Below are 72089 nucleotides of genomic sequence, written 5' to 3'. Positions count from 1 at the left end.
GATGTCACGTCTGTTTTCACTATTAGTTTTAATCATCTGAACTATTCCTTACTAAGTTTTATTCTCATTTGTTCATGTTTTATTGCCGATCCTCGATCAATTATTTCCTACTCAAGTTCTTTTATATCACATTGCTGTCCTAGACTGATATTTTCATAGTACTGCAACTTTCCTGCTTTAAATGTTGTTTTTGCACATTTATCAAGACCAAATGTCATTCTTATATCATCTGAGAATGTTTTAACCACTTGCAATTGTGCTGTCAACTCCTCATCTGATGAACTATACAGTTTTAAGTCATCCACAAAAAGTAAATGAGAAATCTTTATGAAAGGTTGTTTTCTGGCAGCCAAAATGTAGCCAAGACCTAATCTGTTAAGTAAACAGCTTAACGGATTAAGGGAAAGACAAAACAACAGCAGTATCAAAGAATAACCTGTACTATCCTCCTTTGAATTTTTATCCTTGGGATAATAATTTGCCCTTTGTCATGACTCATGATTTAATTGGAAAGTGGTTTGCCACTGTTTCATAGTCACTGTAATGTAAATCATCAGTGTAGGTTGTATATTGAAAATCCATACATGTGTAATACTGTCAACTGCTTTTTTTTTGTAATCGAGCCATGCTTTTCTTAGATTCACCCTCTTTTTATAATTTTCCATTATGGCATTATTTAGCAATACGTGATCCTTTGTTCAATATGATTTTTTTTGTTATCCTTTTGTTCAATTGCCTTGCCTGAATTGTCTTCTAAATGACTATAAACTCTGTTTGCATCAATTCCAGTATATAGTTTGTACATCATCAGAAGGCAAGTTATTGGTCTATAGTTTTTGGGATGGCCTTGTTTTTCCTGTTGTTAAACAGGTTGGTGTCTGTTCTGTTTTTATAATTTTCCATTATGGCATTATTTAGCAATACGTGATCCTTTGTTCAATATGATTTTTTTTTGTTACCCTTTTGTTCAATTGCCTTGCCTGAATTGTCTTCTAAATGACTATAAACTCTGTTTGCATCAATTCCAGTATATAGTTTGTACATCATCAGAAGGCAAGTTATTGGTCTATAGTTTTTGGGATGGCCTTGTTTTTCCTGTTGTTAAACAGGTTGGTGTCTGTTCGGGATGCATACATAAGTAGTTCTTGCTCAAGTCTAAATCTTTATGCAAAGAGTTTAATATTTTTAGCTAGAAGTTTGGTACTGCATCTGGGCCTGAGGTTTTCTTATTTTTTTTTAATTTCACTGGCAGTTGCTTCATCCTATTTCATATCCTGTATATTTGAACTACTTACTGTTTCTTTTAAGTTTTCACGGTGGTGCAGTGGTTAGCATTGTCACCTCACAGCAAGAGGTTCTCTGGTTCGATCCTCGGCTGGGGTGCCTTCTGTGCGGAGTCTGCATGTCCTCCCTGTGGTTGCGTGGGTTTCCTCCGGGTGCTCCAGTTTCCTCCCCCATCCCAAAGACATGCTGCAGGTGGATTAGACACTCTAAATTGGCCCTAGGTGTGAGTGCATGTGTGTGCCTTCTGTGGAAGGTTGGGCGCCGGGCTGGCAACTCGACACTGTAAAACTCCACTGCCAATCATGAGCGGACAGGTGATCCACTGTGGTGACCCCTAACTGGGAAAAAGCTGAAAGAAGAAGAAGATCTATTCAGCATCTTTGTTATGTTCCACAGGGTCTTCATAAATATTTATGAAAAATGTGTCTATTTCTTCTTCTTTTTTTTTGGTGGTGTTTCTGTTCCTTTTACTTTGGTTCCCAGTTCTCTCTAAAACTTTTTTGGGTCATCCATGAATTTCTTATGTTGTACTTTTCCTTTATATTTATCTGCATATCTTCTAAGTTTTTCTGCCTGTGCTGATATCTTTGTTTTATTATTTACAATAGTGTAGATCCTGGTCTGTTATGATACTGTGCATTGATTTATCACATCTATCTTTCTAAGTATTTTGGTTATCTGTTCCTTCTATATTCTTCTGACAGTGACACTTCTTCTCTTAATTGCTTTATAGATTTCTCTCTCCAATGCTTCCATCATGACATTTCATTTCTTCACTTCCTTTACCTTATTACTTTATATTTTTTGTGGTATGGCTTTATCTGCTACTATTTTAGCTTCACAATAGTATTTCCTATTTACTTCTGTATATCACACAAATTTCTGTTAATAGTTTTTATTACTATGTTCATCTGTTTTATCAGACTTCTAGCATTTTGGGTCTTATTTACTGTCTGTAATTCATTTCTTTTATTCATCTAAGTATGTCTATCCATCTCTATTATATCAAACAGCTCTTCCCTTAGATATTTTTCTTCTAAACTGAGGACACATTCTTTGTTCTCTGTTTCCTGTGGGCATTCTACAGAAAGTTCAAGAACATCTTCTTATGACATATCTCTTTAGCTGCATCCTGCATCATTCATTGCTCCTTTATATGGGAACTCATTGGTCCATTTCTCCACAACATTGTCTGCATCAGGTTTGCCTCTGTTTCCTGCTCCTTCATACTGTGCATCTCTAACTGAACTTTTGTACTGGTTTCCTACTGATGGCTCCAGAGCATCATCATCATGTGGCAAGTCATCAGATGCTTCCCATTCCACCCATTACTTCTTAATTAGGGGACTCATTGTTCCATCATGTTGTGACATTACCCAAGTTGGATTTTCTACACTAAATCCTTCCTTCCACAGATAATCCATAACCTTAATTTCTATTTCTAAATTATCCACTACACAATTCTCTTTTCTTCTTTCCCCCTTTGTTTTCTTATTTTATGTATTGTGAAATTTTTCATATTTGAATGGCTTTGCCTTTATTACTCTAAAAAATATCTTTGGTGCTGCTGTTTTTTGTATTAACTAGCTTTGTTTTCTCCTTTGCATAAATATTGTACCATATCAAATCTTTTTTTTTTCCCCATGTCCATATTTCTTCTCCAGATGTCTCCCATTCCACGTGTTTCTCATTACTTTGGGGATTCATTGATCCACCAGGCTGTGACATGACCTGTGATAGAGTTTCTACAAAAAAATCCTTCACTTTGTAGGTATTCCATAACTTCATTTTCTATTTATTTAATTTTTACCTTGCTAGCCTTCTGTTCTATATTCCCACTTTGTGTTCTTATTTTTTGTATTGTGAAATGTTCCATATCTGGGTGCCTTTGGCTGTATTTTCTCTTCAAATATCTCTGGAGTTTTTTTTTTTTTTTTTTTTTTTTTTTTTTTTGTATTGATTAGCTTGTTTTTCTCCTATGCATAGATATTGCACCATATCAGAGCTTTTTTTCTTTCCCATGTCCATATTTATTTTTTATACTTTTCAAAAATATCTGGGGTTTGTTATTTAGATTTTTGCACTTCCTGTTTCACTTCCTTTTCAGGTGGCCCAAAGTTTCTTTGGCTATGTAATGCTTTTCAAGGATTTTTGTACTAAACAAACATAACTTTTTATTTTGAGCTTTTGACAGTTTTTCTTGTGCAGGTATTTTTCTTTCCTCCAATATCTGTCTTAATCTTTTTGAATATCTTCTATCTGAAAATTCTGGCCTTCTTGCATAATAGTAACAATACATAATTTATTCCTTATCCTGAATAGTCAACGCTATCATCTTTATGGCTCTTTTTTGGTCTTTTTTTGTGATTTTTCTGGGCTACTACTTCCTTCTATAAAAGGGGGGCATCCCCTTCCTGTACCTGGCTTAGCCCCATTGTAGGAATATTTCCATGTCTTGAGGATTTTACACTGCCATTTTTCTAGTCCTGACACCAGTGAGCACACCCCAGATTGAGTAATTTTTGTATCTTGGGACTTGTGCACCCAGCTGTCTTTTTTTGTTTTTTAACCTACCTCTGTCCATGATATATGCAATATATATCATACCATCTATATATCAGTGTTATCTTGTTGAGACTGTGTGAAAACAGGGTCCATCTTGTGAAGGTACTCACCAAGACTTGAGGATGACTTCAGTTCCAGCAATACACCTCTCTTTTTCTTGCTGATTTCAATATCTAACCATTCAGACCCACACCAGGGGATTACTATAAAAAAGAAAGAAGGGAAAGAAAATGGATAAGTAGTCATAAATTATACATGGTGTCAGGGAGAAGGAGACATGATGTTGAAGATTCATACTGATGTTAAATATGTTGCTGATAATTATTTATTTATTTATTTATTGGAAGTTGATGAATATTGAGGATTTATGGAAGAAGTGGCAAGCAATTTTGTCCCAGGCAGGGACATTTTTTCAGGAGGCAGCAGGTCAGGTGCCAACACAAGATCCTTCAGATCATGAATCAAGTGGACAACAATAGGGTCATTGTAAGTGTATAGACCAGATGATACAGACAAATAAGGCAGAGAACAAAGGCAGAGCAAGACGATGAGGTGAGGTCAGAGGTCTACAGCAATGGAATTGCCAGCAAAGGCTCAGCCTATGGAAGGTAACTCTGTTGCTAATTCCATGAGTTCAGTGAGGAAGGCAAGGTTCGTACATACAGGAGGTGTGCGTGTGTGTGTGTGTGTGTGTGTGTGTGTGTGTGTGTGTGTGTGTGTGTGTGCGCGTGCGCGCGCGTGTGTGTGTGTGTGTGCATGCATGTGCGTGTGTGTGTGTGTGTGTGTGTGTGTGTGTGCGTGCGTGTGTGTGTGTGTGTGTGTGTGTGTGTGTGTGTGTGTGTGTGTGTGTGTGTGTATGTGTCTGTATCACAACATTCTAATGAGCAGAGTGATGAGTACTTAGCTGGTATTTTGCAAGATCTTATGTAAAGTGTAGGTCGAGACTACAGCACTTGTTGCATGGAGCTCAGGTTTTATGAAGTTTGGAAGGCTTAGTAGTGTTGTATCAGGTGATGAGTAATGTTGAGGACCTGGGTGCCAGTGACAATTTAGTAGAGTTAGCAAGTCAGTTAGAGATGGGTCTATGGATTCCAATGAAGGTTGGCAGAATGTAGACACTGATAGTATGCAGGAATTTTTTCATAGAGATAAGAGGATTTATATTACCTCACATATCTCCTTGGCTGTTAATGAGAAGATTTGCCAAGCTGAGTTTGCTTATATCTTTGATTTGTTATATGTGGATGGGGTTCAACAGATAGTTGAGTTGGATATTCTGGGGTCAAAACGCCTGGTAGCAGCTTTGACAGCTCTTGGTAACAGGACAGTATCTAGATTTAAGGCAAAATCTTGAGACAGTTGGGTGTTAAGTTTCATTTACTGCATGGAAAATCAAGGCGGTCCAATTGAAGATGCAACAGGTGTAAGGACATGCTGGGCACTTAACAAAGGGAGGTGTCCTTGGTCCATGTGTCATTTTGCTCATATTTTTTTATTTTTTTATTTAACATTTATTAACTGGGAAAGTCCAACTTGGAACAAGTCAATTTTCAGTGGAGGCCCAGGGAGAAATGCTCCAAACGCATGTCTTTGTAAAGTGGGAGGAAACTGGAGCACCCAAAGGAAACCCACATGAATGCAAGGAGGACATGCAGACTCCACACAAAATGTACCCTAGCTGAGAATCGAACCAGAGAACCTCTTGCTGTGAGGTGACAACAGAAACCGCTGCACCAGTGCGCTGTCCATTTGTTCAGTTTGAGGAGGTCAGCATAGTAGTGCAAGATGTTGGTATAAGGAAGATGAACAGGAAGGGGTGGAGCTCAGGAACCAAGCTTTCAAGGAGAGCTGGGGGAGGCAATGTGGGATTCACAGGTAGGGGCAGTGGGACAGATTTTAGGTCAGGACAGCCCTTTTGGAGAGGGCCAGGAAATCAGCCAATGCACTCCCCTATTAGAGCACAGATAATTGATAAGTTACTCACACATTTTTCTGATAGGGGAGTGGTAAGTGAGCTTGTTCATGGCTTTCATGTAGGTTTTTTGATTCAGTCAGGGGTGAGAGTTTTTCTTACAAAATTTGCAGAAATCTGAAGTTGCTGAAAGGAAAGAAGGGCATTTTATTGGGACTGTTGAGTAAGGAGGTGAGAGTACATAGGATGGTAGCCCATTAGCCACATGCCCATTTAAGAGGATTAGAGTATCTCCATTGGGTTTTTGTTCCTAAAAATAAACCAGTATCATGTTATTCACCATTTGTCTTTTCCATAAAGGAATTCAGTGAGTGATCACATTAACAAGGAGTTGGAAAAAATTCAATTCACACGACTGGATGATGAAGTAAAGCTGATTCAGACATCTCAGGGTCCTTAGTTAGCAAAACTGGATATTGAGACAGCCTTCAGGTTTCTGCCAGTAGACAAAGTTGATTGGCCATAATTGTTAATGTATTTGGAACGTAAGTTCTACTTTGACAAGGCCGTACAGATGGACTGTACTGTGGCTTGTGCTACCTTTGAGAAGTTCATCACAACATTACAACATTTAGATTTGGGATCAACAGGTGGATAACAAAAGGGAGTCCATTATCTGGATGATTTTTTTGTTGCTAGGTGATGGTATAGACAGCACAGAAGAGGACAAATATTTTTTTTCTGATATCAAAGATATCAGACATAAGATGTTATCATCTCCAGGCCACCCTTTTATTTATTTATTTATTTATTTCCTCCAGGCCACCCTTTTATTTGTTTATTTATTTTTTTATTACCTGGGTTAGTCCTGCTAGGTTGTTAGCCTCTTTTCAGAGGGGAGACTTGAGGTGGTACTTATACTTGTTGTGTCTTTCGGCTTTTCCCTGTTAGGGGTCGCCACAGTGGAACTCCGGTCTGCTAACGATTGGTAGTTGATTTTTATATGCCGAGTTACCAGCCCTGATGCACAACCTTCAACAAAGGTGCGCCCATTCACGCATGTCTCCACGCAGAAGACGCTCTAGCTGAGAATCGAACCGGACAGCGTCTTACTGTGAGGCGACAATGCTACTGCAGCACCACCACCGCAGTACTTATACTACTAGGAGAAATTTAGCTAGGGGATCAGGAAATTTCCCCTACTCTTTTTGATAGGTGCCATGGGATCTTTTACCCTGAGGTACCATAGACTTCTGTATCAAAGGTGAGTGTCCTACCTGCTTTGCCACTGACACTGTTGTTTTACACTTAAATCATATTGTTGTGAAAGCACTAGGTTATTTTTGGTTTCACTTTGTAAAACAACATTCATCACAGGCAGGAGAGCAACACTGAAGCAGTGGGCATTTACTAGGCCTTTTTTAAATTTTCATATGGCTATTATCACAATCTGACAGAACTGCTGTGTTGCTCCATATCCTTATGCTCTGCATCACATAAAATGGTCAGTACTTCAGGTATTCTTTTTTTTTTGGACTGCATATGGCCAGTAATGGCTGGTGATCCACAAGAGCGTAAATCTTTTTCATTACAGGTATTGCCTGAATCCCCCACCCCACACACACACACACACACACACACACACACACACACACACACACACACACACACACACACACATACCGGACTAAGGGTTTTCCAACTGATTTGAGCACAATCACAGTCAGCTTTAGTCGGTGACCTGGAAGCACATGTTATAGGTCTCTTTGTACCGTCATGGAGCTGATGGAATAGAATAGCACCGATTCTGCTAGGTGATGAATCATAGGCCACCTTACAATAGGAAACACTGCATTCATTTGATCAGTGTCTTCATTTCTTTGAAAGATTATGTGCAGCCCTCCACCCATTTCCATTCAAAACCTTTCATTAGTAATGCAAGTGATGGTTGCAGAAACTTACAACAATGTACTATGCAGAAGTATGGTCCCCATCGCAGCACATTCTGAGGCCTGCTGGCTTTACCACAGCCACCAAATTATCCTGCAATAAGATTTTGGTTGCAATAAATATGAAAAATTCTGTATAGTGCCTAGCCCACAGGCTGTTGCCAAATAAAAGATGTAAATACCGCTCCAAAAAGAGTCATTTGTTTTGCAACTAACATTGATGTCTATCAATTAAGAATTTTATAGAAGATTTCTCTTTCCAAATATACATTTATGTCTGTGATAAATTAATTTTGTGAATAATTCACCCTCATGAAGCATGCAGCAAATGATACCAATTCCAATAAGTGCATTACTAATGACTCGGAAATATCTGCATGTATATAAGCGTCCCTTTTCTCCTTCCTTTAGCATGAGTCTATGGGTGTATCCCCCATTCACTGCCCTTAGCATTAAACAACACTCTACCCTTGTCTGGTATATATTATTTTGCTTTCTACCTAAAATATTTGTGTCTGTGTCTGGCATACAAGGCTATCTCAGACCCAGCCTTGATGGAGTTGCTACATATCTATAAGTCAAACTCCACTCGTGCAACCCACACCCAAGGCCTCAGTCTGGTCTGTGACATTAATAGAACTTGTTGGCAGGATAGATTTGTGTCCCAAAGACTCCCCCATCTATGGAATAGACTCTCTTTGCGGTCAAGCAGAGTACCTCACTAGCCCTCTTTATGAGGAACCTGGACGACTGGATGGGAAACAGAAAATACACCCCTGGGGTCCTACCTGTGTCCCTGCTGGACAGGGAAAACAGGTGCTGACTTTGTGGCAACATGGGCACAATTCTTGGCTAGGCTTGTAAGGGCCTCTGGGTCAATAGCCTAGTATCATCCTATGAACTTATAAGTGTAACAGAATAAGGAACAGTTATGATACAATGAAATTCATATGTTGAGCTAGAGACATAAATCATTCTGTAGGGAATTACACCTCCCATTAACCTTTACCACTAGAAGATTAAGATAAAAAATACATCATGGAATAAAGTGGTTATTTAGTTATTTTAAAACACTAGTATACAGCTTAGAAAACTGGAAGAATTAATGCTCGAGAAGGACACATAGCTATTCAGGTACAACCTCCAGTAACTTGAAAATGCATTATTTTACCTACATTTGTCTCTGTTGCCAAATACATTCCAGACAATCTGCTATCACAAAAGTTAATACCTTTGTGAAATTAATGCATTTCTATTACTTAATCTTTGTGAGCCAAACTGCCAAAGCACATGTACTCTACCTGTTAGTGATTCATTATTAAGCACTGGTGAGTTAATGAAATAATACATTTTGATTTGAAAGCAACAGAAATTGGTCACAGGCAAAAACCACTGTATGCATTTTAGGTTAATAATTTGCATAGTGAACAGCTGCAGGAAAACAAATAAGAAAATGTTAAAAAAGAGTACTGATTTTCACAGTCACACATTCATCCTGACTTATGAGTTGAATTTCCTAAACATAACTTCTAATTACAATATAGGGTTTTTAGTGTTTCTGCTATTTCTTAACATCTTACAGTTTTTTAACTCTTTCCTGAACTGTGCATTGTGTTCCTAACACAACTGGCTAAACAAAATGATGGTGGTTAAACTTCATGAATGCAAGAAACTCCACTTGCTGTGTTCTCATTTGAATCTAGTTCATTTATATTTACTTATGCGTATTTTGTCATATTACAGATGAGAACAAATAGAACAAGAAAAGAATGAAGACATCCAGAACTGTAGCTATAAAGCATTTGGGATTTTTTTTTTACAAAATAACTCCGTTATTTGTCATGTTTGCTAAATTGTGTTTATAGCCACTAGTGATCACCATGTAAGAAAAGGCACATACTTTAGTTTACAGACAGATCTTTCCACATCTCATAATTATGCACAGTAACAAAAAACACAAACCGGTAAAAACACAAAAGATGAGCGGACCTATGAAACTAACTCCTTTGTTGGTAAGCGCTTTCATTGGCGTAAAATAAGCCAACTTCTTCAGACCATAAAAATCAATACAACCATATAAAAACCAAGAATGATTTTTATACCTTGTGCTCTTCCAATCAAGCAATCAATTAAGTAAAAACCACTCAACTATTCAAATTAAAGGCACAAATAACCATTTTCCTGCTGAACCCAAATGTTTGTCTTACATTAAATTACATAGGTCGGTAAATAATGATCACTATACACAATTTTAAATCAATATTACAAACTCCAACTAATCATCCTTATAAAAAATATGGTATTTACTTTAAAATTAATACCCTTTAACCCTTATATATAAAGATTTGTCTATTAAAAGCCAATGAATCTGTTCATTCAGTACAACCTGTTGTGTTTATCTAGCCAAAGCTTTTATTTTAAGTAGACATTTAATAGACAAATACTCATTTAATCCAGGCATAATGTATGCCATAGTGAGAATCTGCCATGCCAATTCTGTTTCCTCCAATCTAAGTTGCCATGGGCCTCCCCTAATGTTGCGATCAACCTTTTGCAATATAAAAAAGGTGAACTTATGGTCCGGGTAATCTATGATATGCCTTGCTAGGACATTTGTACTAATCCGTCTATCAATACTGTATTGATGCTCGTATATTCTTTGCTTAAATTTACGTTCTGTTTTGCCAATGTAATAGCCTTCACATTGGTTACAAACAGCCCCATAAACAACCGCTTGGGAATCGCAAGTATGTTTACCCCAAATTTGATAGGTCTTGTTTCTTATAATAACCTTGTTAGTTTCTTTAATATGTTTACATTGGGCGCACCTCCCACATTTAAACATACCAGTTTGACCTCTCAATACTCTTTTTGGTCTCTCCACTAGATTTTTCAAATTAAAACCTCTTCTATATATTATAGACGGTGTTGTGCCCAACCTTTTGAACAATTCATTGTCCTGTTGTATAACAGACCAATTTTTACAAATAATTTCCTTGATGCTTCCCGCATCAAGAGAATAAGTTGTTAAAAAACTACTTACTACATTCAAACCTTTTTCTTTCCTCTCGGAAATGTTGTCAATTTCTGCACCTAGCGGGGTTGGATGATCTTGTTTGTCTTGTACCAAAGGCTGAAAATAACCTATTAGTCTTTTATTACATACCTCCTCCATCACTTGGTCAATTAGGGGTAAGGGGTATGCTCTTTTCAAGAACATTGATTTAAGGAGATCACACTCCTCTAGAAAGTCATCAAACATTGACACCATCCTCGCTGCTCTTACTATCTGCCCCTTAACCACTGCCCTTTTCTGATGGAGGGGGTGGCAACTTGTAAAATGTAAGAACGCATTAGAATAAGTAGGTTTCCGATGTATAGTGGACCTGTATTGCCCATTGTTGTAATCTTTACTAAGGTGGATATCCAAACAATTAACCTCATTTTGGCCCACTTGATATGTGAACTCCAAAAATGATGTAAATGAAGTCATTTCAGATATAAACCCACTAATCATGTCCACCGGCCCCTTACACAAAAAGAACATGTCATCCTGGTACCTTGTGTACCAGGCCACATGTTCTTTATATGTTGCACAATTAAATAGGAAAGACCTTTCCCAATATGCCAAAACACTATTTGCGAAGCTACTCCCACACGGGGAGCCCATTGCAATACCACTTTCTTGGAGAAACAATTTATCTGAGAAAAGAACATAATTGCTCTCTAAAATAATTTCAAGGAGAACTTCCATCAAATTAATTACTTCATGTTCCATTCCTCTTAAATAAAGGAATTCCCTAACCCATTTTATTCCTATTTTATGTGGAATAGAGGTATAGAGGTCCTTAATGTCTACTGTTAAAAAGATGTGATGTTCGTCAAACTCCAATGCATTAATATTTTCCAAAAAATGCCAAGAATCTTGGCATATTTGTATTTCTGATTTTACAAATGGTTTTAACTTGGAGTCTACTAACTTGGAACAAGCATATGTCACTGAACCCCTACCGTCCACTATAGGTCTAAATGGTGGACTGTCAACATCTTTATGTATTCTGGGGGATCCAAATAATGTTGGAACTACTGGGGCTGGCATAGTCAAAAAATAGTACAAGTCCACATCAATGCTCCCTTCTAAAAAAAGGTCACTCAACGTGCCATTTATTTTATTATATGCCCCATTGAGTTCATTCTGGCTTGCACTCACATAAACATCACTATCTAAAAGGCTGAACATTCTTGTTTCATAGACCTGTTGGTCCATAAACTCCAACCCCCCTCCCTTGTCGGGTTTCATAACCCTCACATCACATACATTTAGCAGTTTGAGAATGTCCCGTTCATATTCATTAATATTTCTGTTTTTATTACAACCTAACACTTTACAATCAAGTGCATGCCTTATATCTATTTCACAAATTTTCTAAAACATAGCCAAAGACGTTTTGAGGGGTGGATTAAACAGACATGAAACTCTAAGACTATTGATAAGACCAGAACTCTGTCCTAATTCACAAGTCAAATTAAGTTTACGGACAAACATTTTCAAATCTATAACAGTTCTGACTAAGTCAGCTCTATGGTCCGGAACAAAGGTCAGCCCTTTAGCAAACAAATTAGCCATTTCCTCATCCACTTTCACAAAATGAGGTTAATTTTTTGGATATCCTCCTTAGTAAGGATTACAACAATGGGCAGTACAGGTCCACTATACATCGGAAACCTACTTATTCTAATGCGTTCTTACATTTTACAAGTTGCCACCCCCTCCATCAGAAAAGGGCAGTGGTTAAGGGGCAGATAGTAAGAGCAGCGAGGATGGTGTCAATGTTTGATGACTTTCTAGAGGAGTGTGATCTCCTTAAATCAATGTTCTTGAAAAGAGCATACCCCTTACCCCTAATTGACCAAGTGATGGAGGAGGTATGTAATAAAAGACTAATAGGTTATTTTCAGCCTTTGGTACAAGACAAGCAAGCAAGATCATCCAACCCCGCTAGGTGCAGAAATTGACAACATTTCCGAGAGGAAAGAAAAAGGTTTGAATGTAGTAAGTAGTTTTTTAACAACTTATTCTCTTGATGCGGGAAGCATCAAGGAAATTATTTGTAAAAACTGGTCTCTTATACAACAGGACAATGAATTGTTCAAAAGGTTGGGCACAACACCGTCTATAATATATAGAAGAGGTTTTAATTTGAAAAATCTAGTGGAGAGACCAAAAAGAGTATTGAGAAGTCAAAGTGGTATGTTTAAATGTGGGAGGTGCGCCCAATGTAAACATATTAAAGAAACTAACAAGGTTATTATAAGAAACAAGACCTATCAAATTTGTGGTAAACATACCTGCGATTCCCAAGGGGTTGTTTATGGGGCTGTTTGTAACCAATGTGAAGGCTATTACATTGGCAAAACAGAACGTAAATTTAAGCAAAGAATATACGAGCATCAGTACAGTATTGATAGACAGATTAGTACAAATACCCTAGCAAGGCATATCATAGATTACCCGGACCATAAGTTCACCTTTTTTATATTGCAAAAGGTTGATTGCAACATTAGGGGAGGCCCATGGCAACTTAGACTGGAGGAAACAGAATTGGCATGACAGATTCGCACTATGGCATACATTATGCCTGGATTAAATGAGTATTTGTCTATTAAATGTCTACTTAAAATAAAAGCTTTGGCTAGATAAACACAACAGGTTGTACTGAATGAACAGATTCATTGGCTTTTAATAGACAAATCTTTATATATAAGGGTTAAAGGGTATTAATTTTAAAGTAAATATATTTTTATAAGGATGATTAGTTGGAGTTTTTAATATTGATTTAGAATTTTGTATAGTGATCATTATTTACCGACCTATGTAATTTAATGTAAGACAAACATTTGGGTTCAGCAGGAAAATGGTTATTTGTGCCTTTAATTTGAATAGTTGAGTGGTTTTTACTTAATTAATTGATTGCTTGATTTGAAGAGCACAAGGTATAAAAAGCATTCTTGGTTTTTATATGGTTGTATTGATTTTTATGGTCTGAAGAAGTTGGCTTATTTTACGCCAACGAAAGCGCTTACCAATAAAAGAGTTAGTTTCATAAGTCCGCTCATCTTTTTTGTTTTTAACATCTCATGATTATATCAGGGCCCTTATGAAAAGTGTGGGTCAGGAGCTTCAAAACCCAGAATTACTAGGAAGCTGAAAACGACCATAAAAATCCTATTAAATGATTATTGAGAGATGATTTTGTCTGTTTCATTCAGCATTCACAGTGAAACATTGTAGCAGTCAGACCTAAGCTATCTCCTCTTCGTCATATTCACTTTTTTCAAAGATCTGAGGAATAATAGCAGCATTTTCACAGATTTAACAGAGATGAGACCTATTATGGGCCACAGACGAGGAAATACTATCTGTTAGAGATTATCCATCAGCCAGTAAGCCTCCTGAAGCTGGCCTTAATGCAGAAAATAATCGTGTGCATTTGAAGTAAAGTGGCCTGCCCTTCCATACTACAAAGAAGGTGCTCTTGGGGTTTTAATGTCATGGATCTTTTTGCTTTCATACGTTCTTTATGCTACCCCTAGTTACAATAGCTGCTAATGGCCATTGCTGCAAACAAAGCCGTGATAGCAGAGCTAAAGGCTGCACTTGTCAATATATAGGTAGTTCTACTGCCATTATACAGGACAGTGGCCAGCCTCCCTTGGAGTATTATATCTAATTTTGGAAATCACATATTTAAAACACCTGTTTATTAGAAAATGTGCAAATACACCAGGGAGACAGTTTGTATGGACTTGTCCACTCTTTCCAAAAAAAAAAGAGAAAAAAAAAAAAAAGAGTCAGTTATAAACTGGTACAAGGAAACAATCCCTGCACGTGATTGTCATTTGAAGCTATATTAACAAATAACTGCAGTTTCTTATATACACTTATAGTCATTGGTGGAAGGGTGGTCCAACTGGACAGTGCAATAAAAGTCAGTAAAGGATGGGACAGAACAATCCTTGCATGAAGGAAACAGGGAGGGAGATATCCCAAACTACCTAGCCTTTTGGGCATTCCTCTACATGTTCAGTGACTACTTAGCGGCTAATGACTTCTCTGGCATATTCTTTTAGACTTTTATTAAACAAGCTGATTTGTTAACAGAGTACATGAAATGCATTTCATTTTATTCATTTGTTAACTAGATAAATAAACTGATCATTATGGCCCTTTTTCAATATACCATTGGGAAACGAAGCAAGAATTAACTGAATAGAAAACACAATCAATAGAGCACTTAGAGACAGCTAAATGGGTGGTATAAAGCAACAGTAATCATGTTAATCTGAAAAAATAATCTCCAGGAAGACAAATGAAACAGTGTATCTGCACTGTACACAAGCTAGCATAACATGTATGGTGGGTATAAGACTCTGCATGGAAATCAAAGTCAGGAAGGAACTGTTGTGTTGTACCATCACCTACACCTTGGAAGATCTTGGTGTTGATTTGTTAGCTAAATACATAAGCAGTACAACACAATATCACTAACAGCAATTGTGTACTTATGTAGATATGACAATGTGACCCCTGTATTTCAGTATTAGAAAAGAAAAGAGAGTAGCTGCAGATACATAATACCCATTTTCTAACCAGATAGGGCCAGTGGGTGCACAGTTGTGCCTGTGACTATAAAATATGCAAATATCAACATTTTTTACACTTTCTGTTTTTAAGATTATAGGTGCACAACTGCAGTTAAGATCTGATGTATCACATACAACTAATAATACATTTTTAATCAGCCATGTGTTATATTCACCATTGAAGGTACAGTTCCTTTTCTATTTGATTAGTTATATTTTTTCTAGCTGCTGCACAGGGACAGCACTGCATCTTGTAGCTTCAGCCTTGTTCTCTGGTCTCCTATAAGACTGCGATTCCAGTTCAATAGATGTGGTAGCACTGATGCTTAAAGTGGTCGTGTACTGTTTGGATTTAACCTGTCAGATGGTAGCCTAGCTGTTAAAAACAAAGAAGACATGAAAAGGATCATTGTAGCATGTGCCATATTGTTTAATTCATCTATGGCTCCACTCCATGTAAATGTAAAAGAAGAATGAAAAGGATCCTTGTAGCATGTGCCATATTGTTTAATTCATCTACGGCTCCACTCCATGTAAATGTAAAAGAAGACATGACAACCGTGCCTTTACATAGATTCATAGGTTCATACAAAAGTACTAGGCTAGCTGCCCTTCAGGGCCATTTTAATGCCTAGCAGTTTCTCTTCTTTGTGCTCAAAATAACCTATCCCGTTTGATTAGAGATTGGCCTTACCCATCCCATGGCTGATAATTATATATTACCCCTAATGAAGTTGGGTTTGCCCTTCACTTGTTCCTGCTGAGTACTGCTGCATCTGTGCAGCTGTGTACATGCTGGCATAGTGCGATGGTGTACATTTCTACATGTTCAGTCAAGTTATCTGGGTTTGGTGGGGAATTTAAGCTTGCCAGTGTATCACTTAGGAGCAGGTAGTTTGTCTTAAAGAAATTTTTAAAGGTACCTTGGCAGGAAGCCATCTCTGACTGCAAGATGCTCCCATATTAGTAAGGACAAGATTCAATATGTTATTCCCCCGAGTGGGTACTCTGACTAATTATTCCAGGGCATTTGTATTGACAAAGTCCAGAAATCTCTGTTCTTGTGTACAAGCAGTGATGTAGGTCTCCCAGTCCATAGTTGGATAATTTAGATCACCTAAGAAAATGGTACTGAGTTTAATACTGAATGATTCTAGTGCCTGTAGATAGGCATTGTGGCTTTCTTATGTCATAAAGGGGATTCTACTGATAGCTAATATATGGTATGGCATCTTGCTTATATTTATTTGGACATGAAGAACATCTAGTGCATCATACTGCTTTACCAGCCTTGATGTGAGTCTCTTCTGGATGTAGACTGATGCGCACCCACCTTTTTCTCCTCCTGTGCAGTAGCTGGTCTAAATGCATGAAAGGTGTTATAGCCCTGAATAGCCGGAGTGCTCTCCACTATTTTAAACCATGTGTCAGCCACTAGACAGACATCAGTGTCTTCCAGGGTGAGAAGGGCTTGTAGGGAGTGGAGTTTCTTGTTCAGGCTCCTAGCACTGATCAGTAATACCTTCATGTTATTGTTTGTTTTGTTATATTGGTAGGTTTATCAGGTTGGCAATGCCCAAAAAGCATTATGGAGGTGGACAATGTCTTTGCCAATAATCAAAATACTGGAAGGGACAGATACAGGCCATCTCTGGTGAAACAGAGTGGTCTGTTGATCATATCTTCCCAGGCTGACAAAAATTGGATGCCCTTTGAATGACACCAAAAACTAAGCCAGTTATTAAAATCAATTATTTTTTTTGCTCAGATTGCAGCAGCATCCTTAGAGAAGGTAGAATATTGCTCAATGCTAGGCTCATACCTGCCTTGGACACATAGTCTGAGTGCTCCTTCATGTCTCTCTCCATATAATCCAGGGAGGTACTCCTCAAGTAATTGACACTGGCATGAACTACGATGGAGTCATAGTGGTACTTATTTTATAAGGACCTGAGTGCATGTGTGATCTGATAGATCCTGACACCAGACAATCACCAGTGCCTGGTAAGAAGTACATCTGAATGTCTTACAATGGAGTCACCTATAACAAGAATGTTTGGCTGGGCTAATGCCTGCCTTATGGGCTCTGCATCTGTGAGTTTGAGACTCCATGTGCTATGTGAGGAAGTAGGCTTAATATGCTGAGTGCACTTTGTGACTGTGTTATGTTTTGGAGATCTTTGAGGTTTAGACAAGTTAATCTTTAGATCCTCAGCATAGGTGTGGGGAAGTGCTGGTCCATGATACTGACAGGAATGACTTTGGAGGCAGGGGTAACTATAACTGCTTGGTGTTTGGATTTAGAATAATGTTTAGGTAGTCTTGCTACTGATAATTTAAATTTCAGTATAAAACAACTAGTCTGGAAACCATCTTCTGCTCCCAGCAGAAAACAGTAAACCAATTATAGTAAAAAAACACACTAATTTAATAATAAAATTAGTGCAAGCAGTATCAGTGCACTTAATATTGAGCAATTTTATCAAAAGTCTTTTAGTCTGGTGAATAATTTAAGGAGAGGGACTTTGCAAAATGATACTTAAGAGCTTATTGTCAACAGCCAAGGAATGTGGAGAAGGAGGGAATTATGTTGTCAAATTAACAAAAGGGACAGGTAACAGTACAACTTGAACAGGGTCATGGAAGGGAAAAACAATTAGACCCTTAGCTCTGAGATGACTGGCCTAGAACTGCCACAGGCAAAGACAATTCCTAAACTAACCTGACATACATTTAACACACAAGAACGAAGCCCGGGTTCAATAACAGCAGTTAGACCACCCAAACAGCAAAATGTGCAGTGCAACACTGTACTGGAATTCCAAGTATTGGCTTAAAGACCTTAGCAAAGGCAAATACAGACTGTTAAAATGAACTGAAAATCCAATCACGAAATGAAAACACATATCTATTTTTCTCTGTCTAACAGAGCTATTACAGTGCAACAGTAATTTAAAAAGAAATCACAGCAAACAGCAACTTTAGAATTCTCGTGCCCATAGCTGTTAATTTGCGGGGTGTGCAAAAACAAAGGAAAAATAAATACTTGCAGTCTTTTCCATACCATGGCACTACTGTTTCACCTGCCACTCACTGGGGCTATGCCTACTTCTGCGTAGACCAGGCTGCGAGGTACTTTTCTAATACAATACCCAAAAGTTAACTAAATAAATATAAGAATGCATGTAATATATATATTCATTGCCCATCTGTTATTAACAGGACATCTCAGTCATTTATTGGATTAAGCTATTCGAAACGAGATACAGAGCAGTGACTGCATGCAGAGAGCTGCATTTTATCAGCCCCTGTCTATATAATGTGTAATTGTCAAGTTATTTAAGTTTCTTCTGCTCTTTGACTTCAGTTTCACTGAAAAGTGAGGCCTAGCACATGCATGCCTATCTCAATTTACCAGTCAGTTGTCTTCGTCTTTTACTTTACATTTATACCACTAACCACTGTAACCAGGTACAGGTAAAACTTACAATATCACAGGTTCTGTAACCACTGTAACCAGGTACAGGTAAAACTTACAATATCACAGGTTCTGTAACCACTGTAACCAGGTACAGGTAAAACTTACAATATCACAGGTTCTTTAACCACTGTAACCAGGTACAGGTAAAACTTACAATATCACAGGTTCTGTAACCACTGTAACCAGGTACAGGTAAAACTTACAATATCACAGGTTCTGTTTCCAAGTTCTGAAGTAAAGATAGCATTCAGAAGGTATACTTGTAACACTTAAGTTTGCATAACTGCTGAACTTTGCACCCTGCAGTTACAATAACAGTTCTGTCTCCTTTAGCCGAAAGGTACTTGGCTATAGTTAAAGTGATAGCAGCTTCTTAACCTGACTTTCTCATGTTAGCATAATGCTTGATTACATGCTGTTGCTTCAACATGTGTCTCACCTGCTGACCACCCATGATGCAGGGTATTTTCTTTCTGCTATGCAACACAGACTGCAGTGCTCTTTCTGTATAACCTAATCCGCTGCAGCTATACATGTGCACTACTACATTTTCCAAGAACATCCAATAAAATATTTCAGCCATACCCTTGGGATGCATTATGTTCTTAAAAACACAAAATGAGAATACCTGCTGTACAGAAATGTAATCACATTTCAGTCACTTTGTCTTACACTGTCATATGTCAAATGTTTCCATCCTCTCCTGTAATATATTCAGTTCATTAGCAAATAAATCACTGGAGACATTCAGGAGGCATATGAGATTCTACAGTTAAAAGCTTATTTTGTTCTAGGCCTTTCTGTAATTATCCTCCTCAGTGCAATCTAATCATTTCTGAATGCTCTTTGTGACCATTAGTGTGTCAGGATAATGCACAGATAATAATGTTTGTGAGCGTCAGTGATTCTTGCTGGGTTTCTGGATTCATCCTTAGGCAGTTGTAGTGCTGAAACAAACAGTGTTTTGTGTTTACTGAAGCTCAGTTTTCTGGCTCAGCTGCCTGGGTATATTGATATCCCCATAACAAAGTGCTTCAGTTTGTCTGCATAGCAGATGCAGGCAATGTGCCTCGCCCCAGCAGTTTTGTCTAAGCAGCTGACAGGATAAAGAAACCTGCAGTCAGCTGCAGTAGCCGAGAGATGAAGTCAGACACTGCCTTAAGACCAGTGATGTTAGCTTTATGTTTCTCATTACTTCTTTATAAGGTGACATTCTGCCAGACTAAATAACATTTCCATTTTTACAGCAGTTAAGGACAAAAATGACTCAAGTTGAGAGTTTCAGAGTATGTTCTAGCATCTTAGCAAAGATTCTGCAGAGTCAAAAGTAACATTTATCTTTAAAAAAAAAACATGTCCAAGCTAAAATAACTTCAGCTGCCCCTACATATGTAGTACAACAGCATTTCAGAGTCAGTAGACAAAGCAAATGATTGTTTAATATGTTGCACTAGCAGTTTGACTTTGTCTTTGTGTTTCATGCAAAGCAATGACTGTGGCCAGGATTTCTTGAATAATTCATCATGTTGTACAGGGACCTCTACAAAGGGGCCAGATTTGGACAGAAGGATCAGAGCAGACTGTCGAGTCTTAAATGTGAGGGGATCATTACAAATGTGATGGCAGCTAAATATATTCAGGCTAGATGGAAACATTGCATACCCATGACATAAAGCAGTCCTGGATGAATGTGAACGATTCTAAGTGTTACAGATTTTAGTGGTTAATACAAGCAGGCAAATGGCTGGTTTGAAACTGACTGTACCATTGCAGTTTCTGAAATAATAGCCTTACTTTCATAACACATTATGTAATTATGTCAGAATAAAAACAGAGCTTGAAAAAAATAAACATTTTTAAATGTATAATTTCAGTGCTCTGCATTTGTCATGGTCTGTCCTAGTGACCAGTAAAGTAAATGTTCTATTATGCTATGATTTGCTTATCGGCATTTTAAATACTAAGTGGGTATTGTCAGGGGTGTTAATAGACAGTTCAGATTTGTACATTAATTTTCCATGCTGCTACCTTTCCCCTAGCAGCTGTCTTTCAATCTGTGGTGTGCATTTTAAATTCATAAACAGAGATGTGTCAGACAATATCTTTCTTTTGAATATAGAGCAAATCATGTTCTTACATTAAGCAAAATGATAATGTTAAATGTAAGTTTTTGTCTACAATGATTTAATTATTTGTTCCAGTTTGTTAAATAGCTATATGAACAAGTCATGTGACGCTTCAGTCACCACATAAACAGCATTTGTATAAGCTCATATAAATTGCTATTAGTGGGAAACAGTACAACAATCACAGACATAGTAACAAAAGATACATCAGTAGAAACACCAACCAGAAGTATAATTCAGTTTAACTGACACATATGTACCTTAACAAGAAACAAGAGAGACACTAAGGCAAAACAAGGTATTGTACTGCACAGATTAGAGCCAGGAGCCTGGACAAGAAGTGCATGAAGCCAAGATGAGCTTCATGACTACAAGCAAGTGTGCATTTACAAGCAGCATAATGTAGTCTGTGTATTCACAGACAGAGCAGTGTAGTCTGTGCATTCACAGACAGAGCAGTGTAGTCTGTGCATTCACAAGCAGCTCATTTTAGTCTGTTCATTCATGGACAGTCCAGTGTATTCTGTGCAGTCACAAACAGCAAATTGTAGGCTGTGCATTCACAGGCAATCCAGTGTAGTCTGTGTATTTACAGACAGCACAGTGTAGTCTGTGCATTCAGAGGCAGCACATTGTAGTCTGTGCATTCACAAGCAGCTCAATGTAGTCTGTGCATTGACAGGTGGTGCAGTGTAGTCTGTGCATTCACAAGCAACTCATTGTATTCTATGCATTAACAAGCAGCACATTGTAGTCTGTGTATTCACAGGCAGCTCAATGTAGTCTGTGCCTTCACAGGTGATGCAGTGTAGTCTATGCATTCATAAGCAGCTGATTGTAGTCTATGCATTCACAAGCAGCACATTGTAGTCTGTGGATTCATAGGCAGTGCAGTGTGTTCTATGCATTTGCAAACAGCAAAGTGTAGTCTATGCATTCACAGGCAATGCAGTGTAGTATATGCATTCACAGGCAATGCAGTATAGTCTGTGTATTCACAGGCAGCTCAATGTAGTTTGTGCACTCACAGGCAGCACAGTGTAGTCTGTATATTCGCAAGCAGCTCAATGTAGTCTGTGCATTCACAGGCAGTGCAGTGTAGTCTATGCATTCACAGGTGGTGCAGTGTAGTCTGTACATTCACAAGCAGCTCAATGTAGTCTGTTCATTCACAGGCAGCACTGTGTAGTCTATACATTCACAAGCAGCTCAATGTAGTCTGTGCATTCACAGGTGGTGCAGTGTAGTCTGTGAATTCACAAGCAGCACAGTGTAGTCTGTGCATTCACAAGTAGATCAATGTAGTATGTGCATTCACAGGTGGTGCAGTGTAGTCTGTGCATTCACAAGCAGCACAGTGTAGTCTGTGTCTTCACAGGCAGCACATTGTAGTCTGTGCATTCACAAGCAACTCAATGTAGTCTGTGCCTTCACGGGTGGCGCAGTCTAGTCTGTGCATTCACAAGCAGCACAGTGTAGTCTGTGCATTCCCAAGTAGCACAGTGTAGTTTGTGCATTCACAGGCAGGGGAGTGTAGTCTGAATTCACTGGCAGTGTATTGCAGCCTGTGCATTCAGAGGCAGTGTACTGTAGTCTGTGCATCCACAAGCAGGAAAGTGTAGTCTGTTTTTCACAGGCAGCCCAGTATAATCTGTGCATTCATAGGCAGCTCAGTGTAGTCTGTTCATTAACAGGCAGATCAGTGTAATCTGTGCATTCACAAGCAAGACAGTGTAGTCTGTGCATTCACAAGCAATCTCTGTAGTCTGTGTGTTCCCAGGTAGCACAGTGTAATCTGTATATTCCAACACAGCTCAGTGGAATCTGTGCATTCACTAGGAGCTTAGTGTAGTCTGCCCATTCATGGGCAGCTCAGTGTATTTATTTTATTAATTTATTTATTTGCTTTATTTTACCAGGAAAGTCCATTTGAGAACTCAAATGGCATTTTCAGTGGAGGCCCAGAGAGGAAAGCTCCAAAACTGGGATAGAAATAATTTTTGACAATTCAAAATAAAAGTGGTTAACAAACATTATTTACAAAGTATTTCAAAGCAAATGGTCTCCACCCCCCCCCCCAGTTTGTGACTTGCTGTTATACTTGGTGGCTTTGCAGTTGCCCGCCCCTACTGTAAATCTGATCTGTGACACTCCTCCCAGTCTAGTGTCATTAGCTCATTCTACCTAATACATTGGATAAGGCCTTTCAAAAAAAAAAAAAAAAAAAAAAAACATTTGTTTTTTGCCTGAATCTCCTTGTGTTCTGACTGTGCTTCTCAAACATTTTGGAAATATAGCGTATATTTCAGAGCATTTATTATAACTGTAATTGCTTTAATATTGCTACAACTCAAGTTCTCTAGGTTGCACTGCATCTGAAGTGTTTGTGTGTTTTAGCTGCTTTTCTGCATATATAGACTTCTCTGTTTCTTTAACTAAATAAGCTCTGAAAATTTGTTTTATTGCATTCCTGTCTGTATTTCTGAGTTTTTTGCACTTTTAAAGTTTGTTTTTGCTTAGTTTAACTGGTAGGCTACAAGCTCAAGTGCGCTAGCTGAATTAAAGCATTTACTGTGTTTCTGTACCTAATTTCTGCTACTTTGTAAAAAAAAAAAAAAAAAAAAAAAAATCCTTGTTTCCTGCCTTTACTGAACTAGAATAGTCCAGTCTTCAGGTATTGCTGATCTCTGGGCTGTGTCATAGTTCCTGTGTTGCCCATATCCTTATTTGGATAGGAGGAAGCTTCTTTGTTCACCAGTGAGAGTGGGGAGCTCTGAGCAGCCTATCTGTCCTTTGAGGAGTGGTTCCAGCCCAGTGACTTGTAGCTTATTGGCCATTTTGGGCCATTTCCTATCTCTTTCTAACCCCCTGCTTTAAAGCCAGCTTTAGCAGGCTTTTGCGCTTGTAATTTAAAGTTTGTCCTGTTTGTTGCATTTACCTGTTGAGGCTACACACTCAAGTGCGCTAGCCTGTGTTACATATTTATTGCATTTTCCTGCTGTTTGTTGCAAAAAAGAAAAAAAAATTATCCTTGTTTCCCATCTTTCCTGACCTATAGTAGTCCAAATACAGGCTTTGCTGTATTCTGGACTTTTGGAAAGTTCCTGTGTTGCCCATTTTCTTTCTTGGATAAAGGGAGGCTTCTTTGTTCACCAGTGGCAGTGGGGAGCTTGGAGCAGCCTATCTATCCCTGGAGAAGTGTTCCCAGCACAAGAATCTGGTAGTCTATTGGCCGTTTTGGGCCAGTTTCTAGCTCTTTCAAGTCCCCCTGTATAAAACCCACTTTGGCGTGGTTTTTGCACTTGTTACTACTCAGCCAAGCTCCTCGTGGTCCTGCAGAGTGGTGCTAGCAGCAGAGAGGCTAAAAGAGCGACTGATAACCTGACAGAAATGTTTTTTTTTCCTGCTACTACCTGGGCGACTGTCCGATCTAGCTAAACTGCAAGTATTTCTGCTTCTTGAACTGTTTTAAACTGTTTAAAGTTGTTTTTGCACCTGCACTTTTAAAGTTTGTCCTGTTTGTTGCATTTACCTGTTGAGGCTACACACTCAAGTGCGCTAACCTGTGTTACATATTTATTGCATTTTCCTGCTGTCTGTTTCAAAAAAGAAAAAAAAAACAAAAACATTATCCTTGTTTCCCATCTTTCCTGACCTAGAGTAGTCCAAATACAGGCTTTGCTGTATTCTGGACTTTTGGAAAGTTCCTGTGTTGCCCATTTCCTTTCTTGGATAAAGGGAGGCTTCTTTGTTCACCAGTGGCAGTGGGGAGCTTAGAGCAGCCTATCTATCCCTGGAGGAGTGTTCCCAGCACAAGAATCTGGTAGTCTATTGGCCGTTTTGGGCAATTTCTAGCTCTTTCAAGTCCCCCTGTATAAAACCCGCTTTGGTGTGGTTTTTGCACTTGTTACTACTCAGCCAAGCTCCTCGTGGTCCTGCAGAGTGGTGCTAGCAGCAGAGAGGCTAAAAGAGTGACTACTAACCTAATAAAAGTGTTTTTTTTTCCTGCTACTACCTGGGCGACTGTCCAATCTAGCTAAACTGCAAGTATTTATGCTTATTGAACTGTTTTAAACTGTTTAAAGTTGTTTTTGCACCTGCACTTTTAAAGTTTGTCCTGTTTGTTGCATTTACCTGTTGAGGGTACACACTCAAGTGCGGTAGCCTGTGTTACATATTTATTGCATTTTCCTGCTGTTTGTTGCAAAAAAGAAAAAAAAATATCCTTGTTTCCCGTCTTTCCTGACCTAGAGTAGTCCAAATACAGGCTTTGCTGTATTCTGGACTTTTGGAAAGTTCCTGTGTTGCCTATTTCCTTTCTTGGATAAAGGGAGGCTTCTTTGTTCACCAGTGGCACTGGGGAGCTTAGAGCAGCCTATCTATCCCTGGAGGAGTGTTCCCAGCACAAGAATCTGGTAGTCTATTGGCCGTTTTGGCCAATTTCTAGCTCTTTCAAGTCCCCCTCTGTATAAAACCCGCTTTGGCGCGGCTTTGCACGATTTTGTGCATAGCGCAGCATTGGGCAGCTCCGCTTAACTGGGTTTAAACCATTCTCGGCTCCACAAAGTCTGTTCTTCACTTTTTCCCTTAGAACTGATCTAGTTCTCATAATAAACACCCTATTCCTACTCTAAAGCCTGGCACTTGCTCACTAAAGCAATTATATAAGTCAGCACTAAATAATTAAAAGCACTACACCCTCACAAACTCCCCTTGAGTACCTTGTTCCCCATTGGCCCTTTTTTCAATTATAAAGGAATTCCCAGTACTATTCTAGCATGTCCAAAGGTCAGTTGTCAATCTCCACTCTGGTCCAGCTGGTGAATCTGGGAATATTGAGGCAATGTTACAACTGCCTCATGTACACAGACAACCCTCTCCTCCTCCCAACAAATTCCAACACATGTGAGAGATGCAACCATATAGCCAAACTGGATGCTAAGCTCTCTCAATTCAGTACTGGCGTAACCAGTCAGGAGGAGAAGGAAACCACACTCACTACAATTCCAGTCTCACATAGACCTACCATGACAGCAAACCAAACACATAAACACACAAAAACATACTCTGAGGCTCTAAATAAAAATCTGCCTAAGCAGCAGAGACCTCCAAAGCAGACACCCAAGCAACCGCTACCCCAAAACAAAACACGTGCAACACATAGCTCACAAAGCCAGTGTGCCGAACAGTCACAGCCCTTAAGGCTAAACAACACACCTGATACACTTGTAATAGGTGACTCTATCGTCAGGCACACTGACGTCCCGCTCACCAGGCTGAACAAGGAGAAGGTCATGGTGAGCTGCCTGTCGGGTGCTAGGATCCGCCACATAACACAAGCACTCAGGTCACTCCAAGGCAAGTACAAATATGACTCAGTCATTGTCCATGCTGGTGTGAATGACCTGAGACGTACCTCCCTGGACTACATGAAAAGAGACATAGAGGAGCTCTCTGAGCATGAAGCCCAGGCCGGAATGACCCTGACCTTGAGTAGCATCTTACCCTCACCAAGAATGATGCCACAATATGAAGACAAGATGATCAATTTCAACAATTGGCTTAAGTATTGGTGTCATTCAAAGGGGATCCAATGCCTGTCAGCCTGGGATGACATGCTCGACAAGCCACGATGCTTCGCTAGGGACGGCTTGCACCTGTCACCCCTGGGCTTTCGGATATTGGCAAAGGCTCTTGCCACCCCCATAGTGCCTTTTTTAGGCAAGGCTCAAAAGACAAACTCACCTCCATAGGTATCACAAGGGATAAGAAACTATGAGTAATGCTACTCAACGCCAGAAGTCTAAACCGCAAGATGCACACACTCGAAACTCTCCTTAGCATGGAGAACATCGATGGTTCAAGGCTCCCGGGAGCACCCCAGCACTACCAGGTTATACCTCATACCATGCTTTTCGGCCCTAAAACTTGGACCAAACCACAAAAGGAGGGGGAGTATCAATATTCATCAAAGATACCCACACCTCCAGGTTGGTGGCACAGCATGAAGCATCAGAGACTATCCATGTGCAACTAACAGTGGGTAAAACTGCCTTCCAGTTTATAGCCTGCTACAGACCACCCTCCCAAACCCAGGAACCCCACTTGGCCTTCCTGAGAACACTGGAAAATATGAAGGTCTCTCCAAACACCATTATATTGGGCGACTTCAACTACCCAGACATAGACTGGGAGCATTACTCTAGCTCCAACACCCTAGCCCAAAGGTTCCTAGAATTTATAAACTCAAATGCTATGGAACAACTTGTTTCCACTCCCACAAGAGGGGAAAACATAACCAACATGGGGGCTCTATGCTCCAGACCAGAAGTGTATCCCTCACTGGTAAGATCAGACCATAAACTAATCTCACTGGATATTCACATCCCGACCCCACCCCCTGCCCAGAAAACCACAGTGAAAAACTTCTCTAAAGCAAATTTCACACTCCTCAAAACCGAGGTGGAATCCTTCAAAGCCCCCGGGCCTGTGGAAAATACGGCCCAGACCGCAGAATCCTTTATAAACGCATTCTATGAACACCTTCAGAAATGCATGGATCATGCAATCCCAAATAAAACCAAGACCCAATCCTCCAAAGGCAGGCATCCTGTCTGGTGGACCCCAGCCATAAACAAACTATACAATAGAAGGATGAAGCTACTACATGATAGAGCAAAATCCCAAAAAGGGAAGGCATCTCTGATCAGTATTAGCAAAAAAACTACGGGCACTCATAAAATTGTCTAAGGCCAGCTTCGAGAGAAAAATTGCACAGGACACTAAGGATAATCACAAGGCTTTCTTTAGTTATGTTAGGAATCTGGGTGGGAATTCCCAGATATGCTCAGAATTAGTCCAAAATGACAAAAAATACACCGAACCCACAGACATTGCCAACATCCTAGCTGACAGGTTCAGCTCAAACTCCCCCCCCTCCCCACCAAAAGGGCAAATATTTATCCCAGCAGAGTGTTGCCCCCCTGACATCTCAGATGCTCAGGTAAGAGCCGCCCTCTCCAAAGCAAAAAACACAGCATCAATGGGACCAGACGGTGTCCATGGCTGCATCCTACATGAACTCCAAGAAGAGCTAAACCCAAACATAAAACTACTGTTCATTCTCAGCCTTACTACAGGATATGTACCCAAAGAGTGGCGTACAGCAGCAGTGGTCCCTCTCCACAAAGGTGGTGCCTCAACGGACCCTGGAAACTATCGCCCCATAAGCCTGACTAGCTTGGTCTGCAAAGCTATGGAAAGGATCATCGTGGACCTCATAAATAAAGATATTGGGGACCTACAGACACTGGATCCTACCCAGTTTGGCTTTGTTAAGGGCAGATCCTGCCTTTTAAACCTGGTCAATTTCTTTGAAACAGTCACCAAGGCCATTGACGAGGGGAAGGTGGTCCACACAGCCTACCTGGACCTTGCAAAAGCCTTCGATACAATACCCCACTCGGGCATTATAGATAAGCTCACCAGCTTAAATATAAACCCCTATGTCACTAGATGGGTTGCAAACTGATTCAAGGACAGAACTCACATGGTTAGAATTGCTGGAGCCATGTCAGACTCCAAACCAGTTACAAGTGGCATCCCACAAGGCTCAGTCCTGGGACCCCTCTTGTTCGGTATATATTTCTCGGAGGTACAGGCCAACATGGAAGGACTGTGACTGACCAAGTTTGCAGATGACTGCAAACTAGGTGCCATAATCGACTCTCCAGCCGACACAAGCATCCTACAAAAGGGCCTCATAGAAACAGACAACTGGTGCCAGAGCCACGGCCTCAAGCTAAACGCCAAAAAGTGTATAGTCATCCCCTTTGGCAAAAACAAAGTGCCCACAAATTACCACATAGGTGGTAATCCATTAAGTACGGAAGAAGTAATTAGGGACCTGGGGACCCAAATTGATAGCAATCTCTCATTTGAAAACCACGTGGCCAAAGTGGTTAGAAAAACATTTTATATAGCCCACCTAATCATGAAGGGATTCAAATCTAGATCAGTGGAGGTCATATTGCCTCTTTACTCATCCCTCATCAGGCCCATAATTGAATACAATGCCCCTTTTGGGATGTACCTTACCAGACACCTGCAGCAACTGGAAAGACCCCAAAAGTACCTCACCAAGAGGATCAAAGGGCTCAAACAGATGCCATATGCTGCCCGGTTAAAGAAACTCCAGCTCTACTCAGTGGCATACCGCCTGCTCAGAGGCAATCTGTGCCTGACGTATAAAGCCATGTCCAACACGGAATTAATGGACATGCTGCACCTCAGAAAATCCAAATCCCATCGAGCTACGCACTCGAGAGACTTGAACCTAAGCACTGAAATAAATAGGACATGCTGGAGGGACAGATTCATAACCCAGAGGCTCTCTTCACTCTGGAATAAAATCCCAGTCCAGGTTAGGCAGAGTCCCTCATTGACTCTCTTCAAGAGGAATCTTGATGAGTGGATGGGAAATCGTAGGTTTACCCCGGGTATCACTTCTGTGTCACTGTTAGACAGAGGCACAGTATACTAACTTCGAAAAAGGGCATAGCAAAATAAATTTAAAATGGGTGGCAAAAGCCAAACACACTCTGGCTAGGTTTATAAATGCCCTAGGGCAGATAGCCTAGTATGAACCTATGAACCTATGAACAAACATTATTTACAAAGCATATCAGATTAAGGAAATACATGCTTACAAGGTTTTGTAAGTAGAATGAAAAATACTGTATTAATACACTTGTATAGTGTTCCTAGTAGACAGAGTTAGGGCTGCATACTTCAAACTGTAGGTGTGGTGCAGTTGCATAGTGTATTAGTTACCATTTGATATTTTAGGGCAGATTTGAATTGTGACAGGTTACTTAAAAACCTGACGTGGTTTAAAAGTTTTTTCCATGCCTTAGAGATGGCAGCAGAGAATAACAAGTCACCATAATAATTATTAGTTTTATAAGCAAAAGTTAAATTTTTGAGGATCTTAGAGTTCTATTTGGTATTTGCCATTGGATGAAATTTGACAGAGAAGGTATTATAAGTGGATGATAAAGTATTTTGTGTACTGAGAAGCTATGAGAGATTGTTGTGTTGAGGAATTTCAAGCCAGTTGTGGGTATTGAATGCTGTGCAGTGATGGGAGCACTTTGGGAGGTTGCAGGTAAATTTGCAAATTTTATTGTAGGTGCTTTCTAGTTTGTGTTTGGTGAAAGACTTGAGATTTGTGCGTATTGTTGAGGCATATAAGAGGTTAGGAAGGGAAAGGGATGAAGCAGCTATTTTTGTTACTATGATCACTTAGCAGGTACTTTGCTATGTAAAAAGACCCTCATTTTGACTGTGTCGTCTTGACTGCAGTGCCGATGTGCATGTCAAATTTTAACTTGTTATCAATGATAACTCCTAGTAATTTTGTGTTGGTGATGTCTACAATTTTGTGTTGTTTGAGGAGATAATATTAAAGTTAGTTTTGTTTTGATTTATGTTTTTAGGAATGAATATGATTAGTGTGGTTTTCTTGGGGTTTAAGAACAATTGAGATTTATTTAATCAGTGAGGTAAAAGCTTCCTGTAATATGGCTTCTAATGTGGGAAGATTTGGGGCTGAGCAAGCTAAAGTGGAGTCATCAGCATATTGTATTATGGTGGTGAGCATTGACTACTTGTGCATGTCATTAATGAAGAAATGTATTGGCCCAAATATGGAACCCTGGGGGCTCCTGCAGTGATTGGAAAGAAGATGAAGTGGGAATCATTCCATTTTTCAGAATGGGTATGATTGTTTAGGTAGTTGATGAACCAACTAGTTGAGGGAATTGTCAGGCCTATAAGATTTAGTCTTTGGAAGAGTAGTTGATGCGAGACCATGTTGAAGACTTCTGTGAAGTCCAGAAAAAGGAAGAGATTAAATTACCTGAGTTTTTACTTTGATTTATGGTATCTAGGATATGTATTAGGGCAGTGTTGGTGCTGTGATAGGGTTGAAAGCCATGTTGGGTAGGAGAAAGAAATTAGTTACCAAGTAGAAAGTCTAGGAGTTGCTGGTGCATCCATTTTTCAAGTATGTTGGAGAGGCAAGGAAGGATTGCTAAAGGGCATAGTTTGACAGTTTGGTGGATATGCCACCTTTGTGTAATGGGATTATGAAGGAAACTTTTCATAGGGCTGGGATCTAGTTTTATGTAATGGATCTTTTAATTAGAGTAGTCTGTCTATTATTAATTAGTGTAATCTGTGCATTCACAAGCAGCTCAGTGTAATCTATTCATTCCCAGGTAGCTCAGTGTAATCTGTACATTCTCAACAAGCTTAGTGCAATCCGTGCATTCACAAGCAACTCAGTGTAATCCATGCATTCACAGGCAGCTCAATGTAATCTGTTCTTTCCCAGGCAGCTCAGTGTAATCTGTGCATTCACAAGCAGCTCAGTGTAATCTGTGCATTCACAGGCAGCTCAGTGTAGTCTGTGCATTCACAAGCAGCTCATTGTAATCCATGCATTCACAGGCAGCTCAGTGTAAACTGTGGATTCACAGGCAGCTAGTGTAGTCTGTCACTGCACAGTGCTTCCAGAGTGATGGCTGGTAGGAGTACAAGAAAAGGTCTAGTCACATGCAGGATGATGGCTGCAGCCTTCAGCTCTGGACTCCTTCCCTGGCATCTTCCAATGCCAGGAGTAGGGTTGCAAGCACAGGCTAATTCATAACATAGCAGGATTATTTGGAGAGGTCAAAATAATCATCATCATCATCATGAAACCCCTTTTAATCATTTTTACTTGGGGACAGGGTGTTGTTTCAACAATTATCACCTCCCTCAATTCAGGATCACTCTGCTACCTTTCTTGAAAGGATGACCAATTGTCAAAGGTCTTCTCTCGCGCAATCCATTCACCTCTTGGCTGGGCATCTTCATAACCTTTTTCTGGCCATCCAGAAAACAGGCAGAAGACAGTCTGCAAAAACCAAGCCACACAGTCTATCTAGCTTAATCCAGGTTAGTGATCTTGCACAGCTAACTTGTACGCACCACATAGAAGTGTTTGGTGAAGCTAATGTAATTCTAAGCAGTATTGGTTTTCTAACAGAGTGTTACGGGCTTTGGGAGGAGGGGCTACCAGGACTATAGTGTCTGATCTAGTAGGCATGCTGTTTTTAGCAAACATGTATAGTTTCTGAATGCTTTACGATGTAGATGGTGAGAAGAAATTAGAAAAGAACATACACTGCAAACTTTCTTCACTTTTACTGTTGAAGCCACAGTTAGGAATGCAGAAAAGCTTCTCGGACCAGGTCACTTAGATAAACAGGGTTCACTGTGCAGGGTAAGAGGTTGTAAAATAAAAATTAAAGTATTTTAGTGAAAGATATACTGGTTAGGCAGTAAGACTTCAGAATGGTAACCCAAAATACTGGTACCAAATGGGATGAAACAATGAAGCCACAGACGGAAGCACTGGAGAGGTACTTTAATACACGCAGCAGTATAAAATAAACAGGGGTAAACAGCACATTAACGAATTAAAAACTTGCATTTTCGTTTAATAATACTTCATCAAATGTGGGTTAGCTCAAACAGTTCCTACTTAAATAGCAAAAAGAACATGACATCACTGAGTGTTCAACAAATCATTAAAAAGATATAATGCATAAATAATCATTCAAAGTTAAAACGCTTCACTTCATTGTTGTATACATAAAAAAGTACACGCCAAGATAAAGGAAAATTGAATAACTACCTATCAGAACAATCAAAAAGTAAATAAAAAGCAATTACATATGAATATCAAAACATCCTAAAAACGTGAAAACGTAGAAATGAATAGTAACAAGTCCTAAAACTCCCTCTACTGGCCCTTTAACAAATTATTACGTAAATATATGAATAAATAAATAGGTGTGAATGATATATAAAATGTATAGATGTAAACTCATCAATAAAGGTGTCATTAATCATAAAAACTCCTAAAAACAAGTTTTATATATAAAATAAAACAATTTTGAATACTCTATAGCCAAGCTCATATGGAGTAAATATTATGAATTTCATAATTTAGCTGATCTCAATTTTAGTAAGGGAGCTATTGAAATATGTTCATTAAGTCCTGGCCATACATTAGCTTGCAAAGTCAACTGCCACCACAGCTCCCTATACTCAAACTTTTCTTCCCACATACCACCCCGTTCGTCTATTTTAATCTTCTCCATCAAAAAAATAAAAACCTGGCCTGTGTACAATCTCGCTTGTGTTTAAACAAAGCATTATTGTCCTTCATGTTTTGAATATCGTACATGTGCTTATATATCCTTCTTTTTAGCTTTCTTTCCGTCTTTCCAATGTAAAAAGCCTGGCATACCTGGCACAATGCTAGGTATATAAGACCATTGGAATCACAATTTGAAAAATCCTTACTTTTTAAAGTTATGTTCCTACATGTTAAGATAACTTCATCTTTATTGATAATCCATTCACACTGTGAGCATTGACCACATTTGTATGTGCCAGGTTTCTTATTGCTTCTCCACATTTCTGTGCCATGATTCACTTCTAAAATATTTTTTAATGAGCTAGCATTTTTATATACTACTTTTAATTTCTCCTTAGGAAGCATATCTAAATTAGTAAAAGCCAGAAATCTATTCCATTCTTTATCCATAATATCTCCTACATGTTTGGAACTGGCATTATACTCAATAACCAGGGCTCTCTCAAAATTTTCTTCTTTCTCTGCATTGCTTTACGATGTAGATGGTGAGGAAAAATTAGGAAAGAACATACACTGCAGATGTTCTTCACTTTTACTGTTGAAGCCACAGTTAGGAATGCAGAAACGCTTCTCGGACCAGGTCAATTAGATAAACAGGGTTCACTGTGCAGGGTAAGAGACTGTAAAATAAAAATTAAAGTATTTTAGTGAAAGGTATATTGGTTAGGCAGTAAGACTTTAGAATGGTATCAAATATAACTCTATAAGCACTGCTACTGTCTATTACAGCTGAGTGATATCTCCTAAAACCAGCTAACACAATGATTATGCAAGTATCTCAACATGTACTTGTCCACAATGTTAAACTAACAGTAAGGACAGTAAAAACTAACATTTGTACATTGCAATTCTATTGATTATAGTAGCAGCCAGCATATTTATCAACTAGTTGTTATATAGCAGAAAAGAAAACACGGTCAGTTGACAGATACAGCCATTCCTACTAGAATAGTTATAGCATTACAGTATGATATGTGGAGTTTCAAGTCAGCTAACTGTACAATGGCAACAGCAGGCAATGACTGGCTTTCAGCTGGATGTATTCCCTTGTAACCTTTCCTAGGGAATAACCACCCTGAGCAGGTACCAACAATGCCTATATATCAAGCTTTCCATTAACCTTAGTTATCCACTCTTAAGCTCTATAATACTGTTTGGTTAGTAGTATACAGAAACTCCAACTCCAAGCAGAATATTATACAGAATCTCTAAGTCCAAGCACTGTATCGTATACAATGTACTCACATAGTGTGCACCCTAGTATTGAGAATGCTGGGGATCCTATTCTATGAGGATTGAAAATGGCACCCTTTACTTTGCTGATATTAGTAAACTTGGGATGGATGCTGTGACTAGGGGAGGGGCCAGGTGTACCAAGGAGCCAGCTGGATAGGAGGGGATAATAAAAAAGTAAAAGAAAGTAGGGGGGGTGCACTGGCACTGAAACCACGAGGGTGGCCATCCAGAAAGCAGACAGAAAACAATCTGCAAAAACCAAGCCACACAGTCTATCTAGCTTAACCCAGGTTAGTGCACTTACAAAGCTAACTTGTACATACTACATAGAAGAGTTTGGTGAAGCTAATATAATTCTAAGCAGTATTGGTTTTCTAATAGAGTGTTACAGGCTTTGGGAGGAGGGGCCACCACGACTATAGCATTCGATCTAGTGGGCATGTTGTTTTTAGCAAAAATTTATAGCTTCCAAATGCTTTACAATGTAGATAGTCAAGGGAAATTAGAAAAGAATATACACTGCAGACTCTCTTCACTGGCCAAAACCAAAAGAAAATGACAGAGAATGTCTGCAATGCTATACACCTTGAATAGTGATAGTCACAAGTGCGATCACTTGTAATAGCAATCCAGCAAATCTTGGTTTCTGTAATGAAGTGGGCTGAAGATTAATTGAATTTCCAGTGGTGCTGATACACAGGCTTCCATGATCTCTCTCGCCCTTCCAATGTAACTCTTCATCCACCATTCCTTCCTCCTCAACTTTCCACCTTCTTGGCCCTCTGGCCTGCTTTTACTGCAAATATGACCCAGATCACTGTAATCTGTTCTCCTTGATGTTCTTTGTAACTGGGGAACTTTGGCTTAAGTTCCAATGTCCTTATGTCTTCATCTGTTCCACAGTGTGCATCCTACCACCCATCTCAGGCACTTCATCTTCTTCAGCTCAGGTTTCCTCAACTGCTCTACTGTCACTGCCCAGAGTTCTGTGCCACATAGAAGCCCTGGTCACACCACTGCTTTGTACACTTTTCTTTTCAGCTTCTTTGGCATTTCTCTGCCATGTACTACCCCAGTATTTTGTACTGTCTGTAGTACCTTCCATTCTAACGTTAACCTCCTTATTCAGATTTTTCTTCTTCTCAACCACACCTCCCAGGTACTTGAGGCTGTTAACCTGTTTCACTGTTTTCTCTTCTAGCTCAGTTTTCAACTTGTGATCTCACCCATTTCCTGCCAGTACCACTGTCCTGTCTGTACTTAGTTTATCCCATGTGCCTTCAGTTTTGCATTCCAGTTCCTTATCATTTTTTACTCTTCCTGCTTAGATTCTGCTTGCAGTGCCACATTGTCTGCAAACAGCACCTGTGTTGATCTGTCCCCTATTGTCTGCATACAGCATCTGTGATGATCTGTTACCTCTGACCTGTATGGTGATGTACCCTGTCATCAGTATGAAGAGAGACGAAGATGGATGGACTCAGAGTTGAACCTTGATGCACACCCATTCTCACTAAGAGATACTCTGTGAGCTGGAAAATGCTTGCACTTGTGTCATTAGGTCCTTGTACATAATGTGCACTGTATATATATATCACCTTTTGTTGTCCTGCACACATGCACACATATATCTGTGTACCTGAGAGAATAGTATAACAGTAGTCATGTTGTAGCCACAGTGTTGGCAAGTGCATACTCTGAGAATTCCCAAAGAGCATTATGTAGATGAAACTACATTTAATCAGATATATAGATCTGTAATGTACAACGTTGAATGACAATAGCTATAAATGGTCCATTGCACCTAAGTGCTTAATTCATCTGTCACCAAGTAGCAGACCTCAGCAGGTGTGCATAAGGCTGTACTGCCTCACAAGACAGCATTACTGCTATTATGAATCACTCTCACACACATACCAAAAGGCTTCTAATGAGATTTCCATGTACAGAACTGCAGGGATAAACCCAGCAGCTGAGAATTTGACATCATCAAAAAGAAATACTGATAAGAGATGAACCCTGGCAATATATGGACGGCTGATACACACCAAACATAAAGGTGACTGTAAGTATCTAGTGCAAGAATTAACATTTGATGCTCAAGGAATGGAGCTATTTATATTCTTCACTTTTTTTCCAAAGTGGTTATATCACAGAAAGCAAAAAACAGCACTGAACAGTACATATGGAAGCAAAACCTATAGCATAACCTTGGTAATATCCATCCTTGTAAAGTCGTCAGCAGACAGAAAAGTTAGAGTTGCCACCTTTTAAGCGGGCCAACGTGGGACATGGGAGTGTGGCCAATATCACACTGGCCACACCCTCTATCATGATATCACCACAGGAGTGGTGAAGGAGATGCTGTTATGGGTACAACAGCTGGCTACTGGTGTGGCTAGCTAGCTGGCTGCTGGCTGGCTGGCTGCCTGCTGGAGTGGGTAGCTGGCTGACTGGTTGGCTGCTGGAGTGGCTAGCTGGCTGTCCACTGGGGTGGCTAGCTGGCTGGCTGCTGGTGTGGCTAGCTGACTGGCTGACTGGCTGCTGGATTAGCTAGCTGACTGTCTGTCTGGCTGCTGGGGTGGCTAGATGGCTGGCTGCTGGAGTGGCTAGCTGGCTGGCTGGCTGGCTGCTAGAGTGGCTAGCTGGCTAGCTGGCTGGCTGCTGAAGTGGCTACCTGGATGGTCTGGTTGCTTCAGTGGCTAGCTGGTTGGCTGACTGCTAGAATGGCTGGCTGGTTGGTGGGAGTAGCAGCTGGATGAATGAATGGCTGGATGGATGGCTTAATGGCTGGCTGGACAGATGGCTTAATGGTTGAATGGATGGCTGGCTGGCTGGATGGATTAATGGCTGGATGGATGGATGGATGGCTGTATTGCTGACTTGATGAATGGCTGGTTGGCTGGCTGCATGAATGGATGGCTGGTTAGATGAATAGATGGCTAGATGGCTGGATGACTGGCTGGATGGCTGGCTCGGTAGGAAAAAAAAAAATCTCAGACTTTTTCTTAAGCGGCTGTAGAAGCTCTAAAACCAAACCGCTCTACAGCCGCGATCTTTGCAGGGCTTTTCCTGCCCCAGTCCCCAACCCCTTCATAAATTGCAGCCAATTGCTGCATAATTTAAAGCACCTGGACCTAACAGGGAATAGATCTGCCTGCAGGTCCAGGTTGGTGACGTAACTGAATTGCCGTGGAAAAGCCAAAAGTAATTGTGGCTTTTCCAAGGCAATTCAGTGAGATCAAAAAGCAGGACTTTTCAAGTCCCACTACTTTGCACAGCAGGCAATGGGATGAGGCGGCTCAACCCATCAGTGTCCCGCTGATAACAGGATGGGTGGCAACCTTAAGAAAAGTTGTGATGCATACTAAAGACTCCAAAGTCAGCTGCACTGACATGTTCTGGTTAACAGCCACAACAAAAGACACAGGCCCTAGAATTCAGTAAAATCCTCACCACTCATGCTAGTTGACTGACACAGATTTTCAGTTAGCAAGATGGAAAGAAAATGTGATTCAGCTGAAATAAGAAAGAACTCATCATCAGCTCATTATCATATATCTGCATTGAATGTTAGCACTCTCAGATCTGACTGCATTACTGTTCTCCCTAGTGTTCCTTTCATTATGTTAGCAAAAACACTCCTTCCTCTACACACACACACACACACACACACACACACACACACACACACACACACACACACACACACACACACGCACACATATCCATTCGTCAACAAACTAGCCTCCACACACTTGATCATACTCATGGAAACACTGAGCCATACACTTGCATGAGCATATCAAAGCACAACACATACAGAGTCTTGATTCCTTATCTAACCTCTCCCCAGTGAGACCATAAAGACAGGCACACACACACACACACACACACACACACACACACACACACACACACACACACACACACACACACACACACACAGACACACACACACACACACACACACACACACACACACGTACACATACAGCTTTATTCATGAACCTGCTGCATACACATGTCCACACACACACACACACACACACACACACACACACACACACACACACACACACACACACAGATATACAGCTTGATTTGTGAACCTACTGTACACACATCCACATACATGCACACAATAGTGCACTCCCCCCCCCCCCACACACACACACAGTTATTCATGAACCTACTGCATACATATCCATACACATATACGCAGTAGTACACTCCCACTCCTGTCTCAAACAAGTTTATGAATCGCACAGCTGAATAAATCAGGAGTTGTGGATATACCTGGGACAGAACCACAGTAATTAGCTACCAAATACTAGTCCATGAAACAGGATATTTACTAAATATTAAGCCACACAAACATTGTTTGGTATTAAGATCTATCCTACCACTGTTAACCTTACCTCTCAACTGTCCAGACTTCAGCACAATAGTTCTCATTTCCCAAATATTTTGTAATTAAAAAAATTTTGTAATTAGCCACTGACAATTCTCATATTGACAGTTACTAGACAAAAAAAAGACAGAAATGTGCCACAGTGAGAGAAAAGCAAACTGCTACATGAATTCTGTCTTGCCTTGTGCCACCCTTGCACTGCACTGATATACTGTGCAAGCATTGGGATGTATGTACCATATGTATGCACAGTACAATAGCAAACAGTAACAAAGGTGGAAGAACAATAAAGTGCCATTATACAATGGCATTATTTAATAAAGGTAAGCAATTTCTTTCTTGAATAATATCATTGTATAATAACAGTAATTCATGACTGTATGTGGTTACATCAGGATTTATCCATGGTTGACTTAGTTTAATCAAAGAGAGGCAGGCTAGCAAGTACGGTAGGTGCACGGGCCTGACAAACTGTAGCAAACATGAAAAAATAAAGAGCTGGAAATGGTCCCAAACAACCAATTACTACAGCTTCTTGTGCTGAGGTCACTCCCCCCAAGGACAGGTAGGCTGCTCAAGGCTCCCCACTCCCCACTGGTGAGCAAAGAAACTTCCTTCTATCCAAGTAAGGTAATGGACAACACAGGAACTACACCATAGCCCAGAATACAGCAATGCCTGTAAACTGGTCTAAACTAGTCGAGGAAGGTGGGAAAACAAGGATTATTTTTTTGTTTTTTTGGTAGAAAAACACAGAAAATGCAGAAACAGTGATAAATTAGTTACACAGGCTAGCCCACTTTAGTGGGCAGCCTCCACAGTTAAATTAAACAAACAAACAAGCAAACTTTCGATCAAATTCGACTAAAATGTAACATATGGAGACGATTTGTGGATGACTGTTGGCTTGTATGGAAAGGAGGCAGTGAATATCTGGAGGAATTCATTGAATATCTCAATGGAAACAGATGGGGGGCTGAATTTACAGTGAGTCATCACATAAATCAGATTCACTTTTTGGATGTTCATTTACAGCGTCAAGCAGACAGCATGCTACAATACTCAGAAATCAAACACAGTTCCTTCAGAGTTTAAAATCACAGGAAATATTTTAAAACAACATTGCAGGACAGTCTCAAATAAATAAAGAAAATATCTAAACTAATCTTTACTATATTCTTTTCTATATCTAAAAGAGATACTATGCCCTAAGTCTTACTTACAAGCAAGGGCAGATGTTGATGATGAGTGGATGTTCTTGCTAGGTCCAAGATAAAATACAAATGCCCAGTCTCTCTCTCTGAGAGAGTTCTTAAATTAATATCACATTTTACTGCTGGGTTAGCTTAGGTGACATCACTATTTGTCACCTGACTTCAGTTCCCAGGCTAAACAGAAACTTAACAGAATTTTAACATCTCTGTGTTAAAAATACATATATTTCAAAACTGTGCAGCTGTTAGGAAGTCATAAAGCAATAAAACACATTTTACATTTTAAACCTAGTAACTACTTCTCTCTAAGACAATAGAAAAAACTTCTAGCTGTAGACATCTTGTATCTTTGCTACATTGAAACTACCTTTCATAGCATATCGTAAAGCTCTTAATTTCAACTTATTTTCTTGATGTTTGTAAGTTAATCTTCTATGTTCCAGCAGGGTATGATGTGGTTAAATTCTTGAAGCTCAGTACATATCATACAGTTCTGTAGAATCATATCAATATTCACAAATGACATATAATTATTTACAAAATTCCATATAGCTGGGCTGGCAGTGTCACCCCCCCCCCCGAGAAAACTCAAGCTAGTTTTTTAAATGACCCTTGAGAAACATTGCTTGAGAGGGTTGACTATCTGGGAATACTTTACCCCATTCCCTGTCTTGACAGCCCATCTGCGTTGGCATTGCTAACCTCACCTCGGAGTGGCAATGTCATATCATATACTTGCAATCCTAGGCTCCACCTTAGTAACTTGGCATTTTGCTGGGTAGCTCAATATAGCCCTGTTAAGGGATTGGTCTCTAACTACAGTGAATTTCCTTCCATACAGATAAGGCGGAAGTTTCTGCAGTGCCCACACTATGGCTAGGCATTCCTTTTCTACAACTGCATAGCATTCCTCCCTGGGTTGGAGCCTACAACTGAGATATACCACTGGGTGCTGTTCTCCCTCTGAGGAAACCTGGCTAAGTACAGCCCCAACCCCATGGTTTGAAGCATCCACCTGCACAACAAATCCATTGGTGTAATCTGGACTGGCTAACACAGAGGGTCCTCCCAAAGCTCCTTTAAGCTTCTGGAATGCCTACTCACATGTTGGGGTCCACACTACCTTATCTGGCCTGTTTTACCTTGTCAGGTCTGTGAGGGGAGCATCTATGGTACTATAATTGAGGACAAACTTTCTGTAGTACCCTGCTGTCCCTAAGCATGCCCTCACCTGCTTTTTGGTAACAGGGGCAGGCCATGCCTGAATGGCTTCCACTTTGGCAGGTTCTGGCCTAATCTTACCACTCTGCACTCTATGTCCAAGGTAGGAGACCTCTGCCATACCCAACTGACATTTGCTGGGCTTAATGGTCAACCCTGCCCTCTGTAGTCTGCCTAGCCCCTCCCTAACATGCTGAAGGTGCTCTTGCCAGGAATGGCTGTAGATGACAATATCATCTAGGTAAGCAAGGGCAAAATCTCCTGCTCTTGCTAGGATATGATCTACCAGCCTCTGGAAAGTTGCTGGGGCATTTTTCATCCCAAAGCATACCTCTCAACCTGGAAACATCAAAAATCTGGACAAGACACATGAAAAATAGGTACACATTGGTACGCTGATTAACATAAACTGTGCATACATAATAACGTAACCCCACCCACTCCAATGGAATTGTGGGATGCCAACTTTCAAATGCAAACTAAAGAACAGACAACCAAAATGTGGCTCCAGAGTCCCCCTGCAGCCATTCCAATGTGCCATTACTTGGCTTTTTCGCCCTATTTACCATAAACACTAATGTGCATATGACTTTACTTTTACAATGATTATTTGGATTTTATTTTTACATTTTATAGCACAATGCACAAACACTAATAGACTTCTGCTAAACAAAGGAATACTATCTGACAATGAAAACAGACTTAGCATTAAAACTTCTCTGCCCTTGAAACTCACATTCATTGAAACAGCATTGAAACCTACACCACATCCAAATGCATCTACATACTGTGGGAGTGTAACACACAGCCTTCTGCATCAAAAGCAAGTATTTACCTGTTATGCTATTAACCATGCAAGCAGACTCAGCTTAAGCAACACTAGACTTCTCTTCCCCTGAAGCTCTCAGTTCCTTGTAAAATCCACTTGACACTCAACTGTACCGCTTGACTTTGCAGCAGAAGAAATATGGAAAAAGCCAACATTTATTTGGGGGGGACAAAAGCCCCATAACCAGGGACATATTTTAAACATTCCTTGTATAATTTTGGAATGTTGCTAGAATAAAATGTTGTGTTACCACCATGTGTTTCACTGTAGTACTCAGACTTAAATATACCTGCTCCTTTGTTACATCAATTTGAAGAAGGTTGGTATCTCTCAACCAACAGGAATCACTGCTGGCACATGACAGAAAATTTCACCAGCAATGATTTCTGAAAAAAACTTCAGTGTAGTCATAGTAACAGCTAACTAAAGGCATTCACCTGACTGACATAAGCATATTGCACAGTACTCCAAACATTAAATTCTTCAAATGTTATGCATTAAATAAATCATCTGTTTGGAAAACTATACAGTAGGCAAAAAACACTGATGGAAAATGTGTCAGTATTATGGACTCTAGATATTATACTATCTATATATATATATATATATATATATATGGGTTCACTTTAAATAATCAAATGTTCACAACATCGACATTCTGATCATCGAGACCAGAACATCGATGTTCAGAACATCGACGTTCTGATCATCGAGACCAGAACATCGATGTTCAGAACATCGAAGGTTTAAAATGAAGGTGCCAGGTAAGTGAGATTGTGGAATGTTGGGTGTGTATGCAGGGCAGCAAGGTGCCCTGCATGTGTGTGTGTGCCATCTGAGTGTTGGCATTGCAGGTAGGGTACGGGAAATCTCCTGTTTAGCGCTACTGCATATAGTGGTAAATAGGAGATTTCCCTTACCCCACTGTAGTGTGATCTCGGCGTTGGAATATTAAAGTAGGGGGGTGTGAGGGGCACAGCCCCCCATATGGGGGTGCAGGGGGGGCTTCACCCCCCTGCATAACATAGTGTTTGTGTTTTGTTGATTTTTATGGTTCATTTTGAACCTTCGATGTTCTGGTCTCGATGATCAGAATGTCGATGTTATATATATAATTTTTTGCAAGAAGGCAAGATGCCCTGTCCACAGTTTACATATTCCTCACATCAGTTGCACAGCCTCAGGGAAAAGGGAATGACTGTTTCCTACAGCTTTGCAGCTTCAAGTGAAACCAAAAAGTGAACTTCCAATGGTCAGCCTACTAATTCTGGCTGATTGACTGCATGCGGTTCTGATGAGTGACAATGCAAATGTACTTACTCATCAGGTGGGGCGATGTACAGTGTATGAGCAAGAGGAATAACAGATGGACTCACAGGGATTAGATATATATATATATATATATATATATACGTGTAACTTTGTTGCAAATGTCTCTGAAATATGGTATGAAATCATTTGATCAGTCCCAAAACAAATTATGTTATCTACTGCTGACACACTAAGGGTAGTCTTTTCTTAGTCCCAAGATTAACAAAATATTCAGCCACTGACTACCAGTTCTGTTCAGTTTATACTAATTTACAATCCATAATGCCTTTCACAGATTGTTGTGGATTGTGCTTTTTCTTTTAATTTTAATGTATGCTTTATTTTCATTGGAATACATTTCTTAATACTTGGTGTAAACCACATGAGACTTTTATTGCAGTTAATAGGTTTAGTTCCCAAAGAACTATACTTCATAAATTAGTCATTCATAGCTCAAGAAAAGTTTCCATTTGTCAGACAAGTCAGTGGCTAACATCAGTTATTCCAAACAGTCTCTCTGCTTTCCTTTCTTAATGATTTGAATTTTGAAGGCTCATAGAATAAAATCTTTCCTCATTTATCAGCTCTTTAATAACTAAATCTTTTTTATCACATTGCTATGATCACCATATAGCACATGGTGTTATTTGCATCTCCCCAATATCATTTGGAGTGTACTAGTTTGTTTCATAATCTACATACACACACACACACACACACACACACACACACACACACACACACACACACACACACACACACACACACACACACTCTACCTCTCCTTGGAAATGGCAGTCCTCTATAGGCAGTTTCTCAATGACAGTCGGACTTAGCAGCTCTTCCATTCCTCTGTAGGCACGGCAGTCGGACTCAGCAGCTCACACACACACACACTCTTCCTTCTCATCGACAGCAGCAGCATAGATCAACCTCTGCTCCATTCCAGTCTTGCAGCACTCACATTGCAGAAAGCATATATCCACCACCACAGAGCATATATCCACTTGTTCCCGGCTAAACATTTGGAACGTTGAGCAGCTGGAAATGGATGTGAGCTCAATTCCAACAGGCTGGCAGCCATCTTATGTAGTTGACGTAATCACGTGCATGATGACATCAGCTCAAAAAGCCGGGATTTAATTTTTAAAAATTAAAAGTGCTGGGAAATCGGGAATTAAGGGGTGCCATTCCGGAATCATGGCACCACATTATTTGGACCCGCAAACTTGTTTTTTACCGAGTAATTCGGTACGGCTGGAAGGTATGTCCCAAAGGGCATCTTCGTGAACTCATACAAGCCAAAAGGAGTCACAAAGGCTGACCTCTCTCTCTAGCATTGGGAGTCAATGGCACCTGCCAGTAACCCTTGGTAAGATCAATAGTGGTAGGATACTTATCCCCACCCAGCTGCTCTAGGGCTTCATTTGTCCTAGGCATGGGGTAAGCATCTGACTCTGTGTGACTATTTAATTTCCTGTAGTCACCACAGAACCTGTTGCTGCCATCCTTCTTTAGTACCAGCACCACTGGGGAGGCACAGGGACTGCTGGACTCCTGAATTACCCCTAGGTCCAACATTTCATTTCTCTCCTCCCTCAGAGTCTGTTTGATTCTCTCAGGCACCCTATAAGGGGCCTGCTTAATAGGCCTTTGGGACCCTGTATACACATGGGGCTCCACCAGGTGGGTACACCCTGGTTTCCCAGTGAACATGCCCCCCAACTCTTGTAACATTGCTTAGATTTCTCGAGCCTGGGTAGGGGATAGCTGCTGGGACATTGCTACCACTTTCACTGAGGTGTCAGTCTGATCCTCACTAAGGAGATCAGTCACCAGATCCCCCTCAGATTCCTCCTGCCATCCACTGCAAATGCTCAGCACAAGGGCCTCCCTATCATGGCAAAGTTTCATCTTGTTAACGTAGCATAATTTCTGCCCCTACCTCCTGCTTAGCAGTGCTTCCATGTAGTTAAAATCACTGATCTTCCTTACCACCTTGTAGGGTCCCTCCCAAGTTGCCTGAACCTTGTTGTGTCTGACAGGAATGAAAAACTTTACTTGCTGCCCTACAGCATACTCTCTAGCTCGAACATTCCTGTCATAGCAGACCTTTTTCTGCTGTTGGGCTTCCACCAGATTCTCCTGGGCCAAGCCCATGAGTTCCCTGAGTCTTGTTCTGAGGTTTAGGACATATGCCACAACAGACTCCTTGTGGGATTCACACTCACCCTCCCACTCATCTTGAATCAAATGTAGAGGTCCCCTCACTCTATGCCCATACAGAAACTCAAAGGGTGAAAAACCTGTGGATTCCTGGGTAACCTCTCTGTAAGCAAACAACAGATGGGGCAAATATTTGTCCCACTCCCTCTTCAGCTGGTCTGAAAATGCCTGTAGCATCATCTTGAGTGTAGAGTTTAACCTCTCAACAAGACCATTAGTCTGGGAATGGTAGGGGGTGGTCTTTAGGCACTTCACACCACAGTGCTTCCACAGAAAAGCCAGCAGGTCTGACATGAAACTGGCACCTCTGTCAGTCAGTATTTCATTTGGAAAGCCTACCCTGCTGAAAATTTCTAATAAAGCATTTGCCACCTTTTCCGCCTCAATGGAGGACAGAGACACCGCTTCGGGGTATTTGGTAGTATAATCTACCACTAGGATATACTTTTTCCCTGTGGAACTTGGGGTATTCAGAGGCCCCACAATACCCATAGCTACTCTCTGAAATGGCTCCTCAATCACAGGAAAAGGTATCAAAGGAGCTTTCACCTTGTCTCCTGACTTGCCTACCTTTTTTGGCACTGGTCACAGGTCCTGCAGTACCCTGTTACATGTCTGGAAATCCCAGGCCAATAAAAGTTCTGCATAATATGTCTCTTTGTATGTTTTATGCCCATATGACCTGCAAAGGGAATCTCATGGGCTATGGCTCGAAGTGCCAGATGGTAGGCTCTGGGTACTACCAACTGCTGTATTCTCTCACCCTCTAGTCATCCCTCAGAGGTTCACTCTCTATACAGTAACCCTTTGTAGCAGTATACAGATTCCCTCTTTCCTTGAGAATCAGGTGTCTTACTAGCTACCTCCCTCAGGCCTTGTAATGTGGGGTCTGAGAGCTGAGCCTGTCTCAACTCTCTCCTTGTAACCCTTCCCAGCTCCCCTTCCACAGGACATCTGGTAAAGCGGTGCCTCACTGTCAGGCCAGGTACTACTACTCACGTCTGCCCTTGCAGTCACTCTGTCCAAGGGAACGTCAGTATCCACAAGCAGCTGTGACTCATCTTCAGTCTCACTGCTACAGAGTAGCTCCCTCCCTGAAGTAACACCTCACCAGTCTTGGCTGCACATGTGCAGTCTGTCTGGGTCTCCTCCAGGCTACCAAACCCACATGCTTGTCTCCAAGCCTGACTGCATGTAACTGCATGCATCAGGACACCTGTAGTGATATCCTTAAACACACCTACATGCTGTCTTCATTTGCCACCCTCCCATTCAAGGTGAAACCTAGCCAAAGATATTTGGAAAGGGGTCCCTTGTAAAGCTCCGACTGGAGTAGACTGCCCAAGCATGTAGTACTCCTCTGTAACCATTGCAGGCTTTGCAATGGTTAGGTCAGAGGCTGTGTCTTCCTTTGCAGTGGCCTCTTTCCCATTCACTAAGATAGGATATAACCTCTTGTAGTAATTTGGTACCCTTGTTGTCTTGAGACAACTTACTTCTGGTATTTTGTCATTCCCACTTAGTGGCTCTCCCACCTTTTGTTCCCCACCTTGCCTCTGTGGACATCTATATGCTACATGGCCCTACTGGTTGCATTTAAAACATTTAACCCTTGGTCCAGAACATGTACCTGGACTAGTGGCTTCCCCTGCTACTGGTGGATTCTGTTGGGCCAGTCTGGTTTGCCCACAATGGGTTCCCTTAGACCCATGAGTAGCACTGGATGTCCCTTTCCTGTGCAGTGATGCCCTGCTTTCTATGTATAGGTCTCCCTTCTTCCCCAACTCATCAGCAGTAGTGCATTGTCTATCGGCAAACCAGAGTCTCATGTCCTCAGACAAAGTGCTAAGGCCTTGTTCCCTCACCAAAAGGTATGTCATCCCTTAAAAAGTGGTGACCTCACATCAAATCACCCACCTATAAAAATAAGTGCTTAGTTCAGCAATATATTCACACACACTTTCATCTGCTTTGAGTCTATGCTCATGAAACTTTTTTCTATAAGCTTCAGATGTTTACTTAAGACATTCTAAAAGACAGTTCTTTACAATATTATAATTTAAACAATCAATATCAGACAATTTAGAAATTGCAGTTACAGCTTTACCACGGAGTAAGGTGGTCAGGAACCATAACTAGAGTCCTTGGTCAACATTATAATGTTTAGATACCCTCTTAAACATATGAATGAAACTATCAAATGTATCCCCCTCTGTAAATTGTGGAAGAAATTTACTGACCTTTGTTCTTTCTGGGATTCAGTTATTCCCTTCCCCAATACCGCCATATCTCTGCCAAAGAGTCAGCATTTCCTTTTCATGTTGCCTCTACCTCTCATTTTCCTCAACTTCTAGGTGTTGCAGTTTCTCATTTTCCTCAGCCTTCAGACATTGCATTTTCTCTTTGCTGCTTCTGTTTGCAAACACTTGGCCTCCAGCTCAAGTCTTTTTAACTCCAGACAGATTTTTAATTCCTCTGTGGAAAAGTTGAGCTATCCATTTTCTGAGAGTTGTACATCTCCAAGGCCAGTCTGATTGTCCTCCTGGTTGCTATCCTGTGATGTAGCTCTGACTAAAGCTGCAATCATTTCTGCTTTAGTCTGGTTGGCATGCACCAGTCCTTTAGCCTAGCACTTCTCAGCCAACTGGATCTTGTCAGTTTGCCATACTCCTCTGCTGACATGCTTGCCTGCTCTCCCTGACTAACTAAGCTAACAAAAATAAAACAATTGTGATATGAACTCTGAATGTTCACTGCATGGCTGCTTGAGAGTACACACACCTTCAGTGACCACAGGCTACAGGAATTCAATATCCACACCACTACAAGCCACTTAATATGTGATATGGCTAACTCACCACTGTCAACCAATTAATATTTGATGTGGATATCCCACAACTGCCACCAATTAATATGTTATACCCCTGCACTGGCCCAGTAATCAAGGAGCCTCAATCCTCACCACTGGCAACAATAAGGGACATACGCAATGGGAGGATAACAAGTACCACACAGTAAAGTACACATATCCATTAAGAGCACACAGAGATCACAGTCAGTCTGGGGCTGGTTTCTCCCTCTCTCTCCACATCCCTGATAAGACTCCCCACTGGCACAGCTATAGGTTGAGATCTCAGCCGAGTGGCCAAGCTAAGACCTCCAGCACCCTCCCTGTCCAGCCAGTGCTTTGTGTCCCTGTCTGGGTAGCTGACAAACACACACACTTTGAGATTTGGTTTATATACAAACACACACACCTGGGAAAGGCTGGCACAGGTTTACTAGCTATGACCCTTCTGCCCAGACGTTAAGGTAGTTATAAATGCCACCAACCACTCTTTATCAGCTACTCTAAGGCCCTTACAAAGGGTGTCAAAACCTACTTTGTAAAGTTACTATTAATCCTAACGGTAGTTTTGAGCAAGAGCAAGGCTATTTAGGAGTGGCCTGTACAGTGTTACCAAATACATATGAAAGTACTCTAAGAGCTTAAATATGTCTCACAAATATCAGCCACAAAGATAGGTTTAAATATATTTAATAATAAGTAATAAAAGAACAAGACAATACTCAGAAAACAAACACAGTTCCTTCAGAGTTCAAAATTGCAGGAAATATTTTAAAACAACATTGCAGGACAGTCTCAAATAAATACAGAAAATATCTAAACTAATCTTTACTATATTCCTATATATATCTAAAAGATGCCCTGAATCTTACTTACAAGCAAGTGCAGATGTTGATGATGAGTGGATGTTCTTGCTAGGTCCAAGACAAACTACAAAATGCCCAGTCTCTCTCTCTGAGAGAGTTCTTTAATTAATATCACATTTTACTACTGGGTTAGCTTGGGTGACACCACTCTTTGTCACCTGACTTCAGTTCTCAGGCTAAACAGAAGCTTAACAGAATTTTAAACATCTGTGTGTTAACAAATATATATCTCTCAGAGCTGTGCAGCTGCTAGGAAGTCATAAAGCAATAAAACATGTTTTACATTTTAAACCTAGTAACTACTTCTCTCCAAGACAAGAGAAAAAAGTTCTAACTCTAGACATCTTGTCTCCTTGCTGCATTGAAACTAACTTTCATAGCACATCCTAAAGCTCTTAATTTCAACTTATTTTCTTGATGTTTTATAAGTCAGTCTTCTATGTTCCAGCAGGGTATGCTGTGGTTACACTCTTGACACTCAGTATATAACATACAGTTTTGTAGAAATCATATCAATATTCACAAATGACATAGAATTATTTACAGAATTCCATATAGCTGGGCTGGCAGTGTCACATATACTAAAAGCACTAAAACACATTTGGTTAATTTGCCCATACAAATTTAAAGAATAAAGTTTACTGTTTTAGGTTGTTACTTTGTCAACACAGTTACAATAACCATCTATACTGACTAAAGATGTTTGTATTAATTTAGGCAGGATTAAAAGAGTTAATGTTATCTAGATATAACATGATAATGGTGTTGCAAGTCAAAGTGAAGAAAATACAGTGTGTAGTAAAATGCACAGTATATGGCTACTACAGACCTGCAGAAGCTGATATATAGCAGTGAAAATTTAAAGACAGCAGACAAAATATCTGAGCCTACAGAAAAGTTAGATACATGAGCAGGGCTGCAAGAAAAGTTAATGATATATGCAAAGAGCAAAACTCAAACAAAAAGTTGTATATCTAGCATTCTTCAGGTAATTTACTCACTGTTACTAATGGAAAATGAAAAAAATGTGTGTATAATCGGTAGTGCATTAGAGTTTCAGAGGCATAAAATGGAAAATACTGAGATGAATGCAAATAATGGATGATATTGCAGGGACATAATTTGATTTGTCTGAAGATTCTGAGTGTTTAAATGCATAAAATCATACCATATTGTTACCAGAGGCCATGCCAATAATTATTCTTTCTTCACGTTGAGTGCTTCTTGCATTTAAAGAGAAATCTGGGCAGAAATTCTCATTTATTGAGCCACCAGGAATAATAATTAGACCAACAGAACCTACAGAATGGGTAAATAGCATAGATGCTGTGGTCAAATGCGACAAGGCCAGAATTGTTATTGGTTCATGACTAGGTAATATATACAAAGATTTTTGGTCACCTGTATGGTAACTGAAAATCCTTATTATATTGGATTTTTAAAACTATTTCTTGTACTGTTTCTGTTACTTTCATATAGACATGTGTACATAGTTGATCATGCAAGGGCAAATTGCCCTTTATAGCCTGCCCAATAGCCAAAATGTTAGTTATCAAAATAATTATCTAAAATTGTTTTATTTTTTTTAATATACTCAGATTGCCTTATGCCTTATGGATTTTAATAAACCATTCCAATCATTCACAGCTCTCTCAATAAACTAAGTACTCATTCTGTCATTTGTTGCAAAAATCTTCCATAATCTTTGTAACCCACCTAGGAAGTTCCTTGTAAACCAAAGTATTGTCTTAGGTGTTTGCCTTTAAAGGCCTTATACACTTGAATTAAATCACTTCTTTTTTGTCCAAAACAAGCTGAATAAAGGTCCTGACTCTAAAGACAATCATTATAGTATACCTCATCAATTCGCTGGATCATTTTTGTTGTTTTTCATTGAATACCTTCCGATTTTAATCTTTTCTTCTTACGAGAGGCGTTCCACGATAACAGGCCTCATTCTATCTTTGGCCTAATTAGGGAGGTGGGAATCATGTTTAACAATAACCTGTCCCTTGAGTTGAAGAATCTTCTCATGCTTTCAGTAGTTGTGTTGCATTTTGTAACCCAGGCTCACTATGTGCTTATCAAAATATAGTCTTTTGACAAGTACAGTAAGTGTCTTTATCCTTTGCACCTTTTCAATGATTATTTATTATGTTGTTAGTTGGGCTGTTTTTTAGCCCACCTAAATCGTAGCTCTAAATACTAAAGGTTGTGCTATTTAAAATAAAACTCCATCCTCCAGTGTAATTAATCTTATCCTTTAATTATTTTTTCTCCTTATATACATGTTCTTAAGTGCTCAAAAATGCTTCAGTACTTTATTTTTTACTTCCACTTGTTTCTCTGCCACAAATCATAACAGTCCTACTAGTTTTCTTTATTCAGATCTCATGTTAACAAGGAAGTTGTCTCATTCTGCATGACCTACCTAATAAGCACAGATTTTGTAGTTTTCATTATTTGTCATCAATCAAAAAATTAAAACAATGCACTGTTTTGCTATCTTTTCCAAAGAGTTAATTGTTCGAGAATTCTTTATCTGAACACCATAGATGGACTGTTCTGCCACATAGTATAAATAATGAGCAAATGCTCCTAACCTTTTGCCATTGTGAAATGTTGCTTTTATCTGTTTAGCAACAAAATTTAAGCACTGTATCAAACCAACAGAAAAGACTGTGCCATGCATTTAAATTGTTCTTTTAATATGCAAAAGGATTCCAGTTTTGATTTTTTTCTGTATGAACTGTCTGAAGTATTTCATCTTGAACTTTTCTATATCTGTTTAAAAGTCTAAGGGCTCAGACTGATCTGCAGTCATCAACTTTTGTACTTTTTAAATGTATTTCATTATAAGCAAGAGCAGGAAGGCCTCTAGTTTCTCATTCATATCTCACCAAGAAAATACACAATTTAAAGTAGTAGCGTTTTGCAGGAAATGACCTTTAACCACTGGTAGTTCTGCTCTACGGCTAAAGTTTCCACCCTAGAAACAGAATCTAACCTTAGGAAAATATGTGGCGCATTGCAGAAGTAATATTGAGTTTGCTACATAAAAAAACTGTTGGAGAAAGAAGACGGCATATAACAATTATGTGTGTTTTTGCATTTTGGTCTGATAAAATTGCAGAGCAAACAGCCACACCATATTGCCACCACAGGCATACATAATATTGTTATGTGAAATGTGTCTTGTTCTATACCATATCCTTAGACTATATTCCCAGGACATTTCAGATATACTTTATTTCCCTAGAGAATAAATATGTATGTTAATTGCTCTTTTCTGACTCAAGCCAGACTGCTGCTATTCCTTTGAAATTACGATATCATTTCAGACTGAAAAATGTTTTGGTTATAGCTACATTTAGAGGTTAGCCAGTAAATGAAATCTAAAATACTACTCTGAATATCTAAAAACTTAGTATAAAAAGGTAAGTATACAATTTTTTCTTATAAAAATATACTCTTTATTGTATTGTGTCCACCTTCAAGGTTTGTCTTTCTGTAAACCTGCTGAGTTTGGACAACCAGTATTATTGCACAAACATCTAGAGAACAGATTGGCTGAGATCTTTAACAGTGAACCATTTTATTGGATGATTAATGTGAATGAGGTCATGGATTGGAAATGCAAGCTGCTACTATAGCTAAACTGAGCCAATAGGAGGTGTTTAGCATTGATTGGTAGCCATTCTGATTAAATTATATTGACATATGATTGGATGGATCAGTTGGCTGCTAACAACTGTCATTGAGACTATTCACAATGATTGGTTAAAAGATCATGAATAAAGTAAACTACAATCACTATACACAGGTGCAAACCAGGACTTACGAATGATTGGCTGAAAAGACGTTTAAATTGACATTTTGATTGTTTTGTAAATAGATCTGAAGAAGGGTAGTTATTACCTAAAAGCACTCATCTGTTTTATTTGTGTTATGTTTATTTATTAAAACATTGTTTTAGAGGCTGCAGTGGTGCAGGGGTTAGCATTGTCACCTCACAGCAAGAGGTTCTCCCGTTCGATTCTCGGCTGGAGCTCCTTCTGTGTGGAGTCTGCATGTCCTCCCCGTGGTCGAGTGACATCAAAAGACATGCAAGTAGGTGCATACATGAATGGGTGTGCCTTCCTTGAAGGTTGAGCATCGGGCTGGCAACTCGACACCGTAAAAATCCACTGTCAATCATTAGTGGACCGGAGTTCTGCTGTGGTGACCCCTAACTGGGAAAGGCTGAAAGACAAAGAAGAAAATTAAAACATTGTTTTATGGTCATTGCCATGGTAGTTGCACTGGTTTTCTACTACTTTTATTTGCACACACACACACACACACACACACACACACATATATATATATATATATATATATATATATATATAGAAAGAGAGAGAGGGAGAGCAAATCTAAAATACTTAAAGTTGGTTGCTGATTTAGTACCTGGGAGTAGGGAGATCCAAACTGATTGGCTAGAGAAGAAAATGTTCTGTGGTTCCCAATGTAATCTTAATTTGGGAGGATGGGTGTAGGAGTTAATTATATTCTCTTACAAGGTGTTCACCCTATAAAGCTAATCTTGGATATGAAATTTAAATGATGGGTGTGAGCAATGCAAGGTCCAACAGAAAATCAAAAAGTTCCTTGATTATGAACTAATGTGCTCTCTGTAGTCTTGTAAGGGAATACAGTAGGGCTCTTCCTTTTGTTGAAAGCATGAACAGGCATACTTTGTACATGAGTATATATATCTAACACTCTTTTCATCCAATTACAAATTATCTAAAATAATTCACCCGATACAAATGTACTCTAAAACATACTTAGTTGAATCACATTCTACCTAAAGCTTCATATAAAGTAAATACTTCTTTAAAACTTATTTTTTCTAAGGGGCTTTGACCTTACCCACCCCATTTTATTTAAATAGTGAACTCCACAGTCACAAAACCACAGAGAAAAGAGAAAATTTCTCAAACAGTGAATCACTGCAAACATACAAACACAAAGTTCTAGAGACAGAGTTATAACATAACAGTGGATATTCAAAAGGCACAAATACTGATCAACACTAATTTGCATTGCAATTTCTATGATCAAAAACCACACCAGCAGCTATTTTCTATAGTCCTGCACACTTTTTTTTTATCAAATTTGATTTGGTCATTTGTGTTTTAGATGGAATGTGTTTTAGATCAATTGTGACACTTTTTTTTCTGTAGATAAAATATGTTGTAGATAAAATGCACTATATAGAAGTGCTATGTGATGTGCCACTGCACACGTCATCGTGTGTTGAAATGCTGGTGTCTTTCATCTGTGGTGCAGTTGTTTGAATTGTGTAATGGTCAAAGCCACACATGTAAAAGTTGACATTTGCTTTTCGTAGGATCATAGGAGAGTACTAGGCTATCAACCCGGAGGCCATTTTAAGCCTAGCCATTTCATCCCAATGTAATGCCATAGAAATGCTAGTCAATACCCAAGACTGCATTTAGGGATGACTGCCCATGTCCAGGAGGGCTGTGGGCTCTATCCCTGGTAAGACTGTACGGTGCCTCATCCACTTGTCCAGGTTCCTCTTGTACAGTGTCATAGAGGTGCTCTGTTTTATGTGAATTGATAGCCTGTTCTTAAGACGCGGCAGTCGCTGGGAGATAAATCTGTCCCTCCAGCATGTCTTATTTAAGTTGCAGGCCATATTTGGGTCCCTGGAACAAGTAACCCTTGTCCTGTTTGATTTACGGATATGCAGCAAGTTCATTAGGTTTGGGTCTTGGATTGCTCTGTAGGCCCGGCATAAGTCTCCCCTAAGAAGTCTATACAATATGGAGTATAGTGACAGGGACTTTAGTTGGTCTGTATAAGGCACATGCTGGAGCCCCTTCATCTTCTTTGTTAGATACCTTTGAGGTCTCTTTAATTGCTGCAGGTGCTTAGTACATGCCAAACAGGGTGTTATACTCAAATATGAGCCGGATATGTGCATTGTATGGGGGGGGTTGTAACTTCTTTTGCTTTTGAGGTGATGCTTTTACTAATCAAGTGTGCTGTGTAGAAAGCCTTCCTCACTATAGTAGACACATGGATGGTCAATGTCAAGGTTGCAGTCAACTTGTGATCCTAGGTCCTTAGCCACTTCATGGGTACTTAGGGTATTGTTGGTGATTTGATAGTGTGAGGGGACATTGTTTGTGCCAAAGTGAATGATGATGCATTTCTTTGCATTCAGTTTGATACTGATGGTCTGTGTGAGATCCTCCCAGAGTATACTAACATCATTTGGGGAGTCAGTGATTGCACCTACTTTGCAGTCATTTGCAAACTTGCTCAGCCGCAGCCGCTTAGTTTTGACCTGAACTTCTGACAAGTATATACCAAACAGTAGGGGGCCCAGCACTGACCCCTGTGGCACCCCACTGGTAACACCTCTGCTGGTTGATGTGGAGCTACCCACTTTGATCTTTTGGTAATTTCAAATGTAACCTAATGGTTTACATTTGTGATTACTTTTATAAATAATTTTAGTGGTGATTAATTCTTATAACCAATGAGTTTGTTTGATGTTTTGTGCTTTGATCACACTCATATGTGAATATATAGTGAATCAATTTGTTATCCTTCTCAACTATAATGAGCATCATCTGCTCTCTCGAAGCCTTATTCTTCGTCTCTCTGCTTTTACTCTGATAGTAAATCTATCACAGGAATCCTAAACTTAGGAATATCTTCTAAAATGTAATATTATTTTGTAGAGAATTAATGTATCCTATCTGTTAGTTAATATGTATGTCAAAGTCTCTTCTATGGAAATTATATGTCAAAAGTCTGTCCTTAAAACTATGTTTTGTAAAAAAATGTTCTCTTGGAGCTTTTTTCCCTGGGCCTTCACTGAAAATGGACTTGTAATCCAGTTGGACTCTCCCGGTCAACAAATGTAAAATAAAATAAATAAATATGTGTATGAATGCGCGCGCGCGCGCGCACACACACACACACACACACACACACACACATACACACACATTATGCTAATCCTAAGTGGAAACAGGTTGCTAAAAACTTTGATATTCCAGATGCTGCAAACCAGTGTTCAGAAGTCCACAACAACTCATCCTTCTCCGCAGCATTGAAAGTTATGCCTTTCACTAGGTACTGCAATGCGTGAAGATTTCTACGAGGCCTGTAAGCTTTCAGCCATTTCTAATCCACAAGGTTAAGTAGCCCTGATTGATCAAAGTAGTGTAAGTAACAGAGATCATGCTGTACAAAATGTCAGCATGTTTATTCTCTTCCCACATAAGCCAACAGTTCATGACTACTTATAGTACCTACCAGTAATTCCTATTGGTTTCCAAAGCATGCAGAAGCTGCCCCAGAGGTTACAATGCTTAATACTGATGTAAAGCTATTGACTCCTGGTAGTGATCCTGCTATCACCAAAGCAAGTAAACTGAATACTGCAGTACCATCCATGAAGGGAGTGGGAAGTAAGGGTAATACATTCAACAAATACTCATCATAACAGTTATGTAACTATATTTTGGGGTAAACTTTTATTAAGATATCAGTCCATATTCTTTAGAGGAAAGACTTTCTTGGTTGGGTTTGGCTGCTTATTACAATAGCCTAATCCTATTATACACGTGAATTATTTATTTATTTAACATTTTGTTAACCGGGAAAGTCCGACTTGGAATGAAGCCAGTTTTCAGCGGAGGCCCGGGAAGAAATGCTCCAGACGCATGTCTTTGCAATGTGGGAGGAAACTGGAGCACCCGAAAGAAACCCACAGGAATGCATGGAAGACATGCAGACTCCACATAGAAGGCACCCCAGCCGAGAATCGAACCGGAGAACCTCTTGCTGTGAGGTGACAATGCTACCGCTGCGCCGTCCATTATGAGGCCAGTATGTAGACAGACAATCCAGTCTTGTGGTTTCACCATTTGCTGTTGCTTACTTAGAAGTTGTTCATTGTGTTTAAGTGAATTTTGTTTGTTGTTATAATTGTTCATTGTTTTTCAGTTAACTTTTGCTGCTGTAGTAGTCCAGCAAACAGGCATGTTCTGTGTAGTTTCTTTCTTAATAAGCACAGAGGCACAGCCAGTATTCAGAAACAGATCAGTCATTAGCAGTAAGATTGTGGCTAAAAAATGAGATCACAGAAACTAGCCATTTAGAAACACATTTGCTCCCAATGAGGTAACACTTTATTATTAGCTAGTTCACACACCTCTGAATTGCTTGATGATTACCAATGATTAACACTGGTCAAGCTTCTGCATAACTCCGTACAAGGCTAACATGTGAGACTGACATCAGCTCAAGCAAGATAGTTGTATCATTTTGCAAAAGTGTGAGCAATTTATTTACTGCATCTATTTATATGGATATTCGCATGCCTGGGGTACTAAACAGCAGAGTGTTAGAATAACATAATGCACTGATTTATGGGGGGATTTATGGGGGGACTTATGGCTATACTTTTAATTAGAAGTAAATCTTTTGTAATGTCCCAGGGAGCCAACAGGCTGTAGGACATCTATGTATGTGTGCTTGGGCAGAAGTACATGAAATTAATGCCTTTAACAGTTTGAATTAGCAAAGTCAGAACTGTACCCCCTTTCTTCCCCCATTACAAGAACCTTACTTTGTGAATTGATTCAGGAACTTGTCATTGCTAGTAATAAGAAATAAAAATTTAATCCTGAAAGTTGAGTCAAATAGCTGGTTACTGCAATTATGCTCCATATCCTAGTATTTATGAATAATGCTTTTAGTATTAAGCTCTGTGATGCCCTTGCCCTGGCACAGTAATCAAGGAGCCTCAATCCTCACCACTAACACCAGGAGGGATGTACACATTGGGAGGATGACCAGTACACACACAGTAAAGTACAATTTCCCTTAAGAGCACACAGAGATCACAGTCAGCCTGGGGCTGGTCTCTCCCTCTCTCTCCAGATCCCCAATAAGACTCCCTACTGGCCAGCTATAGGGTTAATATCTCAGCTGAGTAATCAAGCCAAAACCTCCAGCACCCTCTCTGTCCAACCAGTGTTTCATGTCCCTGCCCACGTAGCTGATACACATACACTTTAATATTTAATTTATATACAAACACACAGACACTCCTGGGGAAGGCTGGCACAGGTTCACTAGCTATGCTCCCTTCTGCCTAGACTAAAAGGTAGTAATCACTGCCACCAACCACTACTTACTTTTCAGCTACTTAAGGCTCTTTCCAAAGGGTGACCAATTCTACTGTGCAATGTTACTGTTATCCAAATGGTAAGTGTGACGAACAGCAAGGCTATTGGAGTGGCTTGTACAGTATCACCAAATACATATGCAAGTACTTTAAGAGCTTAATATCTCTACATAAAACCAGCCACCATTAATAGGTTTAAATATATTTAATAATAAATAATAAAAGTACAAGACAATGCTCATTAACTCAACACAGTGACAATAGAGTTCAGAATCACAGGAAATATTTTAAACATTGTAGGACAGTCACACATAAATATAGACATCATCTGCACTAATCTTGCTATGTTCCTACCCAGCTCTAAGAGAAACTATGTTCTAAATAACTTACTTACAGAGAAAGGCAAGTGCTGGTGAGTTATTAGCAGGTCCAGAACAAGATACAAAATGCCTCACTTTCTCTCTGAGATAGTTCTTAAATTAATAATACACATTACTGATGAATAATCTCAGATTACATCATTCTTGTCACCTCTGCCTAAGTTTCCCAGGCTAGCAGAAACTTAAAATTTAACAGGTCTCTGTTAAAAATGCTTATCTCTCAGAAGCTGACAATTCTCTCTTAGAAGCTTGCCTGAAACTGAAAGTCATAAAACAATTACCTTGGAAAACTGTAATTACCTCTGTTTCCAGAAAATAGAAAGAAGTCCCTAGCCTAGACATCCTGTCTCTTAGCTGAGATAAACTAATGTTATAACACATCGTAAAACTCTTTACTTATCGACTTATTTTCTTAGAGTTTTGCAAGTTAACTCTGTATATTCTAACTTTTACTATGAAACCATACATTTGCATTGGCATATAGTTTATACACATTTCTGCTTTTTTCCAGCAGGATACACTGTGGTTACAATCTTGAAGCTCAGTACAGAACATATAGTTTTCTTACATTTTTAAGGCAAGCATACAAATCATATTACTTTTCACAGATGACATAGAATTATTTACAAAATTCTATTTAGCTGGGCTGGCAGTGTCTCATTTCTATATAAATCATATTAATATTTTCAAATGACATATAATTATTTACAAAATTCCAGCTACCTGGGCTGGCAGCATCTCAGTTTATCACAAGCTCTTATATGAGTTTTAAGCTTGATGTAATGTGTGGTGATCACAGTGGTTTATCTCATTTATTATTCCTGTGTAAATGATTCAGATGGTCAGATCTCCTGCACTATAGCTAGCTTATAGGTTCATAAGTTTGTGCCAAGCTTATAAACCATTAGACTTTCAGAAGCGCGCTTGTAGTCTCACCCTCTATGCATTCCCTAGTTTCTGTATATGCATCTGGATTAGGCAAGACAATGAACAGTCTTCAGCTGAAAAGAAAAATATATTCAGGTCAGCCTGACCCATAGAAATGTTTTATTTAATGAAAATTCATCATTTTGAGACTGTCTTATTAGCTGCCTCTAGCTGCTTTTCTCTCTGCTGTATGCATGTCACTGTTATTTAAGGCAAGCACTGCTCAATGATCATTTGTCAAAAGTACTGAACATGCTAAGCAAAAAATTATAAATGAACTGACAAATAATCACATTGCTACAAGAAACCTTTATTTTTATTCATAACTCCAAAACCTTAACTCTTCAGCTGGAGGCCTTCTAGGTATTTCAGGTATTCTTTTGCTGTTCTTTAAATATTGGAAACCACAGATCACTAGGTTATCAGCAGAGTAAGGATTCATTTGATATGGTGATTTAAAGCATAAGCATGCAAACACCCATTGTGGAAGCTATGAAAAATGCAAGAAACAGATATCTAAACCGTTTATGAACATTAGAGTCAAACTTGGAAAACATCCTGAACTGCTGATAGGTAATACAAATTAATTAAACTTATTAGATGTAAAACACAAACTAATAAATACAAAAGCAACATAAACCACAATATACACATCAAGTTAAATTTAAATAAGTTGCTTCTTCGATGTATAAACCCTGATTGTGGGTTGTATCATATTTCAAATTTAATTTTGCTTCTGATTTATTGATTATCTTTAAATTATCACCACCAGAGGAAGATGTAGGGGTACAAAGGCAGGTGAATTTAAAATCTATGAAAGTGTTTGTATGTACTGTATGTGCAATGCTGAGCTATTGTGCTAAGAGGATCACAACTTTTTGCATCCCTGGCATGATCCTGTGTGGGCTTTCATTGTGCACTTGGATTTCTCTACATGCCATTTAGGCTCTTAAGTGCTACCCAACATGCTTTATACCACCATAAAGGATCTAATGGTGAAATAATCCTTTAGGTCCAGCCATTTATTCTCTCTGCACCAGTTGATAGACATGACATCATGAATTATGATGAGTAAGGGAGTAGTCCTTGAAGTAAGCTAACTTTATTATTACTTGGTAGAACTGAAAAAGAAATGATGACTCACAAACATAGTTCACAGCAGCATAATTGCATTGTGTACACTCTGTTTAGTATATTGCCCATCATCATGATTCATAGAGACTGGTTGTGGTAATGTCGGATGCTATACAAAAGAATGGCATTTTCTTTGGGTAAAGCATCCATACACATAGTACACCATGTTGTATAATGTGTACCAGTGCTGCACTAAGTCACTGTGCAGCAGCACAGTGCTACATATAACAGCAGGTGATGACTGCTTAGCAAGGTGTGGTGTGTCGTTTCTGTGCCATGTGGCTTTTCTCTGGTGACACCACCCTCCCATGACACACAGCAATTCATAAAACCTTTTTCCTTCATTAAACATGACAGTAAAGCTATGCTCATTACCATACTATGGTAATGAGGTGATGTAGTGGTGGGAGAGTGCCCACAGGTAGTAGCTTGACAGCACCTCCATGTAAGAGTGGGGAGAGTGTGGCGTGGTAGCAGATTTGTCTGCCAGTAAGGTTTCTTCTTACTCTACAGATGAAAACATTTTTTTTTAACTTAGCTCTAATGTTGTTGTTGTAGAACAGGGATCAGTGTGTTCAAGTCCACTACACCAGGTATAGACACCCGTTTTGCCCCATAGCTTATGTAATCGAGAAAGTCCATATGCACTTGATATAGCAGCTCTGAATCATCTACAGTCCTGGGGGGTGGTATTTCCAGTATTGCCCCTTGCATGGAGAATTGTGGCTATATACAATGACTTACACCACTGTATGGACGTATTTTTATGACTTACACAGGTCTTTGCTATACCATTCTACTGTTCACCAACTCTGCTACATGGTTCATAATGTCTGTGAATCTCATCCAGCATTTCTCCAATATTTAATGCTTTCTTAAAGGAAAAATAGGTCCAGAATGTGCAGAAGTTCTTAGCTGTATGCCTGTCACAAGAATTATCCAGTTTTTCTGAATTATGTCACAAAAAGTATAAAACAATGTGGTATATTTAGCAACATAGCTAAATTTTCACTTGCTTCTTTTCTGTGTTCTTAGAGTAATCATCTTTGCTTCCCTGTATTCTGCATAGAATAAAATGATGAGGCAAAAGTTGAATTACTCAGATCTTCTTCTTCTTCTTCTTTCGGCTTTTCCCGGTTAGGGGTCGCCACAGAGGATCACCTGTCCGCTCATGATTGGCAGTGGAGTTTTACAGTGTCGAGTTGCCAGCCCAGTGCCCAACCTTCCACAGAAGACACACACACACACACACACACACACACACACACACACACACACACACACACACACACACACACACACACACACACACACACACACTCACACCTAGGGCCAATTTAGAGTGTCCAATCCACCTACAGCATGTCTTTGGGATGTGGGAGGAAACCAGAGCACCTGGAGGAAACCCACGCAACCACAGGGAGGACATGCAGACTCCGCACAGAAGGCACCCCTGCCGAGGATCGAACCGGAGAACCTCTTGCAGTGAGGCGGCAATGCTATGAATTACTCAGATCTATTGGTCTCAAAATCAGGGATTATTCCCTATGCCCATCAGTGCTCACAGCCAAGAAATTATCATCATAATCAGGCATATTTCGGCATACTCTAATAGAGTCATCCCGTGGTACAATTTAATTAGGTGAGGAAGATGAACACTCTTCACATGGAAACAGATGTTAGCTACTGTTTCTTTTTTGAAGAGTAGTGAATTAACTTGCCAGGGGAACTTGTCAAGGTAACATAAAAAAATCATTTTTATCTGTGAAATTTCTCTTAAAAAATTCTTGCAACACTTATTCCTGTTCATGTTACATATAAAAGATGCCATGTTATCACACTTATCTGTATATAAAAATAATAAATCATCAATACAGCTAACATAAATTAATACCTTTAGTCTAAAAAAGGAGTGCCCATATATAAATGTTCTTCAAACATAGCTATAAAACTGTTAGCGTAGCTGAGGGTGGCTGTTGCATTCTCATAAAAAAAAAAAGCATAGAAAAATAGGTTACTGTTTAGACAAAAATGGAGAAGAGCACTATTCAAATGAAACCTTGACAATTAGATGGGGAATTGTAAATTTACCCCTGGTCTGGTCCCCATGTTTGTTATGGACAGAGGCCATCAATAAGAAAAGTATAATCATAACTAACACCCCTTCTAAAAATCCTTAGTTACTTCCCTACTAACATGCACCCCCCCCCATTTAGACATCCATAATACATGGGACCCAAATGGTTTGGGGTATGCAGCTGGGCTTGTAAGGTCTCTAGTGGTTGTTAGCCTAGTAACAAGCTATGAACCTAAGACAAGAGAAAAAAGAAGCAAAAGAACCCCCACTTAAATAATGTCAAATGCTTTTAACTTAAGTGCATGTAGTATAGATGAATATAAACTCTTCACATGAAAACTTAACAAAAAAACTGTCGTTACAACTTATTTTGCTAAATTATAATACATCAGCCATAGCTTTTACATAGCTGTTAGTTTTGCTCAGAAGCTTCCTGGTATAATATTCAGTAATGAACTGTTATAATCCACCTACCCCAAATATGATGTGGCAGACTGATCTTTATGAAGTTAAGTCACACTAAATAAAAAAAAATCCTGTTCTGCAAATGTGGTGTGCTAAAGGGAAAACACACTTAAGCTTAAAAGAAAAAGATGAGCAGCCCCCTATATTTCATAAAGCCAATGATTCCTTGTTAAACTCTACCCCCCAAAAAATTACTTCCTGTAGGACATATTCTACCTCTTCGATTAGTACATAATCATCATCGCCAGCTCTTTTTTCTTATTTTGTCTAGATAGGGTTGGAGCATTATGTCAGTTGTTGCCATGTCTCTCAGTTCAGTGCTACTCTTCTACCTTCTTTGAGAAGCATTCCTGACCATCACAGGTCTTTTCTATTGGAGTCCATCCTCTTGCCTTGTTCCTGTTTCCCCCAAATCTTCTTCACCAAATTGTCTTTTTTTCCTGCGCCTGTGACCAGACAGCTGTAATTTACTCTCCCTAATCTTCTCTGCAATTGGGGGCTACTTTGGCTTCTGCTCTATTATCCTCATTTCTTCATATGTCCCACTGTATGCATTCTACAACATATCTTATGCACTTCAAATTCCTCACCTCAGTCTTCCTCATCTTTAGCGCATCTTTGGCATTCTTCTGCTACACACTAATCCTGTCACTTTGTGTCATTTGACTGTAGCACCTAAGGTTATAGCTTTGGCCTCCTCATTCAGACCTCCGAGATACTTGAAGCTGTTAAGTTGTTGCAATATTTTCCATCCTAGCTTCATTTTCATATTTTTCTGACTTCCTCCATTGGTCTGTACTCAGTTTTATCCCACATGCCTTCAGTTTTGCATTCCAGTCTCCTATCACTCACTGAAGTTCCTGCTCAGATTCTGCCTGTAATGCCTCATTGTCTGCATACAGCAGCTTTATTGATTTATTCCCTCCAACTTGTTTGCTATTATAGACCATTATCAATATGAACAGCAGTTCATTACGCACAGTATAGCACTTGTTTTCAAAATAGTTCAGTCAATTTGGTACTGCCACATTACCTACCTTATAGTTTTGCAATCCACAATATATTTTATTTTATGTAACATTTTTAATGGCATTCATTCACTTCTAGTTAGATTAAATCTCTAGATTTGGTTAGATTAACCCATAAACTTAGCATGTGGCATTTAGTATCAACCCAATACCATACAGACCAAGAAGTTTACATAATTGTTTTTGAAAAATAATGGAGAAGACTATTACCAATAATTATTGTGAAAACTGGAATGTTGAGACTTGAAACCATATATCACCATGCATGTGTTGAAAATAAATCTATAACTACCTGTAACATGATGTTATTTGATAATATAATAACAGCTGTAAAGGAAAAATTGTGCTGTAATATAATTTGTAGATTTATCTTCAGATTTTGAAAGTGTCATGCGCACAACACTGTTCAATAAATTACAACAATTTGTTATTGACGTAATTTTGGTAAGAGGGATAGCTGTGTGGCTTAGAAATAGCCATGGCAAGTATCGTACAGAAATTGGACAGGTAAAATTTTATGGTACAGTCAGGGTGTTGGTGTAGGTTTAGATAGCAAGCTGTGAGTAAGGAAAGAATAAAGATAAAGCTTAGGTCGTCGCATACTGTGTACACAAAATGCATGCACACAACTCCCAAAACCAACAATGAATACCTAAATCAAGCTCTTAGACATTAAGCACATTAATATAAACAGGAAAAATGTTAATCATAATGAGAATAACATAAAACACAGGCTGCATTTTAAGCAACTGAAAAATGACATTGCTGGACAAATGGACCCAATTCTAGTCAGTCAAACTATCTAACTTTTCACTAACAAAAATAAATAAAATATAAAGCTAACAAATCATAACATATGCTTTATTACACTATTAAAATACTTGAAAACTAAGTTATAGCACTAAAGGAGAAAGAAAGAAAGAAAGAAAGAAAGAAAGAAAGAAAGAAAACAAAGTGATTCAAAGTGACTTTAGAACTATAGCTGAATGTAACCCAAGAAGTACTCCATTCATAAAAACCTGTTGAAAATATCTAAAGCCTGCTTCAAAAGCCACAGTTGTGTGTGTGTGTGTGTGTTGGGGGGCATATAAACACTTCAGTCATATTCATATTTACTGTTGCTAGCTTCTTTTTTATATTTATTTGTTAACCATGTCAGTGAATGAGTCCATCTGAGATTTCAGCCACAGCCTGGGCAAGACCAGTGTACAGATCAGCCACTGTGCTTTTAAGAGTTGGAAGATTGGAGTAGCAGGGATATCCACAAAAATAGCAGGAGATCATACAAACACCATATAGACTGAACTGGAAGTCAGGATTGAACTCTAGACCCTGAAGCTGTGAGACAGAGCTATTAACCCCTGACCCATCACACCTTCAAGCTTCTATCACAACAAATTGTTGCACTAATCGGTTCAGCACAGTTTAACCCATGTTGTGTGAGATACTTCAATATTAGCTATGTGCCATTTTCATGTATAAAATCCCTTTAAGATAATGATTAGAAAAATTAGAATTGCATTTCCCTGGAAATCTGTATGACAATAAACACATGATTAAACTAGTGAACAAATGGGCAAAGATGTGCTGCTTTACACTTAAATCAATTACCTCTTTTTTATCTCTTGTACCCGTATACCAGTGTCATCAAAACATGTTTTCATACATTGCTACCTATCAAAAGCATAGTTAGGGTGGGGTGAAGGGGCCACTGCCCTGGGCGCAAGGTGTTAGAGGCACGATCAAAAGATCAGAATTTTTTAAATTTTTGCACCTCACGTAAATGTGGGGATGGAAGAGAAGAGCATGAGGGCTTTAGGACCTGGACAAAGCACCAGAACAGAAAACGTCTGTTTCCTCTCACAGACAACATGAGATGACGTAGAGTGTTAGTACCTGGTGCTTGAAGGGAAAGTGCCACATTAGAAAATGGACCTATTTTTTTTTTTTTTGCTCCACAACCTCGAGGCACCATATTGGGGAGGGAGAGGCACCAAATGAGCCAGCTACAGTTTTGCTCCTGTAGTCTTCGAACTGATATGTAGTATTGTAGTATTCAGCCTTCCCTTTTTCCTAATTTAGTTCAACAGCCAGTCTTAGAGAGACTTCATTTGGAATGCAGTTGGTGGCTTCTGCAGCAGAAAACATAAACAATTTTCACAAGCATATCTCCTAGCTTTTGACCCACTTTATAAACTAATGTACATATTGTACAAATGACACTCTGCTAAATAACTTGAATGTTCACACATAGCTGTTGTATGTAACTAATCTAAGTACTCTGTTACTACTTACATTTCTGTCTTTTGTTTGTGAAATGCTTGTATTTCACCCCAGCTGAGCTGAAATTGGTTAATATTGATTAGTGCACTACCCCTGAAGCATATAAATCAATAAATAAATGAACCAACATCTGATCATTAAAACAGGTCTTTATAAATGATAAGAGTGGGTACAAGGAGCAGTTTTGTATTTTTGTGAATAGAAGGGCTTTAGATACTAAACTCCATATAATTAACAATAAGGAATTTTTGTACCAGTATATTTCAGCTATTTAATAATGTATACATCTTTGATATGTTTTTTTATTTAATGAAAATTCAGAAGAAAATTAATAAGTCCATGAGGAACATGTCAAAATATGAGTTCAAAAATCATAGCAGTATACCTAAATCATACCAGTCAAGAAGTATGTCCCAAGCTATTTACTCATTTTATTCTTATGCTTTAATATCAGTTTATTCTCATTCCAGAATTCTGACATACATTACCTTAAATATATATATATATATATCTGTTATTAATAGAATTATAGCTGTTTAATGTGTCTGGAAGTATACAAAATAATGAATAGTCTGTTAGTTTGGATGTCATTGCCTGGTACAGATGCAAACTATCAGAAAAAAACAGCACAATCAAACTATTCATCCATTCAGTGTCTCATTAATGAAACCCGTACAAAGTCTTCACAGTTTTTGTGAATAAGCAGACAAATTCTAAATAGCGGAAGGGGTCAACCGTTGAATGTTTTAAAATGTCCAAAACGCCATCTGACACAGATTATTGAGACGTTTGAAAATGCTGTTTTATTTAGAGTCAGAGGCATTTAAACAAACTGTTCTAAGTGAATCTAAAATGATGAGAAAAGGCAAAACCATTTTAAAAACACAAATCAAGTCACAGACTTACACTCTACTCTTTACAAAAACATTTTAAGCAGAAATGGCACAAACAAGGGAAATGATGAACATGTTTCTTGGGCTGGCTGTGTGGTTTCATGGTGGGAGCTATGAACTATGAAACAAATCCATCATTTATCATTGCATCACAAAGTGAAATGCAACATAGCAGACCTATCGTGTTTATCTGAAAAAGCTTTTTAAGGCTTCAAGCCTCTGTTGAATAGGGACAAGAGGAATGAAAAATGTTATATGCCTTTGAAACCAATGAGAGATGTTTATTTATGTGTTTTGAGTGGGTCTTACTGTGTTTTGTGTGTGTGAAAATAGAGAGAGGGAAAGAAAGGTTAGAGAGAGACAGAGAGAGAGAGAGACAGAGACAAAGAAAGTGTGCATGACTATACTGGGGATTTTTTTTTTGGTTCATTTGTTGACTGAACCATCGCTACTGGCTGTGGCTCCTCCTCATTCTCGGCTATCCTTTGTCTGGTAGACATTCGCTACAGCAGATTTTCACCATATTAGCAGACTGAGGGGATGTTTAGGGGCAGTGGGGAAGCAGAGAAAAAATAGCTTTCTGGTCACAGAATCATTTATACTGGCAAGGGCTTTGATTATAAGCCTTGCAAAGTCCTTTTATGCTGTGGCTGTGACATAAGTGGGTGTGCAGTGATGTAACAAGGCAGCTATCCCACCCACATGGTGATATGACCCTTTAATGCCAGTCCACTGAGTAATTTTGTCATTTCCATTTCTATTTTGTCACAACTCCATTCTCCGCAGCTGACAAAGGTGCACTTGCAGTATACCTTCACTCCTCTCTCCCAAAAGAGGGATGGGGACAGACATTGCCTTTTCACCTAACTTTCCCCATCCTTGGCTATTCCAGTGCATGGACTACTAGATGAACCCAAGTCATCAAGATCAGAATTAGGGCTGTATCCTGCTGCATTATGAAGCCAAACTCCTGGAAGGTAATTAAATTTCATTTGGAAATACATTCATAATATTGAATGGCCAAAATGCCAAACTACATTACACAAAAGGTTGAAACTGACATTGCAGAAAAATTCAGCTTGATGTTTTTTGCATGAGTACTAGCCTCCTGTACCACCACATTCCTGCCATTCCTGCTTAATATATACACACACACACACACACACACACACACACACACACACACACACACACACACACACACACACACACACACACACACATTCCAAGACTGGGTTAAAGGAAAACACCAATCCCTGCTGTTCTGCTGTCTCTTTGGCATCTTTTGTGGTCAGGATGATGCCCTTCAGTGTCTCAGCTGTTCAGCGTTATGAACGTATCCCTTTCATTTGTTATACAACTGCCAATTTATTTATTTATATTACTGCCAAATGGCTACCTAGAAAGCAAAGATGATAAACGCTTACAATTTAGACCATGAAAAATACTGTGAGTAACATACTGTAGGATCCCATCTCTACAAACTACTGCAACTCCAGACATTCAGTTAAACTTCATGAAAAACCTCCTTATACAACATAAGATACTGATCACAAGCCACATCACCCCTGGAACCAAACTCCACAGCACTGCACAGTCACTCACCTCTCAGACACCTACTCTTTGGCAAGCTCTCCCAATCAACCTAAAGGAAATCAGCACTTATTCCAAATTCAGAATGCAACTTAAAAGCATCTCTTTATTCAAGCCAAATGCTCCTCCTTTAGCACAGGACATATTACCTAGCACACTATCCCTTTCTCCTTTCTACTTGTCTTCTATTCTCATAGAATTACTGAAGAGCGACCCACTTTAAAAACTAATGTAAATATTGTACATTATACTCTGCTTTTTTTTACACCTTTATTTAATTTATCATTTGTGACTGCTTGTTGACTAGAATGCACATATACATTTTTTTCTATGCAACTACTGTAGTGAGCTACTTTGTGCTTCCTTCTATTTTTCTTTGTGAAATGTTTTGTATTTCACCTGGGCTGAAAATAATCAATATTAATCAGTGGACTACCTTAGTAAACAAAAATAAACATTTGTGGGTACAGGTGTGTGTGTGTGTGTGTGTGTGTGTGTGTGTGTGTGTACACACACACACACACACACACACACACACACACACACACACACACACACACACACACACACACACACACACACACACACACACACACACACACAGACACACACAGACACACACACACACACACACACACACACACACACACACACACACACACACACACACACACACACACAAGCACCCTCCATACATGAGAAATGTATTACACTCAGATACTATATCTCATTTTTACAAATAGTTGGTGATTATATGATTTTTTAGCAAGGGGGTGAGGAATAAAGTTAAGTAGATAAAAAGCTTAGCTAATGGAGGCTACCAGCATCAGGGGTCTTTAGAAGAATAACATGACAGCAGTAGCAACTATCATCCATGCTCTGTTTATGCTTGCATTTTTTAAGACAAATTGTCACATTTGGCTGGTAAGCTGAGCATCTGGATTTTTTAACCACCTCTCAATGCTCACTGTTTGCTTGTTTTGTACTGAAGAAGTATTTTTCAGCAATTCTCAGAAACATATTTATCTTTACTAATGACCACCTCTGTTTTAAAAAAATAATGTATGCTAATGTATGCTAATATTTTTCCTGGCCTTCAACAGTTAATAGCATTATTAAATTGTTGACAGCATATTGCCCTGAGCCATGTGGGGGTTATAAAATTTATTGTCGATGCATGTTTATACTCTTCTGGAGACTACAGGCTGGAGCAGGATGGGGCTGTCAGAGTAACTGCAGGTGTAAACGGACATTTGCTGTTCTTTAACCTGTTTAGGTTGTTGGTCTTGCAGTGACTGTTTTTGAATGGTTGTTTGACAATCATCAGCATCTCAGCTGGTGTAGCCTACTAATTTGATTTATGTTTACTTAACTGTTTTGTGATGTTGAATAGTGCGTAATCAGATCAGAAGGTCACATTTTGATAAGGGTGATGTTTTTTGTTGCAGTCTTTGACCTCCTGAAAGCTCTGTTCTTACAAGTCCAGACTTATATTTTTTTATCCTGTTGTACGTGACTGTCTGTTTAGTTTCTGGAATTTAGCTTCTGTTGTCAGACAACACTAATTTACTTATTGCTTTAGTTGTACTGTATACTAACTCATAGTATTGACACCTGCCTAGGTGGCAATTTTGATGCCTAGCTCTGCAGTTATTTCTGCCAATCTCCATGTGGCAGGGAGTGATGAAGCCCTGAATGTCACCTAGGTGATTTGGGTTTTGATTAATGATCCTTTGCTAGAGGAGACAGACAGACAGACAGAGAGAGAATTAAATGAAGAGATATGGCCCACTTACCTCTCTTGGAGGGAGGAAGGGAGGTGTTGCACACATTTTTGAGGAAGAAATGGGGATAGTTTAGTTTCTGCAGTGGATACTGGGAAAATCACTTCCCATGCTTTGAGTTTGGTGGGCAGAGCTGTTTGCTGGAAGTGACCATTATGGAAGTGAGGGAATGCCCAGTATATACAGTCCACTACACAGTCCTTCATGAGTGTGAGCAGGAACCAGGACTGAAAATAAAAGAAAATACCTCAAAATGCGTCTGATTGTTGCCTAAATGATGGCCCCTCTTGGTCAACAGTTGCCATTAGTGAGGAGGGAACAAACAGATCAATTAGCCTATAGGGATCTCACATTCATTAGTCAATGGGGGCAAGAAAGCATAAAAAGATGAGTGGTATTGACAATATATGCTTCTGATGATCCCTGTAATTAAATTTATATTCATTTCATTTTTTTCAGGATTTCCATGCATCTGTGTGAATCCCCTCCCCACATGCAAAACAGTTCAACAAATGAACATATGACTATATAGCAGACTGTGCTGAAGTGCTGTGTAAAGTTAGGTATTGTACTTTCATGTAATATATTTTAGCCAGTGATAGTTATGAAAACCTTGTCAGACTTCCTTTTTTTGATTTATTTAATATAGACCCTTCCCCTTTCCCCTTCAGATCTTGATTTTGTGATATTATATAGCTGTAATGGTTGGTAAAATACTCATCTGACTCATCTGTCATGACTTTTGTTAGCAGCACACTACTTGCACAAATATGACAATATTACTTTTCCAAGAGTCTGGAGTTATTCTTTTTTACTGCAAAAGTTATTTCTAGCCATGTATGAGCCATCTTTAGTTTGTAAGAAGTACAACATCTGCTTGGTGGACTATAAACTTTGTGTGCTTACCT

This window comes from Protopterus annectens, chromosome 1.part2, assembly GCF_019279795.1.
Source record: "Protopterus annectens isolate FY-2018-M chromosome 1.part2, PAN1.0, whole genome shotgun sequence".
Taxonomy (NCBI): domain Eukaryota; kingdom Metazoa; phylum Chordata; order Ceratodontiformes; family Protopteridae; genus Protopterus; species Protopterus annectens.
Note: the sequence above shows the minus strand (reverse complement) of the source record.